Below are 72,089 nucleotides of genomic sequence, written 5' to 3' on the forward strand. Positions count from 1 at the left end.
TCTAATTAATTAGTCTCATGTTGTGCAGGTGCGTCTAGATACTTTTAGAAGTGTTTTTTTTAGCCTTGAGAGAAGTGGGGGGGATGGTTGGGTGGAGCTCCACTGCACCACTACACCTGACAATTGCCATGATTTGCAAGATTAGATTCATATTGGGTTGGATTTAAAGTTTTAATCTAGAGAACGAGGCAAAGTTTGAGAGATCGAAAAGTGCCGTGAAACCTCTTTGGGAGTGAGGAAAATAGTTTTTTTGTTTAGAGGATACCCATTAGCTGACAGCACTGCTGGCCATTATTCTTGATTTGATTTCGCTTGACCACGTTATTGGTTTTATTAGCTTGTCTATAGGCCTACCATAAATGTTTATCATTTTGTCTAATACAGAAAACTCCTTGAAGAATTGGGGCTGGGCGGAAAAATCACAACCCAGCGGGCTGGCAAGAAGTGGGAAAATCTCAAAAAGAAATACAGGGTAATGATATATTTGTGTGTGTGTGTGTGTGTGTGTGTGTGTGTTTTCCCTATACATGCTATTGCCAAAAATCATATTTATTACACAGATAGGTCAGTGGTTCTCAACCTGTGTTGGGACCCACAGGGAGGTTTTCTCAATCAACAGTAAACAATTCAACCTACAGTATCTGCACATCTCGGTGACAAATGTTTTTTTGGGGCAGGTAGTATATAATGTATAAAGTAAATAAATAGTTAGTAACTACAATCACAATAATTGATTTCTTAAATACAGATTAATTTATTTTAAATAACCACACCTGGTCCTTCTCCTAAAAAGAAGAAGACCAGCACCAGCAGTGGTATTGTTGAGTTCCTGAAACAGGAGAGTGAGAAGGAACAGAAGCGCTTCAATGCGAGCGAGGAGAAGACTGACCGTTTGTTGGAGCTGTTTGAGATATTTTGTGATAGTTTGTGATATGTTGCTGATATAATATATCAGCAACATATCACAGCGTATCCACCATCTTAGTTGCTCAATTTGTTTTATTTTGGCTGCTGTTGAATTGAATTTCTGTTGTTTACAATATTTGAAACCCAGGGTCTATGTTTTCTTTTAGCTGCTGTTTGAACACTGCTGTTCCAGCTGTATTTGCTGCTATTTCTAAAAATACTTCTGTTCAGCTGTATTTGCTGCTATTTCTAAAAATACTTCTGTTCAGCTGTATTTGCTGCTATTTCTAAAAATACTTCTGTTCAGCTGTATTTGCTGCTATTTCTAAAAAATACTTCTGTTCAGCTGTGTTTGCTGCTATTTCTGCTGCTATTTCTTGTACTGGAGATCTGTACTGTACTGATACTGAAACTCAGGGCGTTTTTCATGCCATTTCATGCAGGGTGTCCTGCGGCGTTTGACAGCTGCTCCTCCTAAACCGGCCACCTTTTAACTTGTTTTAGTCCTAATTTTATCTGTCATGCTTATTCACAGCTATCGCACCAACTTACTTTAATAGCATAACAATTCTACGCCGGATGTACAGATCACGAGTGCTGTTATTGCTTTATCGCCTGCCTCGGTCTGGAAGGCTACATACACCGGCAGTAGCCCCGGGGCTAGTTTGACAGCTAGCCTACGGGCGCTGGCTGACAGCTAGCCCGGCAGCCATCCAACACTGCATGGATCGTCACACCTCGACAACGAAGAGAGAACACCCAACATACAAGCTGACTCAACGCAACAGGCCCACTCTCTGGGCCTTTGCCGGTGAGTTTCGCTCCGGTTGAGACCTGCTGTCAATACTGTGTAAAATGTCGTACGTCTACTCATCGCTGTGGGCTACCGTTGAGTAGCCCTCGCGGGTACGTCTCGTGAACTGCACTGCTGTCTGACTGCCTACCTGTCATCAACACCTGTCCATTACCACTACACACTTTACTGGCCATAGCTTTCTCTTTCCCCAGCACCACCATCACCATGCCTCCACTCACCGCATCACCTAGCTGCGACGGGTGCTTTCGCCTGTCCAGAAGAATCGCTGAATTGGAGGGAAGGATCACCATACTCCATCAAATTAAGGATGATGAGCTGCTCCTCGACTCCCTGTGTCCTGAATCTCTCGGTACCGTCTCCCCAGTCCCAGAATCGGACTTTCGGACGACAGGGTCGTTGGCCCTGCCGCGCCATCCCAACCAACGGCTGAGCTGGATGATACTGTCCCTGAGCCATCAGACCACTGGGCCCTGTTGGGAGCTGAGCCAAAAGCCCAGTCTTGCTCTACTCCGGGCCCCTGGTCAACCGTATCCAGAAAAAAAGGAAATAAAACATACTTCCGTGACAATAAATCACAGCCTGTTCTCCCGACGTCGCCCACCTTTGCTCGGCGACAGATGTTGTTGTCGGCAGTAGACATTCCGGCGGGGGTCCTCCTCCTCCTAAAGCTCTCCAGGACATGCTTCCTTCTCTCCCACCCACCATCAAATGCATAATAGTCCACGTTGGCACTAATGATACGGCTCGTCGCCAATCGGAGCTGCTACGAGATCAATTTTTACACCTTATCGATCTCCATCTTTCCTCCTCTCTGGTCCCATCCCAACGTTTTGCCGTAGCGACGAGCAGTTCAGTAGACTCGTTAGCCTCAGTTCCTGGCTCCAGTGAGTCTGCCGCACGTTCGATATAGGCTACATCGACAATTTTAATTTATTCTGGGACCGTCCCTCCTTCTTCTACAGAGACGGTCTACATCCAAGTAGACGGGGTAGCCAGGCTTTGGCGTCCAATATAGCCCTTAGCCGCCACCTCCTCGCTCCCTACTTGACCACAATATTGACCAGTGCCGTCTTGTCCCCCACTGATTGACGTCCCCCCGGTCCCGGCTCACATCACATTAGTTCCGCCTTACTCTCCATAACTTCCAATGGGCTCGGACCAACATCTACGTTCACTCTCACAGCCCCCGTTTTCTACACCAGTACGTCTAACAATGCCACTGCTCACCTATGCAATTTAAGTAACATAAAAACAATAATTAGTTGCAGGCCACCTAAAATTATAACAAACAGTCACGTGGATCATGTCCTTCTCAGACCCTTGAGACGGTTTATAGCTCCACCCAGCCCAGGCATCTCCACTCTCAGGATTGCTCTATTTAATGTTAGATCAATTAATTAAAAAACCCATTGGCTGAAAGACCTTTTTATTGACCGCAACCTGAAACTTGGGTACAGCCTGGTGATTTCACCCAATTTCCTGATCTTCTCCCCCCTGATTGCTCATTTTTTAATTCCCCACGGTCCTCTGGTATAGGTGGTGGTCTCACTACAGTTTATAGATCCCACCTATCGTGTCGACTTATCCCAGCCCCCTGCTATTCCAGTTTCGAACTCCAACTATTTGAGCTGAACTCGTCCTCCCCTGTGCTTTTCGCCCTGGTCTATCGCCCCCCTAAATCCAAGGACTTCATAAATGATTTTGGAGACTTCCTTTCAGGGATTATGACAAAATACGACTACAAAAAAAATTTTTTTTTCAGGGCAAGACCTCGACCTCACGCGTGCAGACTCGGCCCCCAGCCTGGTACCCTAGTCAAAATATGGCCCTCGAGGAAAATTAATTGGGGAACCCCTAGGGCCTAGGCTTATTTCCATTGTGGTTCTCTGTATATCTGAATCGGTCAGAATCGGTATCAGCAGATATGACCCTGCAAATAATCGGAGTTCGGTCATAATCGTGCACCCCTAATAAAAAGAGAGGTCCTCGGAACACAGTTTAGGTAGGTTGTGGACCAGCAATGTTCGGAAATGCATTGGCCATTTGACATTCAAGGATTTGCTGTGTGACAGCCCAGATACAGTAGAATCACTTCCATTTAATACTTTGCTTTGCACACTTTAAATTAAATACAAAAATAAGAAAAATGCTGTGAGTTCTCACGAGACTCTGTGCCACGTAAACATTATACACGAATTCGGCTATTAAGATAATTATGAATCATTCATTCGATCTCGCAAGACTCAAGAGAGTTCATTTCTCAGCACAAAACGCAGTCCATACAGGACTGGAGCATATAGAGAAAGAAAGAAAAGTTTTACAGCATATTAGGCTGCACTATTTCATAATAAAATTATATACATTCGAATCATTCGAAATTTGTTCGAACCAAAGTAATTTTTGGCCAATTCTGGCAGCACTATACTGGAATAGTATCTCAAAGAAGTTGTTAGTTATGCTTCCATGAGGTGGATGCTTAAAAAAAAAGATAACAATAAAGGACAATGAAAACAAAAACAAAATCAAATAAAGAACGAGTTTCCTCTCATCATGTACAGGACAGTGGACGCCCCCTTCTATGACAGGTGTTGAATCTTCTCTCTACGATTCCATCAACTGGTTCTCTGTAGGGTGTGATGAGACAGATTGGTGTTTCCAAACAGGGGTAGCCCCCATCACCTAGAAGGATGTAGCGGGGGGTGGGGGGGGGGGGGGGGGGGGGGGGGGGGTACTGTCTGGCCCTGAAAAAGGTGCTGTTCTTCATGATCCGGGTGTCATGAACTGCCCCCGGGTAACCCACAAAGATGTCCAACAACCTCCCATCCGAATCACAAATTGCCTGCATGGTAATTGAATAGAAGTTTTTGTAATTCAAGTAGTCCAGGTGGTGCGTCTTGGGGGGTTTGATCCTCACATGGCTGCCGTCTATCGCACCAACTACATTACTGGAAGCTGGGGTTTTAGATAAGTGCGCAAATCCTTGGCCGACAGCATGGAGCTCATCTGCCCGAGGGAACCGGATGGCGAGGCTCTGGTGGCGACAAATGTGCTTGGCCACTCGATGACAATTCGATGGCATGTGGACAGGGGGATGCTGAACGTGTTCAACACACACCGGTACGAGAGACCATGAGCCAGCCAGTAGATGTAGACCAGGACTTCCATTTCATTACCCCAGCCATGGTCCTGGTCTCTCTGCAGTAGCCTCTGGACAGCGTTCATTGACCTTCTGGTGAGACGGAAGTCAGCTCTCAGCTCCCTCTCGACGTCAAACCATAACCGCAGCACAGGCACGGTGTTGTTCAACTGGCAGTAAACTGCACGTCGACCTCTCTGAAATTGAAAAAAAAGAGAAGTTTGTTTAGTTTGTCATTTTTATGTTGTACCAGGTGTAATGATAATCAATTTATTTTCCTAACAAAGTTAATACGGTTAAAACAGCATACTTAAAACACAATGGGTAGGCCTAACAATAAATAACAGAATAAACAGCAACAAAAATAATCTTATAACAAAAGCAGAAACCACTTTTAGAAGTGATTTGAAAGAAGACACTGATTCTGCTAGCCTCAGCTACACAGGTAGAAGACAGGGGTGTAACATCAGGTTGAATATCTCTGAGCAAAGTGTCCCTGAAAATGTGTACAGACCGTAGGCCTACAGCAAAGGATTCCCACCTTCCCCAAGCTAATAAAGGCAATAATGTGTAGGATAGCATTACTCAGTTCAGTTCAGTTTATTTTGGTCATAGAATGAACATTGAATGCATTAATTCCATTTGATCATAACTTTGCACTATACAGACAAATGGTTTATGTTGAAGCCAGTGGCTTATTTTGCCTATCCCTTTTACACCAAGCAGACTTGAAAGGAAATAAATAATAATATATACATCTAACACACACACAGGGGGGGGGGGGGGGGGGGGGGGCAGTAAACAAACAGGGGAAAACAAACAAACAGATCACACAATCAACGTGTGTATTTCGACACAAATGGCTATCAACGTTACATCAACCAACAATTTACTAGTTAAACAAATACAAATCAATCGTTGGTTAACGTTAGTTCGAAGCTGTAACGAGTAACGTTATAAGTTACAACATTGCCAAGCTCGAGGGCTTATGAGCTTATTATTACACTAGCTTGCTGCTACGGGTCTACATACCTCTAACTGCACCACCAATACTCCAAACATGTCGGATGAACCTTCGCTTTCTTGCTCCCGCTTGTTTCGCCGCCGTCAGCCGCAGAAAAATAGTAATCGCCCAAGCAAAAGAAACAATAATAGCCGGAGAAGGCATTATACAGGTTGGTTTACCACTGGAACGCTGAAACGGGATGTTTACGTCCAAGGGTTTCCGTCGCACAATTGCATCGCACAGCGATGCCGTTGGAATTTATAAGGGACGTTCCAATTCCTAGGGGGATGATTCCCCTTGACACTCATTATGTAGGGGCAAGGGGAAGGGGCAAGGGATAAGGGGTAGGGCCAAGGGATGAGGGGTAGGGTTAAAAAAGGAATTGGGAAAGGGCCTTAAAGTTAATAGGCATATTCATTGTTATTTGCACTGCAGTCTTGGCCAAGTTAAGCTATGCCTATTGGCTATTAAGTCATCTTAGCTTAATTGCGGTGCTTATTCTTCAAACAAACAGAAAAAAAAACACTTTATAGGCCTACTCTATAAAAACTATTGTTAGAATCCACCTTCAGAATTAAACTTCATTATGTGAATGTATTCTATATTGCGGTAGTTAGAATGAAAAATAAACTCAGTACTTACTTTCTGCCGGTTTTTTTTATGTTTGATTTCCTTAAGTGTTATTTCCTGGATGTCTGTTGGGGATTTTCTTGGGAAGAGGGGGGCTGAGGTGAATTGTATGTTGCTGCTGCTGGTGAGTTTTATGTTGAATTTGTTGGTATTTGTAAGACAAAATGCACACATTTATTTATGATGGTAATATTTGGTAGTTATTTTACTGTAGGTCTATAGGCATATAAAATAGCAAATGTTAAATGAGTGAATGTAGGCAATTCAACTTACATTTGTTGGTAGTCTTTTGAATATTGGTTAGTTTTGATGGGGTTTGGTCCTGGTCCAGTTGTGTTGATGGTGGTATGTGGAAAATGATACGCAATCTATATACTGATCTGGTCCCGTCTGTAGTGTGAAATTAAAGTATTTATTGTTTTTTTGGCTGAGTTTGATTTGTGATGTGTTGAAAATGAATCCGGTGGCTTGACTGTCGTGTCTGTCGTATTTAGCCTGTTTGGCCGATGTCGCAAGTGTCCTTATCCTGCTTATCCTTATCCTGCATATGCTGAGTCTCTGTTTGTTCCTTAATTGGTTATTTATAGTGGAACTGTGAGATGGAGGATGACTGATTTAAGCAGTCACACCTGGCCTGAGTCAAACTAGAACTGGACTCAGAGCTGGGTGTGGCTGCGCACCTGTTGTGCATGGACTTGATCAAGGCACAACAGGTTAAATCAGTCATCTCCACAAACACTCAGGAGAGAGCCTCTGTGCAGACAGCGGAGACCTGTGTAAAGTAATATTAATGTGAATTATTCCCTGAACTGAGAGGAATAAACCAGTCTACTTAAGGAAGCTGCCTTGTGTTGTGTCCTTCCTTGCCCTGGGTAGTGACTAGTCGGTCACAGGAACATATTCAAATTAGGTGATTTTCGAAATCATTATTAATTATAATTGTATTTATAGGATTTTAAGCATTTGTATATTGTGTTCTTGTTTTTATATATAAAATGTTTTGCAATGTGATGTGTGCATTGAAGGGAAACACAGCACATTTATTTAACCAATATTTTATTATTTCTAATATAAGAAAAAGGTTAACACTTTTAACACATTTATTGAAAAATTAGGATCTAATTCACGCCAGCATTTCTTTAATTTGAGCTCTTATTTTGAAAAGCCGTCATTTCCGCTCCACAAACAGTAGTTTTCACACAGCTGGGCGGGCCTTGTTTACAATGTGAATCCAGGCCGGAGCTCCGGAGAGCTCTAGATCGTGGCGTCAAAGAAACGCTGTTTTGACCAAAAATGCCATCTGGGACAAGGAATAGGAGATACAGGCGATTGAAAGAAATGGATAGAATGGATTCTTATGGCGACGACGATCTAAGATTGGCGATCCAGTGCTGTGCTAACAACACAGCTAGCTAACCGGCTAACGTGAGTAGCATTTTGGCTCGAGCAATCAAACGCGCTATAAAAGCTCAATTGCCGAAGGCCGTCGGCAATGGCGTTAAGCGTCAGTATCAAAATTAGGCTTCAATTGACTTTAATCGTCGGCAATGGCGCGGAGGGTGTTAAAACAGTTTCACTGCCTTAATTGATCCCAGTCATACTTCTCATTTGCCGGAAATTCCAAAGAACTTTGAAGGCCTATTGCATATTTTGTCATGACAATATCACGAAATGTCTCAAATGAAAGAGGGGTCTTTCCTCTTTACTCAGAAAAATTACGTTTCTAGCATGTTGCATTCTTTAGATACAGGCAGTTTTATACACATCGGTTTCACCCTAAACAGGCCTCTGGCCTCTGCTTTTGTAGTTATTCTCATTTGTTTGCAGCACACTTTTGTTATGCCCACAGCATATCCTCTATTATAGTGACAGAGACATACCATATATCAAATGAAAGCTGTAACACTCTACTTTCACCAGGAAAAGAGATACAATTTCTATCATGTTTAATTTTCAAAATGTAGCCATTTGAATGAGTACAACACTTTAGAAAAACATCTCAAAGCTTTGACCAGTCACATTTATATACCCATAGCATATTTTTGTAATAATGTGAACATGTCACGGAATATACCAATTGAAAGGGGAGTATTTCCTCTTTACCCAGAAAAATGTTTCTAGCATGTTGCATTCCTTAGCAATAGTCAATTCAATAGAGCTTGTTTTCCTTTTAGAAATTTGAATAAACCTTCAAGTTCAATAGAGCTTCAAGAAACAGGAAAAAAACACTTGTGACTATCCATCAAGCCGAATTGACTTGATCTTTTTATTTGTACACATAAAACAGTAATAAGGGCGACTGTGGCTCAAGAGGTAGAGCAGGTCGTCCAATGATCCATGGGTCGGCGGTTCGAATCCCGGCTCCTCCTGTCTACATGTCGAAGTGTCCTTGGGCAAGACACTGAACCCCAAATTGCTCCCGTGTGCTGGTTGGTACCTTGCATGGCTTCCGCCGCAATCGGTGTATGAATGTGTGTGTGAATGGGTGAATGTAATGCACAAACTATGTAAAGCGCCTTGGATAAAGGCGCTATATAAATGCACCATTTACCATTTAAGAAAAAAAAAAAGAAAAAGGAAAAAGCTTCTTTACATACACCAATCAGGCAATCACACAAAAGTAGGAGTGTGTGCGTGTGCGTGCGTGTGTGTGGTGTGTGTAAAGTTCTCAGGCCGACCCTGCACGGCTGGCATTTGCATAGTCAGGCAGTGTGTGATAGTGGGTGAAGCAGATCTTTCTGTGCAGTGGCATACAACAAGCAGCACACTGGTATCTCGTCTCACTCCGCTTGTTCTTCATTTTGCAGACTCTGCATTCCCTCATTGGGTTCTGTTTTTTGGCACCGGGTGCTGGTTGAATTTTCACCGGAATATGGGCTGTTGTCAGAGGTGCGATGCGTGCAGAGAGCCTGGACCGAGGGTCGCGCCCCCCTGGTGCCCTGGTTGGTTTTGTGGGGCTAGTCCACACCTTGACCAGACTTTCTATGAAGGTCATCATGTCCTTCACAGCTCCCTGAGGATTTCTCTTCTGGTACAGGACGAAGGAGTTGAAAATGCAGATTTGCATCATATAAAAGACATACTTGTTGGTCCATTTGTAGGACTTTGGGATGAAGGGATAGTAGGAAATCCGTTGGTCCAACTTATCCACACCATTCATGCCGTTGTTGTATTCCTTCACACAGACCGGCTTGGCAACAGTAGTCAGGCCTTCTTTTTTCTTCCATCTGCGGATGTCAACCATCTCATCTGGGTGGAAGGTCGTCACCATGCGCACTACCTTGGTGTCTCACCATGCCAAAGTCAGAACCGTGTCTGTGTGTCTCACGATTCTGTCCCCGACTTCCAGGGTGGAATTGGATGCCTGTGCCACTTCTGGTGGGGCCCCTCTGTTTCTCCGGAGTGTTCCGCAGACATGGGTCTTCATTTCAAGCAGCAGGTTGCACATGGCGACAGAGTTATAAAAATTGTCCATGTACAATGTCTAGCCATGGTGTTTTAGGCGTCCTAGGAGTGAGGGAACTATCTCAATCAAGACACCAGGCTCTCCACAATAAGGCCGCATGTTGAAAGCATAACCAGTGTCACTATCACATACCACATAACTTCGAATTCCATAACGAGTTGGCTTGTTCGGCGAATACACCCTGAAGCTCAAACGGCCACGAAACAGCAATGTCCCTTATCGATACTGATCTTCTGTGAAGGCTGAAACAGGGCCTGGAACTTTGTCACCATGTAGTCGAAGATGGGGCGTATTTTGTGGAGCCTGTCATTTGGATCCAACTTGTCGTTGAAGTGGATGAAGCGCATAATGTTCTGAAATCTGTTGCGAGCCATGACCTTGGCAAAATATGGGGTGGCGGTGATCTCCTCTGTGGACCAGTAAAGTTAAATTGCTGGTTTCCAAACTAGACCGGACAGTCGTGGGCAGTCGTGGGCTCTGGAGTGTGGCATGAATGGCATTTCAGCAATTGACTTCTCTGCGTAGACATTTGTCTGATAGACTATCATATCCATTAGCTCATCAGTCACAAACAGGCTGAAGAAGTCCACTGGCTGGTCTGACTCTAGCTCTGCAGCACTGTTGATCGGCCCAGGTGTAGCAGTGAATGGAATGTCCTTAGGCTGCCAAGGAACTTGCTCCGTACCACGCCAGCCAGGAGACACTGGCTCCTCACGGACACTGCCCTTTCCTCGGCCTGTGAATCATAGAAATACAATATATGCATTTACAATAGGCCTACATGTACTTACAATAAAATGCAATACTGTTGTGACAACTGGTGGAGCTGTTGCCCCCATGACCCGAGTACAGATAAGCGGTATACACATGCCTACATGTATTTAGAATAAATAAGTAAAATAAATAATGTGCTGTTGTATCCACACAGAAAACATTTAGGCAAACAGAATGAACGTGTAGTCTGATCAACAACCACTAGATGGCAATGATGCTCTTATGCTGGCAATTCTGACGAATAAAGTCACATGTGATGTGTAAAGGTTTTGAAATAAAGCAAAACAAATGTATTTTCTCTTACCCTTGCCTTTGCCTTTTCCTTTTCCAGGCCTTGTTGGACTGGATCTGGGGGGTGAGGGTTGAGGCTGGCTGATCTCAGCACCTAGAAACATCAAATAAATAGATATATTTATTTATGTGATGTGCAAAAAAAAATGACATGTACACAGTACACCAACTTGAATGTAACAAGTCTCACCAATTACAACAGGCCTACATGTATTTAGAATAATAAATAAGTAAAATCAATAATCTTACCTCCAGACACAACACCACCAGCATCATCACATTCATCCTCCTCCTCCCCAGAGCCTAGAAAAATAACACATTACATAAAAAACAAATACATTTTCACTTTTGGAAGACATTTTACCCAGTCAAATAGCATTTACATTCAGTCACGAGTGAGATCACAATAAAAACGAAAACTTACTGGCTCCCTGACGCACAGGCGCACTCTGAGGGAATGGGCTGTCCCTCTTACGTAGCGGTGGTCTGAACGGTTTCTACGTCAAGTCCATGGGATCGTCGTTAGTAACACATACCAAAAAATAATCTTTATTGACGTATAATCGTTCAACATGCGTGTATAGAAACATACACTCATTCAATGATTAGCTTTATCACACACACACACACACACACACACACACACACACAGCGAGAGAGAGGGAGACAACTATAACGCATTAGAACCATTCATCACCGCCACACACAGAGAGGGGGTGGATTCTAACAACAAAATAAACGAAAGAAATAAACCATGATATATGCACCAACCTGATGGATCGGCAGTGGACTTCTGAGAGTTGTATGGACTCTCCAACACGTCCCGGTCGGTCAGGGATCTTCCACTAGTGGGTGTGGAAAAGATGGACGGTATGTCCCTACTCTCCGGGGTAGTCAATGGCTCAGCTGGTTCTTCATCCGACATCTCGGACCCCGTCGGGGAGGGCAGCGAAATAGTCGAACATGGTTGCCTGACCAGGACCCGCCGCGCTCGGGAGACGCTTACCCCGGCCCCGGGCTCGGCCTCTTCCACGTCCATGGTTCGGAGCACTGGGTCCTGGGACTGGAATGGAGGCTGCTCTCCCGACACCACTTTGCCCAGGGACCGGGCTAGCATTACGGCTGCGGCCAACTAATCGCCCGCTGGCACGGCTCGGTGCAGGGACTGGGACTGGAATGGAGGCTGCTCGCCCGACACGACTTTGCCCATGAGGGACCGGGCTAGCATTACGGCTGCGGCCAACTGACCACCCGCGGGCACGGCTGGGTGCAGGGACTGGAACGGAGGCACTGGGTCCTGGGACTGGAACGGAGGCAGCTCGAGCTCGCTCAACACCACTCTGCCTACCGATACGGCCAAAACGAAGGCTCGCTGGAACCACGGCTGGGTGCAGGACCAGATACTGGTACAGAGGCAGCTCTCCCAACACCACTCCTCGCAGGAACAGGGCTACCTTCCCGGCTGCGGAGAGCGAAGCGATCACTGGCTCTTTTAGGACGCTTTGGACCAGGCATTTCACTAACACTATAGGCTACTACTACACGGGTAAACTCACGTCTCTCTCTCACACGACTTCTCCATTCGTATACTCCCACAAATGAAACGTGAGTGAAATTGCCTTTTTATATTGTTTGTGTTTTGATTGCAAATCCCTTTCATGTGGTAGGGCTGTACTGCCATGGGGATGCTTGTTTTGGGTTACAATGCCTTGTTTTGGGTTCCATTGTATGAGCCATCAGCCCGCACAGCGCCATCTCTTTTGATGGAGGAGACATTGTTGTTGCACGTGTAGCTGTTGTTGTGATCACGTGGTCTATGGTTCCCTTTGATCGGCAGTTTATTTTGGTGTTGAGTTGGTGGTCAATGTGACCCACTGCGGACCACTGCTAGAGAAAAGCCTTTGATCAACCATCCCTTTGACTAGGTTGTTTTTGAACACACTATTTCTGACTTTTTTTTTTATCACAGAAGTCTGAGATTTTGTGACGGGCTGGGGAAGGGTCCCATGTAATGTAAACACAAATAATAGCAAAATGGCGGATTTAGCGTATTAGGCAGTGAGAGATATTGGTGATTATGTCGGGTACAACGGGTTATGCACAATCAGTGCCGGAAGTCCTTCAAAATAGGAGCTCTGGGGTGCCGGAACAACATGGCCGCTTTTACTCGGAAAGCCATGACCCGGAAACAATCCACTAAAAAAAGTTCACTTTACATAGCTAGCTTATATTGCGATCGTTTTAGTTTATACAATATATGATCCAAAAAGCGTTCATATTTTGCGGGAGAGACGGGTGAGGAGCAGAAATGAAGCGCCAGCATATCGATCCGTTCAATACCACGGAGAGCGCCCTGGATTAGGAGAAACGAGTCATTCTTTCCGCCGCGCTAACGGCTAACTCAATGATGAGCTAACAATTGCCTAGAGCGCAGCATACGGTAGCCGAGAGGCTAACTGACAAAATTCAGAATATTCTTATCTCGCCCCGTATCATTGAGGATGCGTTAAGACGTGTGAGGACGTCGTATGCACCCCTCGGTTCCATTCCCTAGGACGTGCTGACACGTCCTATGTACGTAAACGGTTAATACACGATAATCAACATTAACACTTTAATTTAGAACACAGCCAAATCAAATCATATAGTAGAGGACCTGACTAAGATATGTATGCACTTCATTTAGGAGAGAACTTCATTTAGGAGAGAACTGTTCTTGACTAATATGAACCCCGCAAACAATTTGGGGACTTTAGGTCAGTCGGACCACAAGGTTGTGTGTTCAAATCTGGGTACTGACAACTCAGCTCGTCAGTCTTATTTGTGCATATTTGTTCTTATTGCGTATTGTCTTCTTTCTTGGTCCCACCTTATCGCTGCTTGCAGCTATATTCTTTCATTATAATGGTAAAAAGGCGAATGTACACTTGAATAAATGATTGATTCATTGTCAAATAATAATATTTAGATTTATGAGTTGATTTACTAAACAGTGTAATGAAGTTACAGCACTGCTTTGCCTGTTAGAGTAAGCATGTTTATTTGTACATTTCAACAAGGAAGGCAGTGTGCTTTACACACACAACATTAAGAGCAAAGTAAAGTGTGATGCATTCACAATAAAAGGACTTTTGAATACAATCAAAACTATTGGTTTAGAAAAAAACAAAATACAATAAAAAGCAAACTGAATACAGACCCATAAACCTCAGTAAAAAACAGCAGTAAACAGAACCGTCTTGGGCTTTGATTTCAAACAAAGTGTTGTAGATGTGACAGGAGTTGGGTTAGGTAGAGATTCAGCCAGACTGTTGAACACTCAACATTGTGACAGGAGTTGGGTTAGGTAGAGATTCAGCCAGACTGTTGAACACTCAACATTGTGACAGGAGTTGGGTTAGGTAGAGGTTCAGCCAGACTGTTGAACACTCAACATTGTTTTACTTACTTTATTTTTTAATTCAATACATTTTTCACACACAGTGTTAACAATGGATTTTCAAAACTTAATAAAAATACTACATCGAAGCTGTTTATATTCGGACATGGGCTAACATTTCAATAACTGTGAATCCCTATAGTATTTAGAATAAAATGCACTGTTTTCCAAAATGTCAGTTTGTCACCTCCCTCTTCACATTCAATAGATCCCGTGATCTTCTGTGGCCAGATGTAATTTCCTGGGGTCTAGTAGGACTATAGAAAACAATTAAGAAATCGCTGTACAATTTGGTAAAACAAATACATTTACCCACTTGTTTTAATGCCCCCGCCCCCTGCTACAAACGCTAAAAGTGTTTAAACGAAAGAAAGCAGCAAATGAAAAAGTATATAACACTGATCTTTTACTTTCTCTAATAACCTAAAACATGAACCTTGGTTGAAAAAAACCCAAAGTTGTCCTTTAAGGTTTAACATGAGGAGAAAAAAGATCAGGAGAATGGAGGCCTCTATTGACAGGATTGATTTAATAGTTTATTAGACGTGAATGTAAAACAGCAACAGAGTTCAGTCAAACACTGATTCCAAAAGGGAATCAGTGTTTTCCATGCAGGCCCTATGCAATCAATTCATAATAGCAGAAGAACAAAAATCACACTTTGTGTGAAGTGAGGGGCGCTCTTATCACATACACATTCCATGCTCAGCCAATCAAATCATCACAAATGTCATTCCAGCCAATCATTTTTGCCGTCTTCACTTTTTCTGCCCTCACTGTTTTTATCCTCAATATGTACATCAGCCAATCAAATCATCGCTATGGGATGATGATCAGCCAATCAAATCATCGTGTTTGTGTTCACACAAAGACAAAGCCCAATAGGAGGAGCTAGCGCCCCTCAACAAAAATTCAACATCATCAAAAACAACAACAACAAAATATATCATTACAGGAAATAATAAAGCACTATATGTACAGAGTGGGAGAAAGTTAGGAGGGGGGGTCACCTGTTTAAAGGAGAAGTGATCATTTCCTCTTCATTGGGCCTGCTGAAAGGTGGACTTTCAGGCCTGTTTTAAAAGATGTAAGTGATCTGCATTCTTTGAGGGAAGGGGTCAGGGCATTCCACTCCTGGGTGGCCGTGCTGTAGAAGGAGAATTTCCCCATATTTGTTTTGAAATATAGGAGCAGTATAATAATCCATGATAATCCATAATAATCCATGCAGCTGTTTAATTTGATCCTCCCAGTGAGCTCATTTTACATTCATTCAAGTTTTGTTTATTCTCGAAATTACACTGAGTAATCGAACTCATTTTCAGTGTCGTCGAGTAATACAATATCATATAGAAAAAACATCACAATACATCAGAAGATCAAGAAAAGAAAAACAAAATATGTACATTTGAATTACATTAGGTTTACAAATAAAAAGCCAAGACAAATTTCAAAACGATCTAAAAACAGTTACATGTTGTGGGGATCTGTATGCTCACCAAGGTTTTAAAACGACTTAACACTTACTAATTCACGCCAGCATTTTTCCATTGAACTCTTATTTTGAAAAGCCACATTTCCAGACTACCGGTACTGAACATAAACTAGGAAGTCAAACGGGTGGGTGATTATGGCCACGATGATTTTAATGCCGCGATCCTGTGTTATTGAGAGCACCAGCAGCAACCAGATGTAAGTAGCATTATGGCTTGATCAATCTAAAGCGCTATAAAAGCGCAATTGCCATTGATCTACGGCAACGGCGTTGAGGGTTTTATTAAATAATGAGCTTTAATTGACGTAGATCTCGGCCAATGGCGTTCTAAGTGTTAAGGGTACCAATGTCGTTTGCAGGTCATTCCATGTATTAGGGCCACATAAGCCAAAAGCAAGTTCAGAGCTAACTTTTGGTACCTTAAATTTTGGGAAACTACTTGACCGGGTGTACTTCAGAAAAGATGAGATGAATTTAGGACAATCTCCAAGCATGGCTTTATACAAGAACAGTTGCCAATGCAGTTTTCGTCTCTCTGTCAGGGAGGACCATCCAACCTTGTTATATAAGATACATTGGTGAGTACCATAGCTATCACCCGTAATCGATGAGTGATAAACAGAGTCTAGGGATTTAAGAGTGGGTGCTGCTGCATGTCTATAGATGGTGTCTCAATAATCCAAGACAGACAGGAACACATAGTGGAAACTTTCTTTTTTTTACCCCATGGTGTGAATGCAATGGTGTCTTAGTTATTTAAACTTAGGTCACATCGTTTAAAGTGGACATATGTTGTATTGTCCTGTGAGAACTGAGGACAAGAAGGTGGTAACGAAGATGACTTGAATCCTTGAAACTCTTGTCACAATGTTTACATTGTAAAGATTTTTCTTCAGTGTGGACACAAAGGTGTGACTTCAGATGACTTGAATAATTGAAACCCTTGTGACAATGTTTACATTGGAAAGGTGTTTCTCCAGTGTGGATACGAAGGTGTGTTCTCAGGGAAGATGATACAGTAAACCTCTTGTCACAATGTTTACATTGGAAAGGTTTTTCTCCAGTGTGGACACGAAGGTGTGTTTTCAGGGTAGATGATGCAGTAAAACTCTTGTCACAATGTTTACATTGGAAAGGTTTTTCTCCAGTGTGGAAATACTGGTGTGTCTTCAGGGAACGTGACTGTCTGAAACTCTTGTTACAATCTTTACATTGGAAAGGTTTTTCTCCAGTGTGGACATGCTGGTGTGTCTTCAGGTGAAATGACCCATTGAAACTCTTGTCACAATGTTTACATTGAAAAGGTTTAATTCCTGTGTGGACACTCTGGTGTTTTTTCAGGTTACCTGCCAAACTGAAACTCTTGTCACAATGTTTACATTGGAATGGTTTTTCTCCAGTGTGGACATGAAGGTGTCGCTTCAGGAGAGATGAGTCTCTGAAACGCTTGTCACAATATTTACAGTGGAAAGGTTTTTCTTCAGTGTGGACACGAAGGTGTTTCTTCAAATTACTTGAATTGTTGAAAATCTTGCCACAATGTTTACATTGGAAAGGTTTAATTCCTGTGTGGACACTCTGGTGTTTTTTCAGGTTACCTGCCAAACTGAAACTCTTGTCACAATGTTTACATTGGAATGGTTTTTCTCCAGTGTGGACATGAAGGTGTCGCTTCAGGAGAGATAAGTCTCTGAAACGCTTGTCACAATATTTACAGTGGAAAGGTTTTTCTTCAGTGTGGACACGAAGGTGTTTCTTCAAATTACTTGAATTGTTGAAAATCTTGCCACAATGTTTACATTGGAAAGGTTTTTCTCCAGTGTGGACACGAAGGTGTTGCTTTAGGTTACCTGACTTACTGAAACTCTTGTCACAATGTTCACAGTTAAAAGGTTTTTCTCCAGTGTGTACACGCTGGTGTTTCTTCAGGGAACCTGAGTCACTGAAACTCTTGTCACGCCGTTTGTCATCATCTTCACTGGTCTCCTCCCAATCATCACTGTCTTCAGTGACTTCAGTGTCAGATTCAAGTTCAACTTCAATCTCAGAGCAGTGGGAAGATATGTGTTCTTCTTCTTCATCATCATCATCATTTTCTTCTTCACCTTTCACTGCTAGTAATGTCAACGTTGACCCAACAGGTTCCTCTGGTCTTTGAAGTAGTTCCTCCTGTTCCTCTTTAACGTGTGGAGGCTCTGGTTCTTCCTGGAGCAGTCTTGGGCTCCTCTCCTGTTCAGGAGAAACCTCCTCTTTACACACAACCATGTGCAGGATGTCTAGGAGCAGAAACATAACATGATGGTCAACACTGGATTCCTAAAATGTAAATCCATTCTTCTTCCATGTTCCATGTTAGAGCGGATGAGCTTTTTTGTCACCCGAATCCGCATGTGCATAATTATAATCCGCCCGTTATCCGACCGCAATTTATTAATTAATCCAATTTATTAATCCGCACCACCCGCAATCCGCTGCGCAGGGAAGCGCCCAGCGTATACAGTAGCGTATACAGTATAGCCAATCTACAAGCTCACAACGCGACGCTGCGACGCGTTGTGAGCTTGTAGATCGGCTATTTATACTACTTGTACAAACAATGTCACTCACCACTCTCTCGACAGTTCACCAATGTTACGTAGTGGTTGTATATATCCATTTCCATGGTAACACGCCGTCCACGTTTTCGCGACGTATTTTCATACAGCATATCCAGCGGTCATCAGCGGCAGGGTAAAGAACTTAATCACTCCCAGTCCCACACCGAACGTATATTCCTCCCTTCTGTTTTACTTAGTTTTAAGTTTCTCTCAGACTCACTAGCTGCCTGTTAGCAACTTTAGCGTAGCTGCCTGTAGGAGACCACTGTGTTGTTGTTGTTGTGCAACAGGACCCAACTTCATAGGCGGCTAATTTGTGCCAGATCATGGAAAATGATTAAATTAAAATACTACTACTAACGCACGCACGCCGAGATTGTGTGCGTTTTAAAAGCTATAATAAGCATATGTATATACTTTATTATGCCATTACTTTATTTCCCGCATTATTTCACCCGCGGTTTATCCTATATTAATTTATAATAAATTGAATTGACCCTAATCCACCCTAAACTGCGGTTCACCCGCGGCAACCGCGGCTAAATCCGCCACCCGCTGGTCTCTATTCCATGTACAAAATGAGCTATTACCTACCAAGATAAGATTGACTAAACCGTTACTAACTACAGGTTATTACTGTTCTGAAAGATTTTATCAAAATACATTGTTTCTTCAGGAACAATATTTTCTTTCACATGAAACTTACTGAGGTGTGGCTGGTCTTCAGCTTCCTGTTTAATAGAAACGTCTTCAGCTTCTTGTTTAATAGAAACGTCTTCATCTTCCTGTTTAATAGAAACGTCTTCAGCTTCCTGTTTAATAGAAACGTCCCTGGCTGAGTCTGGAGAGTTCATCTTCACCTGGGAGTGATGCATCATGGGTATTGTAGTTCTTATGAGTCTGGAGAGTTCGTCTTCACCTGCAGTCTGGACTCCGGTCTGAAATCAAGTGAATAAGGAAGGACTTTAATAACTGGAGACCTATAGTCCGGCAGCCAGGGGTGGGGAGTGGGAAATGTGTTTTTATTGGCCTAAAATATTGCCTATATACTTAAAAATCACACCCGTGTGAACTGAGTGGTGCAACTACACATTTATTGTTATAGTTACTGTACATTAGAACCAGGAAAGCATCTGTGTCATAAGTACTCTCCGCATGAATTCAGTCTCAACAGTGTCATTTTCCTAACATCTGTTGAGGAATAACTATAAAATTGATTATATAGAGATTGATTCACTCTGACGTGATATCTGTGATGTCAGTGACGTCACATACTAACCATAGCAACCATGCTCGTTTTTTTGGTTGCTAACCATAGCAACCATGCTCGTTTTTTTGGTACGAACAAACACAGGTACACGGGTACACAGGTACAAAGCCAGTTGTTGGAGTGGTTTGCACCACTCAAAAATACTTTAATTAATGAGTCCACTTGCTGACCGGCTGTCGGTATTAGGGTTGGGATTCGTTAGGATTTTAACGGTTCCGGTTCCTAACGGTTCCCTTAACGGATCCTAATATTATTATTTCCCCCTTTTTTCTGACATAGATTATGCTTTTATTATAAATAACCTAACCAAGTACATAATAAACACAAATTCATTAATTCAATTATTGAAAATGCACTTTACAATTATGAGGTGGCACTATTATTTAAACTTCACCACCACCACCAGCAGCTAGCCACCACAACAATATCATTGTTGCAATTTGTACTGTATATTGCAATTTGTAGCCTACTGTATATTAAATATACAGTACACATTGCAATAATGATATTGTTGTGGTGACAAATGTTGTCTTTAATGTTCAGATTAATGTAATATGAAGGACCCCTTACCCTAATGGAAACAAGCCATAGTGCTTTCTTGGATTATAAAATCCTCTTAGCAGACCTTGTATTGAACTGTATAGGCTACGTTCCTGTGCTTTTTTCCGCAAACTTTTTATAAAGTAATCTATGGAGGTATATGCACCTAAACGCTGGGCTCTCAACAGTCACGCGATTAATTTAGAGCCAAATCAAAAGCAGTTGAGTTGCTTATAAGTTGTAAAAAATAAGTGCAGACAAATTGATTTGGCTCTATAGTTAACGTGATTCATAAAATATCAGACAGAAAGACGTCGAGTCATTGGCGTTCTAAATTAACACCATTAACAACAGTTGTACAATACGCCTAATGAAAAGCTCTGTAGACGTTAGTAGTTTTTATTTTCTATTACGTTACTAGCCTGGGGAAAGTAAACCAGCCTTGCATCAGATCGTCCCCCGTCGGCTGTGGTGAAGCTGCGGGGAGAGCGGGCACGGCTTTCCGCATGGCTCACAAACGTGATGTGCCTAGATTATTCTCGTGAGTTGTGGACTCGTGTAGGCATATTGATTTTGAGATGTTTCCTCAATGTGGACGTGGTACAAGTTGCAACAACCTTTGCAGAGGGAACTATAGCATCGCATTTATTGCACTTTGCGTGCTCACTGCTCAGCCTCAGTCATTTCCCTCTCTGTTAACCACACTTTGGAGAGAGATCTGTGCGACATACTGTCCCAGTGTCCCACTCGCTCCGCGGCGGTCGCTGAATGCACAGAACAGTGGGCTTATCCTCCCCGACCCCACTCACTCTGTAGGTGGGGTGACGTCACCCCAGGCTCTGCTTGCATGCACACACAGCGGAGCTAAATGACGACTGATGAGAACCGTTTGGGGAACCGTTAATAAAAAAACGATGGAACCGGCTCCGGATCCGCAATGTCGGAACCGGGTCTGAAATGGACCCGGTTCCGAATCCCAACCCTAGTCGGTATTGAGCAATTTATTTTATAAGGTCTTATATGTGACCATACCATTACATATATACGGCAAGATGTCAACATTTCATTATGCTTTAACGCTTAGGCCGTCAGCATTTGATAACTTGTGATATAATTCACGCCAGCATTATTCCCTGTTTAACTCTTATTTGGAAGAGCAAAAAACCCAGACCGGAAGTTATGATCTTATGTTAGGGTGTGTGACGATGCATCATCATTCCATGTTTACCGCGGGTGCTGCTAAAACATAATGGAGGCGCATCACAGCGCTGGCTCTGGGCCGTGGAATAAACCTTGTTTGGACCAAAAATGCCATCTGGGACAAGGAATAGGAGATACAGGCGATTGAAAGAAACAGAATCAAACCCCGGCCCTGCCCTACCCGAACTGGGTCGACCCGAGGCTCGGCCAGACCCTAACAATTACCACAATGTTAACACTTTCATCGCTCCCCTGGTGTCCATGTGAAATTACTGCAGGCAGCCAGGCAATATCTGTGAATAAGCGCCAACTACTTCCAGCCCACACAGCCCAATACAATGAGAGGAGGAGCAACAAGTTTTACGAGCAGCAGCCGCCATGTCTTAGTTTTCACCACAAGAGGTAATATGGCTTGCACGATGCGATGCGATGCGGAGAAAACAAGCAGCAAAGAAACGACAATGAGCAACCAGATGCTAACGTGAGTAGCATTCAAATCAATCAAAAGCACTATAAAAGACCAATTGCCATTGATCTACGCCGTCAATGGTGGAGTTTTCAGTAACATGTGATGTGTCAAACTAGGGGCTTGTCATGATTCTGAATCCATTCCAAGCATTAGTTTTGCACAAAAAACACTAATTGGGCTAAAAACGGCCATAGCCGTCATCATATAAATGTGATGAGGTCAGCACATTTTGGGCACATTTGAACAAGTGGCTATTGCTGTTTTTAGCCCAAGGAGTGTTTTTGTGGATGGAATGGATTCAGAATCCTTGCCTTATATAGGTTGTTAATGGTATAGTCACATATATCCTCCTATAAAAAACAATTGATCATTACCGTCAGCCGCTCAGCAAGTCGACTCATGAATGTATGCATATAAACAATATTTCAGGAAAAAAATATATAAATTTCCCGCTTTAAACAAAAGAAGCCTGTTGGCTGCCAGACTAATGATGCATAGCCTGCGGAGTTAGTTCAGGCAGACATACTCGAGGGGGTTCATGCCATGCTCAAGGCACATACTATACTCAAGGGGTTAACATGCTGCATTACTATGTGGGTGTATAAGCGTGTGCAAGTCCCACATGTCATTCGCTGATGTGGCAGTCAGCTGACCTATTGGGCGGGCTACTTAAGCTCACCAGTCTGCATGCTCTTCCTGCCTTCCTCTGCACATGGTTCCTGGTTGTTATGTGATGTTTGCTGTTCCTCGTGGTTGTTTCTGCTGCTTGCTGTCCGTGCGTGCAGCTACTGCTGCCTAAATTATGCTTCTCAGCTACTGTCCATGCTGTGATAAGGGCCAGGTTGTATACAAAATATATTGAGTTTGATATGATTCTGCTTATGCTGCTGAGTTCTATTATGTGGCTTCAACAAGCTACATAATTAGTCCTTAGGCCGGGTGAGATATCGTTGTCCTAAAAAGGGACAAGACATATGTGGTATCATTTTGTTCGTCTGACATCCAGGAGTGCTACATTGTGTGATAGCAGTTTCAGAAGGGCAGCTGAATATGATTTTAGGGGTATAATCTGATTATGCAAAACCATATAATTCATTGTTATCTAAACTCCAAAATTATTCACTTTTATGCACATTTCTGATGTTTGTACCATGGATGGGTATGGCCAACATCATAATAGAACAACATACATGCTGAATTATACTTATTGTAGCCATACCGGGAAAATCCACAATATAGTCCTTAGGCCAGAGGCCATAAAAAGGGACAAAGCGACAATGTGATTTTTGTATTGCTACATGTCTGTAGTTTATGAAATGATGTGATAGCAATGTCAAAATGGCAGCTGATTACTAGTTTTTGGCCCTTAAACTGATATATGATGAAAGCAATGGTATACAGTATAGTGAAAGGCATAACTCAACGACTAATGGGCCGATTTGGATGATTCTGACATCAAAGTATACATTTTCTGGGGTGCTGAGTTCATTTAAGAGGTGACTGAAGCAATTCAAGTTCAGGGTCATGTGTCAAAGGTCAATGTCAAGGTCATTTTGGATCCAAACTGTCCTATAATACTACACATGTCTTGGATTGGTTTCGATCACATTTTCTCCTGTCTACCTCTGATTCGGAATCCGTAGATTAACGTTGCACAGGTTGTGGAAGAGCGCCCTCTATGGTAAACACTGAAAACACCAAATTACGTCTATATATGCCAATGGCTGTATTGAACTATGCAACCTCTTCCTCATCAGAACTGTCCTGTTCAACTGTAGGCATTAAATCTTCCTCAGGTGCTTGGTTTGTACAGTTCTGGAGTTTGCAGAGGTATGTACATCTCAAACCATTGCTGAGACAACTGCAGTTAGGAAGCTTGCATACTTGTGCACATTTACAGGCCAAAAACTCAAGGACTACATCTGGTGCAGGGGTTGTGCGCATCCACTGAATTTCTAACTCTCCAGTTGTCCATCCACTCTGTATGGGATCTGGTACAGATGGGTGAGTCTGCAGAGAGCATCTCCATATTCTAGTCTGGTAATTGGCACGGAGGGCATGATGGGAGTTGACTGGAATCAGCCTCCCCTCTCCTGGCACAGAAAAGATGGTAGCAGATCTCGTTCACATCACTGGAGGTGGTCCCAGACAGGTACCAGCTACAAGTGAACTGCTGCAGTCGGTCAAAGAGCTCTGTTGAAACATCCCAAGTCTGGCCAAGTTGTTTGAATGTCTCTTGAAAATCAGGGTTTTTCTTCAATAACCTGCATTCAGATTTCCATGACCAGCAAAGGCACTCACAATGTCACATCCTGTAAATATGTGACAGACTCTCACAGAGGTTCTCTCCCAAACCAAGGCCACAAACCGTGTGAGGTTTTGTGTACCACACTTCTGATAGATAGGACAAGGGATGTGTTTTTGGAATGCTAAACAGAGAACCATTTCATCAGTATCTCCAGAAGTAACATAATACAGCTTGTGTGGTCCTCATTTACTCGTTTATTACATGTTTTCCTGAGTTGCTTTGTGTGCTGGCCGTACAACCTTGAGTTTGAGAGTTCCTGACTCTTCAAAGTAAGAGTCTAAATGGTTTCTACATCCTCATAAACCCATAAAAAGTTGTATGACTCATGATTCTATGATGTTTAATTCAGACGTTTAAGATGTACCCTGTTTCAGAGAGGCAGGTATTGTGGATTTTCCAAGAAGTATAATGTCTGTTGTTCTATTATGATGTTGGTCATGCCCATCCATGGTACAAACATCAGAAATGTGCATAAAAGTGAATAATTTTGAAGTTTAGATAACAATGAATTATATGGTTTTGCATAATCAGATTATACCCCTAAATATTCAGCTCCCCTTATGAAACTGCTATCACACAATTTAGCACTCCTGGATGTCAGACGAACAAAATTATACCACATATGTCTTGTCCCTTTTTAGGGCAACAATATCCGATAATAAGGCCTCTGGCCTAAGGACTAAATAGCCTGTTTTGTTAATTAAGCCGAATGCGCAGACAGTGCTGCAGCTTCTATTGTAATGTGGTAAGTGTTCTATAGTTAAAGCCAGGTTATCATTTTGCTTATGTTTTGCCAAGTTAGCTCAGGTGCAGCGTTTGTCCCCTCCAGCTATGGGTCCTCAACTCATGTGCAGTGTGTTGCCACGTCTGCTTTTATAAGCAACGTTGGGCTTGTTTCCTGTAGTCAATTGTTTGTTTCTGGTGTTCTGTCATGGATCCAAAATTGAACTTGTCCAAAATTAACTGTATTGTTTCAAGTCATTGTAGTCATTAGGGTACATATTGTAGGTTTAAGTTCTCATGTGACGAGTCTGGGACGGGTATGGGACGGCTCCTGTCGGTCTAGTTTCTCTAGTGCAGGGGTTCTCAACCTGTGGGTTGAGAACGGCTGGAAAGTGGAAATGAAGAGTTTACATATAGTACACATAGTACATGCATACACCTTCCCTAATGATTGATGATGATTTGTATACATAGATATCACAGACTTAGTTATTTAGTTAAGTATTGAATAGATCATTTAATGATATTTAGTATTGATGGCAAGGGGGTGGGAGCAATAAGCTATGCTTCTTCTCACTCCTTTTGAATTTGCTTTTTTATTATTTTGTACTGCGTGTTATTCTGACGTTTCTGTTTATTATATCTGTTTTCAGTATGTATTTATGGTGTATTGTCTCTATTATTAAGGTTATTGTAGCAGTACATTTATATTGGGGTTCGGGAGGGGGTGAGGCGGGGGTCCCGAGACATTGCCAAAGCATTTCCGGGGGTCCCCGGCCAAAAACCAAGAACCCCTGCTCTAGTGTATACTCTCCCCACTCTTTGAGGTCAGAAGTTCAGATCAAATATATACAGTATATAGCGTCACGTCACTATGTCCCAGTGTCACCTTTAATGTTGATTCATATCGTATGTTCTGTTTAAAAAAAAACAAGTTGATTAGTCCTTGAGTAGGATTAGGTAATGGCAGTCGCTTCGTGGGACTGAAGATGTTTCAGAAGGTGGTAGGCTAGCAGTTGCTCAGTTCGAATTGCTATACCGATTCATTTCCGTGCAGCTAACATCCACTGCCAAGAGCTCCTAAGCATTATCTCATCACTTATCCGTGAGAGGATCTGGGATGAAGGAAGGCAGCCATAGACGTATGTCTATGTTCGCAGCAAGCTTGGCTTCCGTGTCGCAGTGCTTGTTGCGACCTATTGAATCGTTTTCCCCGGTGCAGTCTGGGAAATGTAGCTTGCTAGTTTGTATTCAGCTCAGTAATTGATTTGATGTCACTCAGTGCCACTATATTATCGAGTATCAGCAATTAGGCAAATATCACACACAGTGATAATGTTTAATGTCCATTTAATTCCGCAGTGGATATATCATAAGTTTGGGTTAGTCGTGTCATTCATTCAGTAGTGTTGTTGGAATGTATGATCATTAATTGCCTGTATATATATATATATCACTGTATGTATATTTATATCTATACCTTTATTGAGAGCACGTGACCTGATACCGGTCACGTGATCATGTGATCTGTGTATATAAGGAAGTGAAAATAAACACACAAGCTCTCTCAGCCATTGTCTAAGAAGCAACAGTATATCTGTCTCTCTGAGTTTCTTTGTTTGTCCTCCGTCATGTTTCCGGCTAGCTTTGAGTTATTGTTGGTTTGACGCGATACGCTAGCTTTGTTTAACAGGTCATGGAGCCCAGTGTTAAGAACAACAACAACCAATGGAGCCGGATTCGTTTTGACGGAGATGAAAGGAACTTTGATCACGGCACTGAGGAATGCGGAGGAGACTTTGAGTGATGGCTTGCTAACAGCTATGGTTCTGAAGGGGCTGCCAGAATCGTGTAAGCCATTTTTCCATCCACATCGCACAGAGTGACGACAGGATCACCTTTGCCGACTTTAAGGCCAAACTGAGGAGTTACGAGATCACTGAAAGGTTCAGTAGCAGTTCCGGGGATGACAGCGTGATGAGACTAAGAAGCAAGGACAACGACATGAGACTGTCCTGTTATAATTGCGGCCAGAGGGGGCACAAATCGTTTGAGTGCGGAGATGCTGCTGGTCAGAGAGAACAGAGACAGTGGTGCAGTCTTTGCAGAAGTCCAACACATAACGACACCAACTGTAGACGGAGAAGACGAAAAGACAGACTGTCCTGTTATAATTGCGGCCAGAGGGGGCACAAATCGTTTGAGTGCGGAGATGCTGCTGGTCAGAGAGAACAGAGACAGTGGTGCAGTCTTTGCAGAAGTCTAACACATAACGACACCAACTGTAGACGGAGAAGACGAAAAGACAACGTCAAGGTGACGCAGGATGAAGAGGAGCACACGTTCGCCTTCGGGGTGGGCCAGGTGAACCGCGACTCGGACGGCGCCAGGAGACCGAAGCAGAGACTTTGTCGGAGTAATACTCTGAGCAGAGGGCTGATGGTCGACACCGGGGCTACGTCACATATTGTGACCGACGTGAAGAAGTTCCGAAACTTCGATGAGAATTTCGAGCCACGGAGGAATGTTCTGGAGATGGCTGATGGAGTGAGGGCCTCTGGCGTAGCGCTGAAGAGAGGTACTCCAGTGTTTTACCTGAGAGATACCAAGGGTCGAGAGGTGGAAACGATGCTGAAGGGGGCGCTGTATGTTCCATCCTTTCCCCAAGACATTTTATCAGTCAACGCAGCAACATCAAATGGAGCCACATTCATCTTCAAAGAGGGACAGAACAAGTTCATCCAGAGACGGCACGACATTCGACATTAAGGTACATGACAGGTTGTTTTATGTAAACACCGTTGATGAGAGTATTGATGTTGATGAATGTCATGGGTGCTATGACATCAAGACGTGGCATGAGATTCTGGGACATTGCAACTACGAAGATGTGTTAAAACTGCAGAATGTAACTGATGGTATGGAAATTAAAGGCAAGGTTGATATTTCCAAGTTGTCATGCGATGTGTGTATAGAAGGTAAATTTGTTCAGAGCCGAAATAGAGAACCAGACCAAAGAGCTAAAGCAGCACTAGAACTTGTACACACTGATTTATCTGGACCAATTGATCCAACGGCTAAAGACGGATTCAAATATGCTTTAGCATTTACTGACGACTATTCAGGAGTTACTTTTGTTTATTTCTTGAAATCTAAGAGTGACACAGTCCAAGCTACAGAGAAGTACATTGCCGATGTTTCACCCTATGGGAAAATTAAGTGTATTCGTTCGGATAATGGTACTGAGTATACTTCTGGTCACTTTCAGGCATTGTTAAGCGGAAAGTCCATTAGACATGAGACCTCAGCTCCATACTCACCCCATCAGAATGGGACAGCTGAAAGAAATTGGCGAACGCTGTTTGAGATGGCCAGATGTATGCTGATTGAGTGCACCAAGGGAATTGTGGACATAAGCGGTAATGACGGCTGCTGTTATCCGAAATAGATGTTTCAATAAGCGTGTAGGACAGACCCCATATTACATGCTGACAGGAAAGAGGCCAAACCTTTCAAGAATGATAACTTTTGGGTCCCCATGCTATGCATATAAACAAAAAAAGAAAAAGTTGGATTCACGATGTGAAAAAGGGATATTTGTAGGATATGATAAAAATAGCCCAGCCTATTTAGTGTTTTATCCCGACACTGGGAAGGTAACTAAGCACAGATTGGTAAAGTTCATTCAAAGGAATGTCATTGAGATTCAGACCCAAACAGATTGGGATGATGATTGCAGTGGGGGAAGGACTGTAAACCACCTCCCTGAAGATAGGGAAACTAACGAGACACAAGAACAAGAGGTTGTGGTTGAAATTAGTGATTTGGCAAATGTTCAGGCAGGTGAAGATGGCCAAACCAGTGAGATACAGGAACAAGAAGCAGGGGAGATGGATGATTTGGTCAGTGCTCAGGCAGGTGACAGTGGCCAGAGTGCAACATATCCCAGAAGAAAAGTGAAACACCTCAGTATTTAAAGGATTATGAGTGTCAAGTAAAATCTGATGACCTAGATGACATAACCTTTGATTATTGTTATAGAGTCATTTGTGATGTGCCACACACAGTAAAGCAGGCAATGGCATCACCTGACTCTAAGTTATGGGCAAGAGCTATGGATGAGGAAATTGAATCACTAAAGGAAAATGACACGTTTACCCTGACTAAACTGCCAGAAGGAAAATAAATAGTGGGGGGTAGATGGGTGTATGCTTTAAAAACAAATGCAGATGAATCTAAACAATTCAAGGCACGTTATGTAGCCAAAGGTTTCAATCAAAAACCAGGTGTGGATTATGAAGAGACTTTTTCACCAACGGCAAACCAGACTAGTGTGAGGGTATTGATGCAAAAGGCAGCACAAGAGAATATGATCTTACACCAAATGGACGTCAAAACGGCCTATTTGCATGCACCAATAGAGATTTACATGAGACAACCAGAGGGATATGAAGTTACATCTGAGAATGGGGACATGCTGGTGTGTAAACTAAATAAATCTTTGTATGGTTTAAAACAATCAGGGAGAAATTGGAACAAGATGTTGCATGATTTTTTAACTAAAAATCAATTTATTCAGAACCCAGTTGATTATTGTGTTTACACAAGGGAAATGAAGGATCAAAAGGTATTCATTTTATTTTGGGTCGATGATATAATAATTGCAGCAAGTGATGACAATGTGATGATTGATGTCAAAGAAATGCTTACAGCAAAATTCAGAATGAAAGACTTAGGCAAATTGAAACATTTCATTGGTATTGATTTTGAACAAGGTGAACATTATGTGACTATGTCACAAAGGAAATATGTTGACAAAATATTGACTAGATTTTACATGCAGGACTGCAAGCCAAGAACAACACCCTGTGAGGCAAAGCTGAACTACACTGACAGCAGTGAGTCATTGGGGGATGTGAGAAAATACAGGGAAGTTGTGGGTAGTCTAATATACTTGACTACTTGTACCAGGCCAGATCTGAGTTTTGTAGTGGGAAAACTTTCGCAATATTTTTCTAAACCAACAGAAGAGCAGTGGATCACAGTGAAACATGTGCTGAGATATCTGAAGGGAACCAGGGAAAAATCCTTATGCTATAGGAAATGTGAGGAACTAGGCTTGATAGCATATAGTGATGCAAACTGGGCAGAAGATGCAAGTGACAGACGTAGCACTAGTGGTTATTGTGTCAGCCTAAACCCAGAGGGCCCTTTGATTTCATGGAGGTCTAAAAAGCAATACACCGTAGCACTTTCAACTTGTGAAGCTGAGTACATGGCTTTAGCGGCAACTCTACAAGAGTGTTTGTATTGATGGATTTCTTTACATGCAGCCAAAGATTTATGAGGACAATCAAGGTACAATAGCGTTAGCTAAAAATCCTGTACAGAGACAGAGGTCAAAACATATTGACATAAGATACCACTTTGTAAGATCAACTGTCAATGATGGTAAAGTGATTCTCGAGTATTGTCCAACTGAACAAATGGTTGCCGATGTTATGACAAAACCAGCCAGGCTGTGTCAATTGAGGAATTTTGAGGGTTTCATGTTTGGAGAATAACATACAGTCCAAGGTTTTTTTTGTTTCTCTTTCAAGGTTTTTTTTGTTGTTATTTCTTTGTGTACCAATTCACGATCAAGTGGGGGTGTTGGAATGTATGATCATTAATTGCCTGTATATATATATATCACTGTATGTATATTTATATCTATACCTTTGAGAGCATGTGACCTGATACCGGTCACGTGATCATGTGATCTGTGTATATAAGGAAGTGAAAATAAATACACAAGCTCTCTCAGCCATTGTCTAAGAAGCAACAGTATATCTGTCTCTCTGAGTTTCTTTGTTTGTCCTCCGTCATGTTTCCGGCTAGCTTTGAGTTATTGTTGGTTTGACGCGATACGCTAGCTTTGTTTAACAAGTGTCATCAGGACGATGGATCCAAATGTTGGAAATACTTTTGGCCCACGGTGCTCATTAAACGTTTATGGTAAAGTAGTCTATAGTTGTCTATAGTTGTGTAAGATGGCCAGTATACAGTATCTTGCTGTTCTATTTAACGTTGCAGTTAGTAGGGATGGGGCCGATTTTCTTTGTGGCTGCTTGGTAGCTACTTTATCAGGTGAAATCTTGTTTTAAGCCTTCGTTTTCTGGTACCAGCTCAGCGGCCTCGTGGTTAGACGTGTCCGCCCCGGGTCTGAGAGGTTGTGGCTCGATCACCGGCTGTGTCATACCAAAGACTCTGGAAAATGGTGCCAGTGCCTCCTTCGATCCTCGCCCCTCAGCATCAATGGTCGGAATGGAGTAAGTCCCTGCGTCATACTAGTGTCACGTCCAGGGGCTGTACGTGTACATCAATCCGCCTCTCACTACTGAACAAAAGTTAAGCTCCTGCCCCCGGGCATCATGACTTGGCAAGGCTTGTTTTCCGCTCATCTTAGTTATTGCAACTAATGGCTTTGGATGGCAATCAAAATTAACTAGACCTGTACGTGCCCATCGACCACCGGCCTACTTGACGTTGAGAATGATGCAACTTGGGATCCTAATAATACCCGTCATCATAGCACCCATTTTAACTATCTGTCCCTTTTGTGCCCGTACTGTATATGGAGATCTTCGTATCTGTCTGCCTCTGTCTGTCTGCATGTGCCTGAAGAGTGCAAACTGACCGTGAAAGTGGACTGGTTAAGTAATCAATTTAGGCTGATTAGGCCCACTGGCAGAGCCTGACCAGAGATTTTGTGGTGGTTCTGGACTCGATGCCGGGCACTGCACTCCCTGTGGGGGTGTGGAACGTGTGTGTCGAATTTGAAGTTGGTGGGGCAATCGGTTCTCGAGTTACGTGCATTACAACCGTGCACGCACACAGAGACGTGGCACATTTATAGTAGTGTGGCCGGTGGGAGCAGTGTGGGGTAGTGACGAGTAGTGTGGGCGTGTCTCTGGTGTGCACTCAAACTTCAGTGGCGCCAGAGGAGAGCGGGATCAAACATTTCTGTGAGAAGGCTGTAGCAAGCCGTGTTACTCGCAACGAGAGGGAGAGTTGCGAGCAGGGCTTCGATGCTAAAGTGTTCGGGTGAGTAGCCTTAGCCTAAAAGAGAGCTTGCTTCTGTGATCGCTAAGTTTGACATGCAGTATGTTTAGTTAACCAAACTGAATCGGTATCCCGTAGGAACGACAGTCCGTTCCAACGAGGAAAGGAGACGAGGCAGGGAGTTAGCAACTCACGTTGAAAAGGTATTGCTGTTGTTCCGGCTATTTGCACTATGTGTGTAATGTGTAATGTTTGTATCGTAATTTGTTAAGTAATGAAGGCAACGTGTCATGGTTTCCAGAGGGATGCAATGAGAGCTTGCCATTGTAATTCGTTTGGGGCGTCGCCCACGCTGAGGGTAGTGCAGTCATGAATTAAAGTGTAAGTTCGCTCTCTCTCTCTCTTTAGCGTTGACGTGTTTATTTGTATTTTCGAGATGTGTATGATTAATCCAAATGTAACTAAAAGGTAATTTAAATGTGGTTATTTCTAGTGAGGAACATGCTGGTTGAGAACCCACATCTATGTATTAATTGACGTGTGCTCAGCTGTAGCAGTTTGTCTTTGGTGAGTCCTTAGTTTATATATTGATAGCCCAGCTATATGTATTAATGTTGTATGGTAACGGGTTCATGGTGTATATTCATTGTGTTAATTTCCATTTCCTGTACAGATGTGATCACGAGTGGTCACTGCTTTAGCCATACTGAATTAAGCTGTAGGTTTTATTGGTAATAGGGAAAGCTAATGTTCTTGTATGATTTAATCTGTCTCTACTTTTATTGTTAACTTTGGTACGTAATAAAGTCCATATTTTATATATTGCATTTTCCAATAAAGATTGTATATTTTAATAATAAGTCTGTGGTCCGTCTAGTATGTACCTATAGCCTCTGGTTACAGTAGGATTCAAGTAAATAAATTCATAGTTAATGGCATCGACGTTGTCAAATAACTGTAGCCATTTGTCATCGCTTCCTCATCGAAGCTGTTTAGTGTAATACATGTATTAATAATAATAATTCAATCATAATACAAATAAGTGGCTATACAGGTCAGGCACACATCTTGGCCTGCTTTCTCTCAAAGCATGTTTTATCTGTGGCTCATGCGTTCAACATGTTCACGACCCTCAGATGTTCTTTTGGTCCTAGCTTTCTTTCAGCACAAATCACAGATGTCCTAAGGTTGCTACAGTCAGGAGATTCACCAATGATTCTTCAGCCGGTGTTGGCCGCCATGGCCGGTTGGGGTTTCTTCGAAGGTGATGGTTCTAGTATCTGGCGAAGAAGTAAATCCATCACCATCACCCATGTGCAGGCTGCAGTGCTGTCGATTCTGCAGCATGATTATAGATTGCTTGTATGGAGCATAGTAGTGTATCTCATCTTAGTTCCAGAAGAGGGTGGTCTTGCACAGTTTATTGGGTCTGCATGATATGAAGCTTATTTTAACTTCTTTAAAGCTCAAAATCAATTGCTCAAAGGCCTCATGAGAGCATATGCTGCTCATGTAAGTAAATTCATGAGAGCCTCTATCACTTGGGTGTTTAAATAGTTTAGGAAATAAGAGCTAAGACTTTTCTCTCTAAATATTGGTATCTCTCTTTAAATGGCTTATCGGGCTTGTGAGGTGTGGGAAGTCTCTTCTGCTGATCTTTGACCCTCAGCATGATCTCTGTTTTCCGATCCGTGCTTAGGATCCCCTATTCACTCTTCAAATCATTCAGTCAGGATGAAGTATAAGTAACTCTGTCTCTGCTTGTGTCTTTTAGTTTTGCATTGGGCAACCTGCTTTTGGCTGCATTCTGGACTCTGCAAGGTGGCGTGAGCACATTCCCTTGCTACTCCTGATTCTACTGCCATGCTGATGCGCCAGTCGCCAACCGAAACCCAGGCCAATCCTCAGCTGCCCATGGCTCACCATTACGTGCATCTAATCGGGAGAGCTTTCAGTTGTTGATTCAGGATGTAATGATTGCAGTGCCGTACTTGTTCAGGAATGGTAATCTTTATTACCTTGCATATACGGTGGTCGCTGGGGGAAGTTCTTGGTGGCACGTCACAAGCTAATGTTAAAAATGGTTCAGTAGGTTCCTCTATAGTGGCATTAGATAATGGTAATGGTTGTTTCCTCATATTGGCATTAGAGGAAAGCTGGTGTAATGGTAAAGTAATTGTTCCTCTATAGCGGCATTAGAGGATCATCGGGCCGATGGTGTTTATTCATACTGGCGTAGAGGAACGTTGGCGTAACGGAGAATGGTCGCACTACACGTAAGCCCTGTGAAATAGTTCAGGTAAGCCTCATGGCTGCGGCGTGCAGTCACGGCTACACTTAGCTCGTAAATTAGTATATCCTTGCAGGATCCAGAAATGCATAGCTTGTATTTCGTCACTATTCTAGTGGGACATCTGCCAGGATATATATCGGTTGAGTATTCCCGTAGGCCGATGGTGTTTCCTCATAAGGAACGTTGGCGTAACCAATGGTGTGTCCTCATACTGGCGTTAGAGGAACGTCGGAGTAATCGGGCCGATGGTGTTTCCTAACGTCGGCATTGCACTACACGTAAGCCAAGTGAAAACAGTTCAGTAGAATAACGGCGAGTGGCAGCCATGCAAGGCCTCTCTTCACTTAAAGTTTAAGGTTAGTATGTCCCAGCCGATCCCAGGTGGCTGTCTTCGTGTGTTGGGGGGGAAAAGGATGAGATATCGGCTCGGTCATTATTGGGTTGAGTCTTCTCCCCTCAGTTTCTCACTAGATAGGATATACCTCTACAGTAGCTCTGGAGGAATAAGGGCCTTTCTCGGCCCCACCTCTCTCCCTGTGTTTTAGGATCCAAGATGGCCGCAGCACCTGGAGGGGGTGGGGCATCGGTGAGCGGGCGGGGTCGACATATGACCTTACTGAGCTGCATTCAAGACACTTGCCTTGTGTCTGACACCTGACTTGTGTCTGAACACAGCTTTAATGGATGTGTTCTGCCCCCCTCCCCCCATCAAACAAAATGTTTGGTCAAACCATATGGGGTTCCATTGGAAATGCATTGGAGTGGCCATTAAACACAGACACAAGACAAACGCAAGACAGGTGTCTTGAATTTGTGAACGCAGCCCAGTAAGGCCACCCCCTCCTGGTGCTGCGGCCATCTTGGATCCTAAAACACAGGGAGAGAGGTGGGGCAGAGAAAGGCCCGTATTGCCTCACGGCGGCGGCGTGCAGCCATGGCTACACATTTATAGAAGCTCTCTTGCAAAGTTAGAATATCCTTGCAGGATCCAGAAATGCATAGCTTGCATTTTGTCACTATTCATAGTGGGACATCTGCCTGGATGTATATCGGTTGAGATTTCCCGTAGGGCGTTCTTGGTTCTGCTATGTTGGGGGGTTAGTATATCCGTGCAGGATCCAGAAATGCATAGCTTGTATTTCGTCACTTTGTATTCATAGTGGGTCACCTGCCCGGATGGACGGTGAGAGTTCACCAAACGTATGCGTATTGGGGTTTTTTATTGTATATCTATCTCCCTGCTCTTAATGTTTTACGATGGTGTTTAATCGCGCCGAGCAGGGAGAACATGCAGCAGAGCCGAACGCCAAGTCTAATATTGTATGCACACTTGTATTCTCATTCTCTAAGAAATATTGGTTAAATCTATTCGTGAGTTGTCTGACTGAAATGATGCGTAGCCTGTGGAGTTAGTTCAGGCAGACATACTCGAGGGGGTTCATGCCATGCTCAAGGCGCATACTATACTCAAGGGGTTAACATGCTGCATTACTATGTGGGTGTATAAGCGTGTGCAAGTCACACACGTCATTCGCTGATGTGGCAGTCAGCTGACCTATTGGGCGGGCTACTTAAGCTCACTAGTCTGCATGCTCTTCGCTGATGTGGCAGTCAGCTGACCTATTGGGCGGGCTACTTAAACTCACTAGTCTGCATGCTCTTCCTGCCTTCCTCTGCATATGGTTCCTGGTTGTTATGTGATGTTAGCTCCCAGCACCACCGGTGGGCTCTGTTATTTATGCTCCCCATGGGGGTTTTATTGTCCCTGCTCTTAATGTTTTATGATGGTGTTTAATCGTGCCGAGCAGGGAGAAAATGCAGCAGAGCCGAACGCCAAGTCTAATATTGTATGCACACTTGTATTCTCATTCTCTAAGAAATATTGGTTAAATCTATTTGTGAGTTGTCTGACTGAACTAGTGGTGTTAGCCCAACTCTCCAACATTTACATTTTTTTAATTCAGGATTCCAAGTGTGTGAGTGGGTTGTGCGTGTGGAAGCACTTTGGTTTCAAGGAGTGTGGTGTGGAACAACAAACCAATACCGTGTTAAGATGTGTTACAATGGTGTGTGTTAGGGTTACATTTCAATGTTGTGTGTTAGGGTAGGACAGTAACCAAAGTCGACTTCTCAACAAGTCGACTTCATTGTCACAAGTCAACTCGCACCAAGAGAAGTCGAACAAATAATTAAACTAGAAAGTGCCCCTCGGGGCACAGGCCTCCACCAAGCCAGGTCAGGTTGTGGCCTCCTGGTGGCGCTATAACAGGCCAATGTGAAAAGCGTGGGATATAATCCTCAGCCTAGTAAGAAAGTGTGTGAAAGATTTCACGTAAATTGCATGCTGCGTTCATGATTTGAGGCTTTTTGTTCAAAACGGGCCAATCTTGCAAACTTTGAAAGCTAATTATAGCCAAGTAGAATGGAATATGAAATATCGGACAGATCCGACTTGAGCACATGACTGTAGAGATACTGTGTAACGATTTGCGAGATTTTTGGACAGAATGGAGGAGGAGTAGTATCAAAATGTGTTTTACAAAAGCTGCCTCATGGTGGCGCTATAATAGGCCGCTCTAGAAAATGTGGGGCAGAGGTTCATCGTTGGCATCCATGGAGTGTGTGTGCAAAGTTTGGCATCGACCGGGTTAACTGTGCTGGAGATTAGCTGGTAACGGACAGACGGACGAAAGGACGGACGGGCGGACACACACACGGACGGAGTGCAAAACATACTCTCTCCCCATGCCTTTGGCCTGGTGGAGACAAAAATCTGATTGACTAAGATGTATGTGTTAACATGACAGTGGACAGAGTACAAATCCTGCTCATTTACAAACTATGTTTGCACCTTTGACAACCTGCAGCTTGAAAAGGCCTTCAGCTCAGCTCTGAACTAGAATCTGCACCTGGCTCGCTGATAACAAACTATCATTACACCTGGGAAAAACTGAATCCATTCTCTTTGGATCAAATAGTAATCTCCACAAGGCAGATGGCATCTTAGTTAGAGTGGGTGACAATATTATCGCACAGAAAGATGAAATTACCTACCTAGGTTCCATCCTGGAGGCAATGTTTTCCTGTGATAAAATGGCCACCAATGTAAAAAAAGAAAAACTCAACCAAAGAACAAGATTCCTATACAATACAGGATCTCCTCACTTTCACTGGTCAACAAAAACACCATGAAGACCCTAACAGGAGCCCTCGTAAAAGGTTTATTTGAATCCTTTAGCGCCATCTAGTGAACAGAACAGGACAGAGAACAGTGTGCATGGCAGGCAGAACAGGACTGAGAGAACAGTGTGCATGGCAGGCAGAACAGGACAGAGAACAGTGTGCACGGCAGGCAGAACAGGACTGAGAGAACAGTGTGCACGGCAGGCAGAACAGGACTGAGAGAACAGTGTGCATGGCAGGCAGAACAGGACTGAGAGACAGTCTGCTCCCACTCTACGGCGCTTGTTTCTTGTCCAAGCAGAAAACTTTGTCCCTTACTCTCTATCTGCTTCACTGGGTTTTTAATACATGGTGTTCTACCAAGTTCCATTGTATCAGTCTTATTAGTGCCCGTCATTAAAGACAAGTCTGGGAAGCTGAATAGCTCCGATAATTATCGACCAATAGCCCTGGCCAGTATTTTATCCAAGGTCTTGGAGAGGACTATACTGAACAGACTGGAGAAGTTTGTCCTGATGTCTGACAACCAGTTCGGTTTTAAACCTAAACATGGTACCGATATGTGTATCCTTGCCCTAAAGGAAATTTTAGATTTATATAACGGGCATAATACCACTATTTTTACATGTTTTATTGACTTATCGAAGGCCTTTGATCGTGTCAATCACGAAAAATTATTTAATAAATTACAGAACAGAGGGGTTCCTACCTCTTTAATAAGAATCCTGGCCTTTTGGTATACACATCAAACTATGTGTGTTAGATGGGGTAACTGTGTGTCGTCACATTTTACTGTGAAAAATGGCGTCAGACAGGGAAGCATTTTATCCCCTTTGCTTTTTAATTTATATATGGATGACCTATCTAAACAGCTGAACAGCTGTGATACAGGGTGTCGGGTCGGCGACACAGTCATCAACCACTTGATGTACGCAGATGATTTGGTCATCCTATGCCCATATAGTGCTGGCCTTCAGCAGTTACTGAGGGTCTGTTCTCAATATGGCTCAGACTGTGACATTATTTATAATGCGAAGAAGAGTAACATCATGATTGTAAGAACCAAGGAAGACAGTAAACTGTCATTTCCAGTCTTTTTTCTGTCTGGTACAGCCCTTAAAGTCTGTGATGAGGTCAAGTACTTAGGCCACTATTTAACAAATGACCTATCTGATGATAGGGACATATACAGGCAACGTAGAATGCTATATGCACAAGCAAACATGATTGTTCGTAAGTTTAGTATGTGTTCAACTTCTGTGAAGTCCACACTATTTATATCTTTTTGCACACCTATGTATACTGCCCACTTGTGGCGGCGCTACAAAAAGGGCAGTATGCAGAAACTCAATGTGGCTTATAATGATGCCATGAGACTACTGCTTAAAGTGCCACGGTGCAGCAGTGCAAGCGAAATGTTTGTCAGCATCGGCGTACCCACCTGCTCAGCTGTGCTGAGGAACCTCATGTACAAATGTATGTGTAGGCTGTCTGATTCTGCCAACAGCATTATTGTTATTCTGACTAACCCTTTATTGAGTTCAGTCAGGTTTGTTTCTAAACTGTGGAACCATTGGCGTGTAAGCCTGTATAGTATGCACTTGTGATTTTATGCAGACAATGTCTGCCTTTTGTTTGTCTCTGTATTTGTATGTTTTGTTTTTTTATGTCACTATGGACCTTGTGTCTTTAATAAAGTTTGATTGATTGATTGATTGTCCGGGTTAAACAGGAAGGTGGGGGCCTCTGTGAGGACCACAACACCACTCGCATTAGCTCACAGCCTTTAGCTAGCAGTACAACCAGCTACATTTTCTCAGCGATGCGGTACAAACTCAAAAATGATTTACGATCGTCGGGTGTGCGGCGGCCCACCATGGACAGCTCTCGAACCTTTGGAGATACGGTGCTTTGAAAATCAGGTTATAATGGAGGCTCAACGGAGCTGGATTTAAAAATCCCATCGTTGATGGGGACGGAGGCTCTCCATATTAGCCGGAGCAAGGCTAAAAGGTAAACAGACAGACGGAGCGTTCATATATGGAGTAAACGGTTGTCTACGAACATACGCGTAGATAGCACCAGTATGTACCATTAGCCTAGCTACATTTATAAACGTAGATAGCAGCGAAATAATTAACTATGCATGCACCCTTGGTACCACAGCACCTCAAAGGCCCTTAAAACAAGGCTCCAGACTTCACAAAACAAACTGGTCAGGCTACTACTTGGCCTCCCTCCCCGAACCCACCTCACCCCTGCCCATTTTCATAGGCTGCCGCTGGAATGGCTTAGGTTGACGACAGAGTACAGCATTTTGCAATTGGCCTGGCCTACAAGTTTCACTACCTTCACTACCAAGGTTCTTTCAAGGTTCTCTACCACCTTAAGATACCCATGTTCCTGTCTAAATACTTCCTTAATGTAAATGAAGTCCACAATCTCAACACCAGAGAAATGAAATGATTACTATATTTACCCAGGGTATCTGGGCTAAGCTCAAGAACTTGTTTCCAGCCAGGCCCTGCTCATAGAACATTTCATCGTAGTGGTTCAATGCCTTGTTCAAGGGCACTTCAGCGGTGGTAATTTTAACGTGTCGGACCGCTGATTCGAACTGGCGACCTTCCGGTATCAAGACCGCTCCGCAATCCGTTCGGCCACCGCTGCCAAGAGGGAGTTCAACAAACTACATGCAACCCAGATTTGGCTCAAACAATGGATTAAATGTGGAACGCCCTACCAACAGCAATTAAGAAATGTGAATCCCAAATTCCTTCAAAACCTATGGGCGTCTGCAGTTCGAAACTGGTCCCCAAAGTCCCCCCCCCCCAAAAAAACCCAACAACAAAACAAGTTACAATATGATTACTGCTGGTAGTATAAGTATTAACTACTGCTTGTTTAGGATCACATTTATAACAAACTGATTGATTGAAGTATTTATTAACAGTTTGCAGAATTACAGTACATTTCAAGTACAACTCAATACAAAAACTGTTGACTGTGGACGACACCAGAAAGCATTACTTGTTTACAATCGGGTCCACCCTTTTCAATTAATCAGAACATGTAGAGACGTACAGAGATACACTTCTATATAGTAACCAAAAACAGGAAATCATCATAAAAGGAGGTAAAAGGGGAAAACATCTAGGGCTGCATCTTGTGCCACCCTTAACCCTAGCCGCAATTTGCAACTCTAGATTTTTTTATAATGGGATGAATCTTGAGTTGCAATACCCTCCATTGACTCCCCACTCATCATTTTGCGTTTGCGATCTGCTTGTCTTAAACGACGTTAAACTCACCAACATTGCAGCTGTAGTCCAAGCTTGAATTATTCTCTTTCAATCTGCCGAGCTTGTTTTTCATAAAAATCCCCCGTAGACATGTTATGAGCTACTTTCTGTCAAGAAATTCTGTGCAAGTGATTATTTTTCTAAGTGCTGGAGTTTGGAAGCGCTCGTCGTAAATCACTGAACGTCCCTGCATGCATCTGTTTCGCATTTGCACATAATGCAGGAGGCAGCAGCGCGACCCCTTAATACAAACGAGCGCTTCCAAACTCCAACATTTCTTCTTCTTGACAGAAAGTAGCTCATAACATGTCTACGGGGGATTTTTATGAAAAACAAGCTCGGCAGATTGAAAGAGAATAATTCAAGCTTGGACTACAGCTGCAATGTTGGTGAGTTTAACGTCGTTTAAGACAAGCAGATCGCAAACGCAAAATGATGAGTGGGGAGTCAATGGAGGGTATTGCAACTCTAGATTCATCCCATTATAAAAAAATCTAGAGTTGCAAATTGCGGCTACCTTAACCCTTATCCCTAAACGTATTTGCCATTTTTTTACTATTTTGAAAAACATTTTACGTTGTGAGCTTGTAGATCAGCTATTTTAACTATTTAAAAAAAATAATAAGGGGATAAGGGGATAAGGCAAGATCATATAACCCATAGTGAGGGGAAAAGGGGGCCAGTTTTGAATTGCAAAACAAGTTACAATATTATTATTGCTGCTAGTATTAACTACTGCTGGTTTATAACAAGTTACAATATTATTACTGCTGCTAGTATTAAGTACTGCTTGTTTAGGATCCTTTATAACTAACAAGCAGATATGAGATAAATACTCGTCGTGTTGTTCCATTTTAAAAGATGAGTCAATAATATAAAAGATAAATGTAGTAAAAACAAGGTGAATCAGTTAATCTTACCTGCTGTGTTTCAGGGTTGAGCTGCTTAACGACCACACTGTTTTCAAACCGTTTAAAACCTTTTACTATTATTATTATTATTATTGTGTTGTCAAACCACACTGCTAGCAGGCTAACAGCTAGCTGTGTGTGAACGCAAATAGGCCTACTGTGCAAGGGCTGTGCGCATGCGCACTAGCCCTGCTGCTGCAGAGTTTAGAGTAGAGACGGCACCGGATTTCTCCTCTCATCCACTTGCATTCAGTTGCTCAAAAGCGCATGAGGCGATTTCACTCCTCCTTCCGGCTAGGAACAGAGTGCATTCTGGGAAGAATTGGGCCAAATCGTGAACGCGCTGGTCCGTTGACTAGCATTGCACGCGTTCGCGTATGAAAGAGCGTCCACGTGTCGTCATGAACGTGCGCAATGATAGTCAACGGACCAGAATTGGCCCAGCGCTGCAATACCAAATTCGGCCACTATGTCCATTTCTCCTCAGGGTTTCCTCCGGGTGCCGTCTCTATTCATATACTCTAAGCTGCAGAGGCAGCAGAGCCATATGTAAGACAGAGTTACGACAACTCTGTTCACTTCACGGGGCTTTACGGAATGCATTGGAGTCTATGGGCTCGCGCGAGAACATGAACCACGTGACAAGGCTGTTTTCTGCCCCTCAATGTCGTAACTCTCTGTGGCTCTGCCCTGCTGGAGCCTGGAGCGTGCACGGTGCACGTACCATAAACGGTCACTAGGGGGAGCCATGGTACAGTGTAATACAGTGGGGCGCAGCTATGGAACAGCTATAGAGCTGATTACTCTCCCATAGAGATTTACTAAAATATTGATATCAATTATTCTAAGCCTAGAATCAGTCCATCCAGGATCCTGGTGAGTGATCATGACCATAACACCTCTGATTCTGAGAAAACAAACAAACAACAAGATTGCATATTTAATTATATGATTTACTACATTTAATAAATGCTCTTTGTTTAGCGTTTTTCATTTTCATTTATTCACAGAATCAGAGGTTTTATGGTCATGATTCACCAGGATCATGGAAGGCTTGATTCTATAGCTTAAAATAATTTATATAAATATTTGAATACATTTAAGTATATTTTTTAAATAAATGTAGAAATATTTGTGGGGGGAAAATGAATGGTCATCAAAGTCTATCTTCACTAAATCATTTTAAATGTAAACTTAAAACCATTTGATGAATCACATCTAACAATTCAATGTCAGTCTCTTCCACACACACTACACATACACTTTACATTTCCACTAATATGTATTTTTACTTTTTCATTTATACTGTGTATCCATTTTTGTATTATTCACGTTTGATTTTATGATTTCTTTTGTTAAATTAGATTAACTTTATAAATCCCCACAGGGTTTTCTAAATCTCACCCTACAATATGTTGTTGTTCCAAATGTGTTGTTTTAAAATGTGTGAATACAAAAATAAAAATAGTTCTATCCATCATAGAAATTGTATTATAGCAAATACATTACACCAATATTCCCTTTATTCTAACTCCAGCTAATCCAGCTCTTTCCATTCCCTCCTTTCTTCTGTATACTTCCTGCAGTACAGAAGTATACAGATTTCTTGATTAATTGAAAATGGAGGACCTTGATGTAAACAAGTCTTGGTTTACAACACTGATGATGTGTCCAAGTTCATGATGTTTAATTAACTGAAGAACTCTGGAAGTGTTGCAGTACCAGTGACAACCAGGAACAGACTGAAGAACTCTGGAAGTGTTGCAGTACCAGTGACAACCAGGAACAGACTGAAGAACTCTGGGAATTGTAGTACCAGTGACAACAGACAGTGGGGGTTGTAGTGTAGCATGCCACTTGGACACAGGCCGGGGTCTGATCAGCCATGGTTGGGTCGCATGGAGGAGGGTGTCTGTTGTAAGACCAAGAAACACCCAACGATCCCAGGTCTACAACACTGATGATGTGTCCAAGTTCATGCATCAGTAGATGTTTAATTAACTGTATCTGCTGCTGCTGTGTGTATCCTGACTCAGACTGTATGTCAACTACAACATGGAGAGATGTCAAGGTGTCTGATTTCAATACACATCATGTACCATATAGTCTATGGCATAGACTTACTTTATTCTGTTATTCTATTTGATCATAAAAGGCAAATGTACTCTTGAATAAATATACAAATTGATTCATTGTCTAATAATAATAATAATATTTAGATTTATGAATTGATTTACTAAACAGTGTAATGAAGTTACAGCACTGCTTTGCCCATTAGAGTAAGCACGTTTATTTGTACATTTCAACAAGGAAGGCAGTGTGCTTTACACACACACCCTTTAGGCTACTTTATTTGTTTATTTAGACAGGACATTGCATATTAATGGATGTTACATGGACGTAAATACACCGGATATAGCACAGTTGCTAATTTTCATCCGCAGTCCTCACAAGAAACACAAAACGGAAAACAGACAGGCAAACAGTGGAATACATTTACATAACATTACATAGGGAACACAGCATAAAAAAGAAATACACCTAAAATAATCATGAATGGTTGCAGCTTTGGTTTTCAAGCAACCATTTTTTCAGATTGTATTTAAGAGATGGAAATGTAGCACAATCCCTTATAGACGCCTTATCAGACGACGTCACACTGATAAGAAACGGCAGCAGAAGAACACCACCTCTCATAAGATGCAATGGAAAAGTTCTAACTGCACTCACGTGTAGAAAATGCCCCATCAAACTTTCAGATGCTGTTTTTCTCCCAGTGTGGAGGAAGAATGATTAGGATTTTTATTGTGATCTCTCGCCCTTGAAATATATAATCCTTGGTTTCTGTTGTGTTTGAACAATAATAGCAATTCAAAACAGTTGTCCTCAAAACCACACCTCCAGTCGCTGTCATAAGAACGGGAGGTGCGCACATGAACACGGCAGCAGAGCCTATTTGTGCACGGCTGCACGCGCACCTGCAGTCCATCAAGTATAATTTATGCTTCGTCCCGCGATGGTGTCGCGCACGCAGACCTCTACGCTCACAACAGTCGCATCTGCGATGCGATGTGAGCTTGTATATCAGCTGTTCTCTGTGCGCAATACTGTTGGGCTTTGAAGTATAAATGTCTCCTAGGGTGCATCTCACTAGCCAACTCACAAGAGGAGGTTGAATGGACTGAAACCAGCGCTCCCCAAAACAACAGGTTTGGAGATCTGTTGGGAATTGATTACATGAAACAGTCACCTGTGCGCCCATTCCCAATGTTTGTAAACAAATAATTGGTCTATATGCAGAGGAAGGCCATTCCATGCTACACAACCCTGTACTGAGAGGACATTTTGGCCGAAGGTTGTTTGCCGGTGCGGCACTTCGCAGTCTCCTCGAGTGGTTGCTCTGGTACTGATTCCCCTATCGGGCTTTCGTTTAATGAATTCACTTAGGGGGGGGCGGGCACAGACCATGTAGGGTCTTGTATATGACCCCAACCTGTTTGAAAATGTTAAAGTTATCAAAGCTAAAAAAATTGAGCCTCCGGAGGATGTTACAATGATGATATGAGTGGGGCTTCCTGTCAAACACTTTGAGCGCACTCTTGTAGAGCTGTTCTATGGGTTTGAGAGTAGTCACACCTGTGCAAGACCAGTTTGTGAAACAGTATTCAACATGTGATAGGATCATACAGTGAAGATACGATCTGGCCGCTCCAACTGTCAGGAATGGTCTAATTTGTTTAAAATGTTGAATTTAATCGTATTAGTGACTTTCTTCACATGTTTTTTAAAGGTTAGGGTTGAGTCTAATATGACTCCGAGGTACTTGAACTCTGGGACAAGGTCAAGTTCCTCTCCACCCAGAAACACATTTGAGGACTCCAACACAACTGTTTTTTTGGAGAAGGCCATGCAGACTGTCTTTTTGGCATTCAAGAGCAGACATGAATCTATAAGCCAGTCTTGAATGCTTGTCAGGGCTGATGTTAAAATTATTGACACATCTGCATAGCTTTTACCATGGGCAAGCATCATCTGCATACATCTGGACATGTAGATTATTACATACTTCAGGTAGGTAATAATTATGTACAGATAGAACAAAATTGGACCTAACTTTTAAAAACCTTTCTTTTTACACAGGCTTTCCCATAGATAGCCTGTTTATTGTTTATTATGTGGTGTTATGTTATTTTATTTATTGTCCGTTCAATGATTTAAACAATGTTTTTTGTTGTTGTTGATTTATCCCACAAACTCAATTGTACTGTATTTTATATGCAATGTAAAGCACTTTGTGAATTTTGTTCTGAAAAGCGCTCTATAAATAAAGTTTATTATTATTATTATTATTATAGTATTGAGCCCTGGGGGACACCGACCGAACAGGTGTGGTAGGGAGATTGTACACTGTTGACACTTACACACTGTTTTCTGGTGGATAGATAGGAACTAAACCATTCTATAGCTTCTGGAGAGAAATTAAAATGTGTTAATTTGGACAAGAGGACCCGGTGACAGACGGTGTCGAACGCCTTCTTGAAGTCCAGGAACACTGCCATTGCACAGGGAGCTCTGTTCAAAGCACACTTTAATTTTTCTATGAACAGGCAGTTTGCTGATTCAGTGGAGTGGAAGGCCCGAAACCCAAACTGCATGGGATGCAGTGGCCTTTGTCTAGGTGTTTGATGATAGTCTTACTCTTGACAATCCACTTTTCAGCCACATCTGGGCGGAAACCCCTTTAGGTGTTTTAAGCATTATGTTATACTTTAGCTATTGAAAAATAGCAGATCTACAAGGTGGTGAAAATGTGGTGCAAATCTTTGAATATATATTCTTTCACAGCAAACGTTTTTAACTCGAATCTTTGCTCCTGGGGGGTCCCTGGAATAACATATTTTCAGATGGGGGTCTAAATGGGTTAAGAGCAATGTAAAGTGTGATGCATTCACAATAAAGTTACATTTGAATACAATCAAAACTATTGGTTTAGAATAGAAAAATAAGAATAAAATAAAAAGCAAACTGAATACAGACCCATAAACCTCAGTAAAAAGCAGCAGTAAACAGAAACGTCTTGGGCTTTGATTTCAAACAAAGTGTTGTAGATGTGACAGGAGTTGGGTTAGGTAGAGGTTCAGCCAGACTGTTGAACACTCAACATTGTTTTACTTACTTTATTTTTTAATTCAAGACATTTTTCCACACATTGTTAACAATACATTTTCAAAACATCCAAAGTATTTTATCTAGGGATGGACAATATTTTATCAAATCGTTATGGGTCGATGTTGGCCTTAAAATGCAATATTGGTATTAGCCTGAAGTTTTAAAATAAAAATACTACATCGAAGCTGTTTATATTCCGACATAGGCTAACATTTCAATAACTGTGAATCCCTATAGTATTTGGAATAAAATGCACTGTTTTCCAAAATGTCAGTTTGTCACCTCCCTCTTCACATTCAATAGATCCTGTGATCTTTTGTGGCCAGATGTAATTTCCTGGGGTCTAGTAGGACTAAAACAAATACATTTACCCACTTGTTCGAATGCCCCCACCCCATGCCAAAAATAGCTAAAATTGTTTAAACGAAAGAAAGCAGCAAATGAAAAATATATATAACACTCATCTTTTACTTTCTCTAATAACCTAAAACATGAACCTTTGTTGAAAAAAAAACCAAAGTTGTCCTTTAAGGGTTTAACATGAGGAGAAAAACAAAAGAGCAGGAGAATGGAGGCCTCTATTGACAGGATTGATTTAATAGTTTATTAGACATGAATGTAAAAACAGCAACAGAGTTCAGTCAGGCACTGATTCCAAAAGGGAGAACACAAAAACAAAGTCCTGGCGGTCTTATTTCCATTCAGGCCCTATGCAATCAATTCACAATAGCAGAACAAATCACACTTGTGTGAAGTGAGGGGTGCTCTTATCACATCATACATCACATTCCATGCTCAGCCAATCAAATCATCACAAATCTGATTCAGGCCCAAATGTCATTCCATTTGTGCCGTCTTCACTTCTTCTGCCCTCACAATTATATCCTCAATATGTACATCAGCCAATCAAATCATCGCTATGGGGTGATGATCAGCCAATCAAATCATCGTGTTTGTGTTCACGCAAAGACAAAGCCCAATAGGAGGAGCTAGCACCCCTCAACAAAAGTTCAATATCATCAAAAACAACAACAAAATATATCATTACAGGAAATAATAAAACACTATATGTACAGAGTGGGAGAAGTTAGGAGGGGGGTGGTCACCTGTTTAAAGGAGAAGTGATCATTTCCTCTTCATTGGGCCTGCTGAAAGGTGGACTTTCAGGCCTGTTTTAAAAGATGTAAGTGATCTGCATTTTTTGAGGGAAGGGGTCAGGGCATTCCATGCCTGGGTGGCCGTGCTGTAGAAGGAGAATTGACCCATATTTGTTTTGAAATATAGGAGCAGTATAATAATCCATAACATTGTCCTTGTCTATCGACCTCCCTACGAACATACAGCTGTTTAATTTGATCCTCCCAGTGAGCTCATTTTTCATTCTTCAAGTTTTGTTTATTCTCGAAATTACACTGAGTTTTACACAAATTACACTCATTTTCAGTGTCGTCGAGTAATACAATATCATATAGAAAAAACATCACAATACATCAGAAGATCAGGAAAAGAAAAACAAAAGATATACAGTACATGTGAATTACATAGGTTTACAAATAACTAAGAACATTTTCAAAACGATCTAACAGTTACATATTGTGGGGGTCTGTATGCTCACCAAGGGTTTAAAACGACTTAAGGGTACCAATGTGGTCTGTTTCAATGTCGTTTGCAGGTCATTCCATGTGTCATTCCACAGAAGCCAAAAGCAGAGCTAACTTACCTTGAATTTGGGGAAACTACTTGACCGGGAGCGGGTGTACTTCAGAAAAGATTAGATGTAGTTAGGACAATCTCCAAGCATGGCTTTATACAAGAACAGGTGCCAATGCAGTTTTCGTCTCTCTGTCAGGGAGGACCATCCAACCTTGTTAGATTATATAAGATACAATGGTGAGTACCATAGCTATCACCCGTAATAAATCGAGTCGATGAGTGATAAACAGAGTCTATGGATTTAAGAGTGGATGCTGCTGCATGTCTATAGATTATGTCTCCATAATCCAAGACAGACAGGAACACATAGTGGACACTTTTTTTTACCCCATGGTGTGAATGCAATGGTGTCTTAGCAAGTGACCTGAGTTATTTAAACTTAGGTCACACCGTTTAAAGTGGACGTCATTTTGTATTGTCCTGTTAGAACTGTGGACACGAAGGTGTGACTTCAGATGGCTTGAATTCTTGAAGTTCAGGGCACTTCAGGGCACTTGAATGACTGAAACTCTTGTCACAATGTTGACAGTGGAAAGGTTTTTCTCCAGTGTGGACACGAAGGTGTGACTTCAGATGACTAGAATTGTTGAAACTCTTGTCACAATGTTTACATGGGAAGTTTTTTCTTCAGTATGGACACGAAGGTGTTTTCAGGGAAGATGATGCAGTAAAACTCTTGTCACAATGTTTGCATTGGAAAGGTTTTTCTTCAGTGTGGACATACTGGTGTCTGTTCAGGTCATCTGACCGTTTGAAACTCTTGTCACAATGTTGACAGTGGAAAGGTTTTTCTCCAGTGTGGACACGCTGGTGTTTCTTCAGGGAACCTGACTCACTGAAACACTTGTCACAATGTTTACATTGGAAAGGTTTTTCTCCAGTGTGGACACGAAGGTGTTTTTTCAGGGAAGATGATGCAGTAAAACTCTTGTCACAATGTTTACATTGGAAAGGTTTTTCTCCTGTGTGGACATTAGGCATGCCGCGGTTTACCGAATTTCGGTAATACCGCGACAGGAACAGCCACGGTGTTGATACCATGAGATTTCCGAGCTTACGGTATTTTAATACAGCGTTGGTGGGCGGCGCATGCTGCGCGCATGCAGTGCAACTCCACTCCCAGACTAAGGCAAAACATTTATTTTCACCACACAGCTGCAGTAGATTGAAAAGTTGCTTCCTACCTTTGAGTTAAGGTCATTACACACTGGCGAATTAGCGACGCGATTTATTCGTGCGAATAATTCGCCTTTTTTAAAACCAATTGAAGTCAATGCAAGCTTCCACATCAGTGGTGAATGTGCGAATGTGCGAAAATGCGACCGTTTTCGCTCTTTATTTGTTCGCTCCGGTGTCGAATTTTGCAGACATTCGCAGGCGAACTGCAACACCACTGACCAATCACAACGCATGTTGTTGTCTCGTTGACATGTGGGTGATTGACGTCACAGCAACAACAGCAACAACCATGGCGGGGAATTTTATATCATTTGTGCAGGAGCACCAGGGGTTATGGGACTAGTCTTGTCTCGACTTTAGGGACACAAACCTCAAAGAAAATATATGGATAGAGATCGAGAAGGATCTCGGACTCGGTGGTGAGTATATATATATATATATATATATATATATCCTCAGCTCAAACGTATGTAACGTAGCTAGCATATGAAGCTAAGTAGCTAAACTGACCTGCCCGGCTGCCCCTGTAACTTTTTCAGAGTCAACTAAAAGTTTGTATATGGTTTCATAGGTAGTTGTTTAACGATGTCAATTGTGCTATTTTATTATTGGCATGTAATATAAACACACTTCTAATCAGAATTATCATAATATGATCATTCTGATTAGAAGCGTGTTTATATTATTGTGTCTGGACTCTGGTGTTGAGTTGGCTGTATGTAATACCAGTGAGTGAATGGGATACCGTCATCCCAAATACAAAACAATGATATACACTTTATACAGGGTCCCGAAAGGGGCTAAGCAATTTATTGAGTGATATATTGAGGTAATATTTTATTAGCAGTTCACATAAGAAAAGCACAGGGCTGTCAGGGCAGTACTGTTCTGATACAAGGTCTACTTTTGTGATGTGACAATACAGATGATTCGGATTCTGATTTAAACCCAAGAAAGTACTATGGCTTGTTTACATTGGGGTCCTTATTCATTGAGACCTTGTGGTCCTTTGTACTCAATTCATTGAAAGCCACTATGCCTCTATTTCATAGTTGGTGAGGCAAAAAAGTGGTGGAAAAACCTTCGGGACACCTACATGCGTCACAAGAAGGAGAAGAAAGAGGAGGAGAGGAGTGGCTCAGCAGGCAAGCCAAAGAAGAAGTGGGTGCATTGGGATGCCATGCATGCCATGTTGGAGAAGCCCACTGCATGCAGGAGGTACTGTAGACCATGGTTCTCAACCTGTGGGTCGGGACACCCATGGGTCACTCCCCACATAATTTTAATAAATGAAAAATAGTACTATTGGTACATCAAAAGTGATCATCAACAAACTTGTCGGTAGCATTGATTGGCCACATAATAATAATAATAAAAGTTGTGAGGTATTGTGAGCTTGTAGATCTGCTATTTTCACAATAATTACCTGTTGAGCTGAGTCAAACTAAATTGAATGCCTCAACTCCTATAATTCAATGCTTATCATGGTGGGGTCCCCATAGTCCTCAAATCGGTCAGTCAGTATCAGCTATACATTTGGAATAAATGAATGAATGACTGAGTTTGAACTGACTCCACATCATGGAATATTTCCTACTTGAAGGAGCTATGTTAAAAAGTTGACAAAGTGTCCCACCTGTCATTTTTATGCAAATGAGTGCCGCAATTATATAAAAATCAGACCCAACTGAAGTAGGGTTTAATATTTTCCCGCATTTGGCTCATTTTAAATCCCAGGAATTTGCAAACCTTTTCCCGGGAACTGACTGACTGGCTGGCTGGTTGACTCGCTGGTTGACTGGCTGGCTGGCTGGTTGGCTGGCTGACTGGTTGACTGACTGACTGACTGGCTGGTTGGTTGGCTGACTGGCTGGTTGGCTGGCTGACTGACTGGCTGGTTGGCTGACTGACTGACTGGCTGGCTGGTTGGTTGACTGGTTGGTTGACTGGCTGGCTGACTGGCTGGTTGGCTGACTGACTGGTTGACTGACTGGCTGGCTGGTTGGCTGGTTGACTGACTGGCTGGCTGGCTGGCTGACTGACTGACTGGTTGACTGGCTGGTTGGTTGACTGGCTGGTTGACTGGCTGACTGGCTGGCTGGTTGACTGGCTGGTTGACTGGCTGGTTGACTGACTGGTTGGCTGGCTGGTTGGTTGACTGGCTGGCTGGCTGGTTGGTTGGTTGACTGGCTGGCTGACTGGCTGGTTGACTGACTGGCTGGTTGACTGGCTGGTTGGTTGACTGGCTGGCTGACTGGCTGGTTGGCTGACTGACTGACTGGCTGGCTGGTTGACTGACTGGCTGACTGGCTGGTTGGCTGACTGGCTGGTTGGCTGGCTGGCTGGCTGACTGACTGGTTGGCTGACTGACTGACTGGCTGGTTGGCTGACTGACTGGCTGGCTGGTTGGCTGACTGGTTGGCTGGCTGGCTGGCTGACTGACTGGTTGGCTGACTGACTGACTGGCTGGTTGGCTGACTGACTGGCTGGCTGGCTGGCTGACTGGCTGCCATTGGCCTACTATTGTTCATACTGAGGATGTTAGTTGTATGATGTTGCGCTATGTGCTATAAAGCAGTGGATTTCAACCAGTGGTCCGGGAAACACCAGTGGTCCTTGAGCGCGTTTCAGGTGGTCCCAAGCTAAATGATGGAGAGTTGTTAACCAAATTGACCCAGTTATTAAATTTTTTACTCTTGAGTGTAAAATGAAACTACATGGACCAAGAGTTACTTAATTTACAATAAATCTACATGGGGGGCAAATCTACATTGTTCATTACTCAATTTGAGTAATGAACAATAGTATACGGCAGTATACACATTATAGAATGGCCTGCACTATGCAAAACTAAATACAGTCACACAATCCATTACAGTATTCTGCCCTGTACACACTTGCAGGCAAATATGTAAACAACAGTACACAGCTTTAAAATGCAGCATCTGTCTAGATACCATATTTGTGAAAATATGTGGTCCCTGACCCTCAAAATAAAGGTCTAGACACCTTATTTCTTCATTTAAGTGCAATATTGGTGCAAATATTCAAATTAGTGCCGCCATTATCGAAAAATCTATTTTCAATATATAATTCAGCCAATATTGCACTTAAATGAACAAATAAGGTGTCTAGACCTACCGGTATGTTTTGAGGGTCAAGGATCTCAGTGAACTATTCTTAAAGTGACCACATATCTTTACAAATATGGTATCTAGACAGATGCTGCATTCTCAGACCCAAAACGTACAATATTTTGTCGTCGTCGGATTGGATTTTGTCCACAATTCCATAATGTATTGATGTTAGTAGTAGTACTATAGGAGAGATAACAGTCGTTCAAAATAACAATTATTCTACTGTGTACTGTTGGTTACATTAGATTAGATTAGATTAGATTCAATTTATTGTCACTGCACATAGTATACAAATACTTTGACAATGAAATGAAGAGTGGTGTCTAGCCAGAAGTGCAATACAGTAATGCAGTAAATGAGAGAATAAATGCAGAAAAATGTACAGTATGTACAGTAATGTATACAGAATAATAAATATAATAAATAGTAATGAGTATGATGGTAGAACCAAGCATAATCTGGATAAGTACATGAGAAGAAAGAAGAAATAACTGTACAGTGCAAGTAATGCACATAGCATATATACAGTATGCACATTGCACACCCACCCCACACATACCCATACTCAACATGCTACTGAATAAAAGCATGAGTTCAGATGGGTAGAGGGATGGAGGGATGGAGGGACGGAAGGGGGTCAGAGTTCAATGGGGTGGGGGGGGGGGGGTGGGCAGAGTTCAGCAGGGAGACAGCAACTGGAAAGAAGAAGGGAAAAGAGTCTGTGGTTTGGATGAGAGGCGTCTTTCACAATACCTCTCGCCTTACGCAGACATCTCTGGCGCTGTAGGTCCTCAATGGAGGGGAGTTGTGTGCCGAATTGCCGATGATGTATTGGGCAGTCTTGACTACCCGTTGCTGCAGGATCATCCGGTCAGAAACTGTGCAGTTGTTATACCATACTGAGATGCAGTTGGTTAGTATGCTCTCAATGGTGCAGCGGTAGAAGTTCACTAAAATCCGTGGAGACAGGTGAGCCTTCCTCAGTCTCCTCCAGTTGAGAGCCCATGAGAGGTCCTCAGAGAGGTGGACACCCAGAAACCTAAAACTGGACACCCGCTCCACCACCACCCCGTTGATGTAGATAGAGGTGTGGTCACAGCGGTTGGCTCTCCTGTAGTCCCCAATGAACTCCTTTGTCTTTGTGGTGTTGAGAGCCAGGTTGTTGCTGGTGCACCACGCCGCCAGGTGCTGGACCTCCTCCCTGTAGGCCGACTCGTCGTTGTTTTTAATCCGGCCTACCACCGTGGTGTCGTCCGCAAACTTGACGATGATGTTAGATCTGTGTACAGGAACGCAGTCGTGGGTGAAGAGGGAGTAGAGGAGAGGACTGAGCACACAGCCCTGTGGTACTCCATCCAGTGTTCAGTGTCAGGGTGGAGGAGGTGTAGTTATCTAACCTGACAGACTGAGGTCTGTTGGTCAGTAAGTCCAGAATCCAGTTGCAGAGTGACGTACTGATGCCAAGGTGATGCAGTTTGGTGACCAGTTTAGAGGGGATGATGGTGTTGAATGCAGAGCTGAAGTCGATGAACAGCATTCTTACATAGGTGTTGGTGAGTTCCAGGTGGGTCAGAGCTGTGTGTATTGCAGTGGAAATGGCATCCTCAGTTGACCTGTTGTGACGGTAGGCATACTGATGAGGGTCCAGGGCCGGGGTAGACAGGTTTTCATGTGAGCCAGTACCAGCCTCTCAAAGCACTTTGTGATGATGGGGGTAAGTGCCACGGGCGGAAGTCATTCAAGCGTGTTGCAGTGGAATGTTTAGGTACAGGCACGATGGTAGCGGTTTTTAGGCACACAGGAATGACTGCCTGAGACAGAGAGATATTGAATATGTCACAGAAAACCCCTGCCAGCTGCTCAGCGCATGCCCTCAACACACGACCAGGGATGCCGTCAGGTCCCGCAGCCTTCCGCGCATTAACCCTGCTCAGTGTGGTGTATACTATACACTGCATGCTTTTATTGTGAAGGGTCTCAGTTCTCACAGCCTGCATATTTCCACGTGCTGAAAATAGCTGATCGACAAGCTCACAACGCGTTGCGTCCGCAACGCGTTGTGAGCTGGTAAATCAGGCATTTTCAGCATGGAACACGTGTACGACGAAGAATAAATCAGGCATCACTGCGCTTCTGTGGAGGGAGGGAGATATATCAGATATATTGTGTTGGCCGAACGAGGCGATCATGTATGGACACTTGGACAGTTGGACAGCTATTTTGGACAGCTATTTTTCGTGGCACATTATGTTTAATCACAACAACGTCACGTTTACTTTACCTCCTCAGTGTTTGGGTCGGGACATGTAGGACTGTATGTGTCTGCTGTCTACGTGCATATGCGCTCTGCTCGCTCCAGTCTTTCTGGAGGGAGCGAAATGTAGCGTCTTCTGGATGCATCTCTTTAGCATTAACATTTCAATGGCCGAGGGTCGTTAGTCTATTGTTCCGTCGTTGTTGTTATCGCACGTCTAATGGTTAGTCAGCTAGTGTACGTGACAACAACAACGACGCAACAGTAGGAAGCCTGCAGCCCAGTAGCTATAATATTGCTTTCGGGGAGTTAGTTAGTGTTACTTTCGGTCAAATCAGGCGGCACACCTGGACACATCAAACGGCACAGTAAAGTGCCGCGGCACACAGGTTGGGAAACACTGGTGTATAGTATACCTCACTGGTAGAGAGTGTGAGCGGTTGGTCACCTGGTGGAACGCTGGATTTGGTGTCAGCTCTGAAGATGTAGCGTCCTTCTAGCTCTATCACGCTGCTGGGGATACTGTCACTGAGCCATGTTTCCGTGAAAATCAAAATATTGCAGTCCATGATCCTTTTCTGTGAGGTGATTCGGAGCCGCAGCTCGTCCATTTTGTTCGCCAGGGACCGAACATTGGCGAGGAGGATGGTAGGTAGCAGTAGCCGATGGGGGTATAGCTTGTATCCCACTCCGCTTACCCCTCCTTTGTTTACGGTCTCTACGGTACAGTACAGTACAGTACAGTACAGTACAGTACAGTGGAATACAGTACAGTACAGTGGCGTCCAGTCCAGTCCAGTGGATTACAGTACAGAACAGTACAGTACAGTACAGTGGAATACAGTGGAGTACAGTTGAGTACAGTACAGTAGAGTACAGTAAAGTACAGTGGAGTACAGTAGAGTACAGTGGAGTACAGTAGAGTACAGTGGGGTACAGTACAATGGAGTACAGCGGAGTCCAGTACAGTACAGTACAGTGGAGTACAGTACAGTCCAGTACAGTGGAGTACAGTCCAGTTCAGTACAGTGGAATACAGTACAGTACAGCGGCGTACAGTCCAGTCCAGTGGATTACAGTACAGTGCAGAACAGTACAGTACAGTGGAATACAGTACAGTGGAGTACAGTGGAGTACAGTGGAGTACAGTACAGTACAGTCCAGTCCAGTGGATTACAGTACAGTACAGTACAGTGGAGTACAGTCCAGTACAGTGGAATACAGTACAGTACAGTGGCATACAGTACAGTCCAGTCCAGTGGATTACAGTACAGAACGGTACAGAACAGTACAGTACAGTACAGTGGAATACAGTACAGTACAGAGGAGTACAGTATACTATTCCCGCTAGGTTGACACATTTACGAAATCCAAGCAACTTGGTATATAGAAATATTGCCACTTGCCATGCTTGCTTTTAGATGGAAATAAAAACAAGCAAAACAAACAATAGGGCCACTCAGCCAGGTTGCCAACTTCTCACTTTCCAAGCAACTGGATATATGAAAACATCATGGTTGCCATGTTTGCTTTTCCAAGTAAAAAAAACAAACAAAAAACAGTATCGACTATCGCCCTTCCGCTATTGCCTTCTTCCCATTTGCGATGTGTGGCGCTAGGATGAGCGGGCCAAAGGCCTGCGAAATTCTAGTTACTATAATGTGTATACTGCCATATACTATTGTTCATTATTCTATTTGTGTAGATTTCTTGTAAATGAAGTAATGCAGATGTTTAACAATAATGTAACTCTTGGTCCATGTGGTTTCATTTGACACTCAAGAGTTAAAAATCTAATAACTGGGTCCATTTGGTTAACAACTCTCCATCATTTAGCTGGGGACCAGCTGGAACCCCCTCAAGGACCACTGGTGGTTCCCGGACCACTGGTTGAAAACCACTGCTTTATAGCATATAGCGTTAAGCGTAACATCATACAAAAAGCATCATCAGTATGAACAATAGTAGGCTATATGACAGGGGCGGCGGTGGCTCAGGGGTAGAGTGGCTGGATGGTAACCGCAAGGTTGCCAGTTCGAACCCGGGCTCCCCCAGAGTTGGTGTCGAAGGGTCCTTGAGCAAGACACTGAACCCCTAATTGCTCCTGATGTGCTGGTTGGTGCCTTGCATGGTTTCCGCCACCATCGACTGATTGAGGGTAGCTACTGGGACGTAAGTCGGGACTTGATCACCCCGGCTGGGTCGCCTGAGTGAGGAGTATGATGTTGGAAGACCCAAAACCCTTTTGACCGCAGGATACATCACTGAGGATACGTCTCAGGTGCATCCATGCAATGTTCTTTTAGTTATATAGTGAAAATAGATTTTTGAGTGGTGCTAGCGGCACACACACACACACACACACACACACACACACACACACACACACACACACACACACACACACACACACACACACACACACACACACACACACACACACACGCATGCCAGGGAGGAGTACAGTGCAGCATTTCTCTTAGCAGACACTTTGCCAGCTTTTTAACATAGCTCATTCAAGTAGGAAATATTCCATGATGTGGAGTGAGTTCAAACTCAGTCATTCATTAATTTATTCCAAATGTATACTAACTGACCGATTTGAGGTATAGTGCAGAGTTGTGGCTACAGAATTTAGCGATTTTCAAGATAGAAAGGTCATCGTGGGCTTAAATTGAAGCTTAAGGATATGGGAAGTTTTCTATATACAAGTGAGGCAGTGATATTCACCATAATGTGCTGGAAAATAACCATCTTTGTTATTTGTTAAGCGGACAGTATATATTTTTGTGTTTCTGGAGATGATGTAGGTCATATTTAAGAATACAATGGTAGATAGCCCCAAAATCCTATTCTGCTACTTACCCCCTCTCATGTGTCAGAATACTTCATGCCAAATCTCACACTTCCATGTTTATTTATGTAATTTTAGTGAATTTTTATTTGCCTTTACACAATTTTGCCAGAGACATATACTACTACCAGTTCAAACATGTTCCATGAACCACTGCTGTAGGATATAGCCATGTTGCAACTCGTAATGTCATCAACGTACTGTAATAAAAGGTGATAATATAAAGGTCATAACGTATCTTGTCTTTTGTAAATTGTCACTGTCATTCTGTCACTCAATGTTATTTTTTATTTAAAACAAAGCACTCCTAAATGTCTCATTACCATGTGGTGGCACAGTTCTAATTAGTTCTCCCTAAATAGGACCGAGAGCAATTTACACGTGGAGGAAGAGGGTGAGGATGGTGCTGCTGGGCCATCAGACCATGCTGGGCCATCAGACCATGTGTCCAATCCACCAGAAAGTGAGGGGGAGAGTGGTTCTGCTGTAGCCTCCAGGTAGAACTGCAACTATCGATTATCTTTTTAGCAATTATTTGATCAATTACTTACAGTATATTAGTTGCTTTATGAGCTTATCGATCAAACAGATTAGTATACCTGTTGCACCCCTCTACTCCCAGACAAGGCAAGCCAAAAAGAAAGACAAGTTGCAGCGACACCAACGTCGTGGAGGAATACCTTTTGAGGAAGGAAGCCAGGGCAGACCAGCGTGACAAAGACAGAGAACAGCAGAGAGATGAGGTTACTCTGTTCCTGCTGAGTTTGTCACCTGCGATGAGGAGATTGCCCCAAGATAGGCAATCCTGGCTAAGGCACAAGATGACAGGGCTTTTCCATGAGGCCGAATTTGGACCGGCCTATTCTCAGCATCAGCAGCAGTACCAGGATTTTACCTGTCTGTAATTTGTAACAGGGTATGCTCAATTTGCTCATGCATAAAGTGTTTGGTAAATTGAGTGCCAAAGTGAGTTTAACATTGTTTAACGTTTCATGCAATCAGATGGGGCAGATTTTTTATTAAACTTTTATTTAACCAGTAAAAAGCACATTGAGACTAAAGTCTCTTTTAGTGTGAACTTTCACACGTGTAAAATAGACTTTAGTCTTAATAAAAAATAAAAGTGGCAAAGAACTACTTTCTGGCCTTGACAGCCCTTACATACAAACAGTAAAGCCCCATCTGATTGCATGAAACGTTAAACTCACTTTGGCACTCAATTTGCCACACACTTTACACTCAGTAGGTGGTAGTGGTTTCTGAGCCTATGATGATGTCACGTGCATACGTTTCAAATGTTATACGTATACCTTTCAAATGTTGATGTTCTTAAAGGACCACTTTTCAACTTATCTTCATATAAGTCCTCACTAATGTTCATGATAAAATACCACAATCAGAAACCCGTCCACCAGTGACATCATCATTAGGCAGATTTACTTTTAAACAATATTTTTTTTAAACAATATTTAGATTTGTATCATCGTGAGAACGATGGCTTCCATTTTCACATAACTATTCAGGAATAGAAGGCCTGCAGTTTCTATTAGCTTGGATTCCCCATCGATGATGTCACTGGTGGACAGGTTTCTGAACTGCCCAGCCCTCCTATGAGACACAGACAGAGAGTAGAAAATAATTGTGGTATTTTATCATGAACATTATATGAGTAAGTTGAAAAGTGGTGAAGTGGTCCTTTAAGAACATGAACCTGAGGTAACATTTCAAAGATACGGGGTAGAATAGAGTTTAAATTGTTTGCGGCTCAGATACAGGATACAGGGGCTGTTTCATGAGGCAGATTTCGGGCCTGCCTATTCGCAGCAGCAGCACTATACCAAGACTATGCCTGTCTGTAAATAATGCTGCTAGATCGTTGCTGTCAGGCCAAAACCTCTTACCTCATTTTTTTTTCTTCTATAAAGTAATCCATTAAGACCTGAGAACAGATTATTCTACAAATGTCATCTAAATCCTGATAGTTTTCCGAAACCTTATGTTTCTATGCCAGTGGTTCAACTTCTCAAACTATTTCATGTCAAGAACCCCACAAATGATATGTAATTGCCCGCCGACCCCCATCTGAAACAAAATGGTTCCAGGGACCCCCCCAGAAGCAAAGATTTGAGTTAAAAATGTAATACAATAATATATATTGAAAGATTTGCACACTTTTTCATGATTTTTCAAGAATAGCAGATCTACAAGCTCATGAGCTTGTAGATCTTCTATTTTTCACCAGCTAAAGTTTAACATAATGGTTAAAGTGGTTAAAAGCTGAGGGGACACAGATGCATCCCAGGTCTTGATGGATTAATGCCTTACTTTGTCATACTTTGTTTTATAAATATTATTTATGTATTGACTTCAGTTCCAGGAAGTCACACCTCAGGTTCGTGCTCTAGTCTACAGTGTTAAAAAATTGTATTTTGAGTTCTTGTTCGCTGCTAAACTTTAAATTCATTATTGTCTCCACCAGGCCGAAAACATGGGGAGAGAGTATGTTTTGCACTCCGTCCGTGTGTGTGTGTCCGTCCTTCCTTCCTTCCTTCCTTCCGTCCGTCCGTTATCAGCTAATCTCCGCCACCGTTGGCCCGATCCATGCCAAACTTTGCACACACACTCCCTGGATGCCAACAACGAACCTCTGCCCCAAATATTCTTCAACGGCCTGTTATAGCGCCACCATGAGGCTGATTTAGGCAAAACACATTTCTGTAGATTACTCGTACACATTTTATCCATACATCACACAATTCGGTATACACTATCTTCATAGTCATGTGATCAACACGGTTCTGCACCATTTCCCATCTTCCATCCTGATTGGCTAAGATTGGCTTCCAAAGCTCACATGATTGGTCCGTTTCGAACAAAATGCCACAAATCACAAACACAGTGTGCAATTTCCGTGAAATTATACACGCACATTTCCACTAGGCCGAGGACGACATGCCACTCATTTCTTTCCAAATCAGCCTCATGGTGGCGCTATAACAGGCCAATTCCTGTTTTTAGCTATAACTGCATCGATCTGTATACAACTTATGTATGCGCACTCCCTAGAGGCCATGGAAAAACATTGTCTCTGCATCCCTCCACATCTGCCGGTTATAGCGCCACCATGAGGCCGATTTCTGCAAAACACATTGCTTATGTTAGTCGCACAGATTTCATCCAAATCTCACGCAAATCGGTACACATGATCTCTGTAGTCATGTGAACAAGACGAGTCTGTTGGATTTCTCAGATTCTACACTGATTGGCTAACATTGCCTTCCAAAGTTTTCAGGAGTGGCCCGTTTTGTTCAAAATGCTGCACATATCCTGCTCATCCAGAATTCTATCCTCAGAGATGCTATGAGTGATCTGGCTCTGCATTTCCTCAACAAAAGAAAATTGTTGGAAAAAACAAACAAACAAAAAAACATGTTTATATTACTCCTAAACATTTTGCCAAACATCTCACACAGTCCTATCCTCCTGGTGGAGACCTGTGCCCAGAAGGGCACTTTTTCTAGTTTCATTTGTATTGTTGAAGCACTTTTTTTAAGCACTTTGTTTTTTTCTTACATTTAATTGTTTACATATGTAACTGTTTACAAAATGTTGACATTTATTACATAAACAAAGTCAAGAAACATGGCTTTTTTATTTATGGTATGTGTTCAAAAACTTATAGAGAGATGACTTCCGCACACGGCGGTAGTTAATTTGGAGCAGGTGCGATGATGACGAGGCATATACAATGTGGAAAGGAGAGACACCCGTACACCGCCACTTGCTGGGTTCAGAGCATTTATTGAACCTTTTGGTCTTGCGACCTTCCTCAGGCAAAACAAAACGTTCAAACTGGCATACTGTAGACCAGACAAATACATCAGAAACTACAAACCATTTCAAAGTAAAAAGTTCCACCATGTGTCTCCACAGTAAGCTGAATTATAAAACGTGTGAATAGAGTTTCTAGGTAGTAATAAATAAGTAGTAATGAATAAATAATACAAGTTTGTGCTATTGCCATTGAGAATGCATTGTGTGTTTAAGTTAAATAACTCAGAAACTACAAACTAGGTAGTAATAAATAAGTAGTAATGAATAAATAATACAAGTTTGTGCTATTGCCATTGAGAATGCATTGTGTGTTTAAGTTAAATAACTCAAACTACAAACTAGGTAGTAATAAATAAGTAGTAATGAATAAATAATACAAGTTTGTGCTATTGCCATTGAGAATGCATTGTGTGTTTAAGTTAAATAACTCAGAAACTACAAACCATTTAAAAGTAAAAAGTTTCCACCATGTGTCTCCACATTAAGCTGAATTACAAATAGTGTGAATGGAGTTTCTAGGTGAAAGTGATTTTTTTGATGTGCCAATATCTGCCATTGAGCCCCATTTATACATTTCTCAAATTTGAAAGCACTATATTTCTAAAACTGAAACATTTCAAAGATTCCTTTTCAGGCAAACATGTCCACCGTAAGATGAACTAAATATGTTTGAATGGGGTTTCTAGGTGTAAGTATATAGGACTAATAGCATGCCAAAGTTTGTGCTATTGCCATTGAGAATGCATTGTGCGTTTAAGTTAAATAACTCAGAAACTACAAACCATTTCAAAGTAAAGTTCCACCATGTGTCTCCACAGTAAGCTGAATTATAAAATGTGTGAATGGAGTTTCTAGGTAGTAATAAATAAGTAGTAATAAATAAATAATACAAGTTTGTGCTATTGCCATTGAGAATGCATTGTGTGTTTAAGTTAAATAACTCAGAAACTACAAACTAGGTAGTAATAAATAAACAATACAAGTTTGTGCTATTGCCATTGAGAATGCATTGTGTGTTTAAGTTAAATAACTCAGAAACTACAAACCATTTCAAAGTAAAAAGTTTCCACCATCTGTCTCCACAGTAAGCTGAATTATAAAACGTGTGAATGGAGTTTCTAGGTAGTAATAAATAAGTAGTAATACATAAATAATAAAAGTTTGTGCTATTGCCATTGAGAATGCATTGTGTGTTTAAGTTAAATAACTCAGAAACTACAAACCATTTCAAAGTTAAAAGTTCCACCATGTGTCTCCACAGTAAGCTGAATTACAAATACTGTGAATGGAGTTTCTAGGTGAAAGTAATAAAGTAGAAATAAATAAATAAATAATACAAGTTTGTGCTATTGCCATTGAGAATGCACCAGTCAGTGCCTCACACGAGAACCACGGCGAACATGGGCATATTGCCAAGGCACTTCTCCAGCTGGTGAAGTGAAGTACTGGCGAAATGTATCCCTGATCCTTTTGGACTCTTCCGATGCCCTGTTCTCCCGCAGGTTCCTCAGTGGTCTGAGGATGCTCTCGCCAGCCTCGTCGTCGTCGTCAAACTCATCCTCATCTGGCTCATCATGGCCCACAGTCTTTGAAGACTGGATGTAATTGTGGAGGATGCAGGTTGCCCTCACCACACTGTCGGCTGTTTCCGGGCCGACTTGTAGTCTGCCACTGTAGACCCTCCAGCATTTGGTGAGGATACCAAAGGCGTTCTCCACAATCCGACGGGCTCTCGAGAGACGGTAATTAAATACCCGTGAGTCTTCAGGAAGACGGCGCCCCGAATAAGGCCGGAGGAGGTACTGCTTCATGGGGAAGGCCTCGTCACCCACTGCCACATATGGCAAAGGTCCCAACTCTGCTGCCTTTGGTAGGAGAGATGGTGGAGGGACGTCCAGCTGGTCTGCCTGGAGATCTCTGCCTAGTTTGGAGTTGGCAAAGATTCCCCTGTCACTGTTGCCACCATAACCCCCAACATCAACGCAGATGAATCTGTAGTCTGCATCCACCATGGCCAGCAGAACTACAGAGAAGGTTCCCTTATAGTTGTAGAAAAGGGATCCGGAGTTGGGAGGGGCCTGGATCACGGCATGTTTCCCATCCAGAGCCCCGATGCAGTGGGGGAAGTTCCAGCGCTCCTCAAACCTCCTAGCGATGCTCAGCCACCTATCCTTGTCTGGAACAGGCATGAGGGTGTCTTTGAGGACATCCCAGATGGCATCACAGGTTTCCCGCATAATCTGTGCCACAGTTGAAACCCCAAGGTGGAAACTTGTGGCGATGGTGCTGAAGCTGTCACCGGTGGCTAGGAATCTACAAAGACAAGAGAAAGGAGTATTAGCCTATATTTTCTTACTTATCTATCCTTATACAATATTATGGTCACACACACAAATTGGCTTGCTTATTTATGTATTTATTTTCTATACAGGTAATGTTTATATCACAAGATGTAGGCTACAAATGCTGTTTTCCAGGATCATAGGACCAACATATAGCATTTTCATCCTGCACATAATTCTACATTAATTTAAACTCACATGCATTGAACTCTGACTGGGGAGACAGTCTAAAAATCATACATGCTGATGTGAAAGAAAATGTTTCTAAAGAAGAAGAGAAAAAAATAAAGGTTGCTATGTGTGTGTCAACAATCAAAATCGGATGTTAATATATAATTTGGATGTGGTGTCATAATTAAACGTAATGTCGATATGGCACGCCGACTATCAAGAAAATAAAGACACGGCACTTCATGTCAAAAAGGTTGCAGATCCCTGATTAATAGCATTGTTTTTGTGGGTGTGGTGCACGGTTTCCCCCAGCAGGTGGTGCCTTTGAGTAAGGTGAGGAAGTTTGACCGTCACGAGTTAAAACAGGTGTATTTTAATTGTATTATACTATTCAATGCTCAAAGTTATTTGTCTTCACAGGGATATAATATTAAGGTAAACTAAAAGGTAGTGAGTGACTACTATAGGCTACTAGTGAAGAAATCTTTATAGCCTGCCCTGTAGCCTTCTTGGCTGGGAGTAAAATAGCCTATATAGCCTGACAGCCTGTCGATATATAAAACAGGATTTTAAAAACAGGCTGTAGGTAGGTATTGTTGGGCAACACCCCTGGACATTAATGGGAAAGTTATTAATCTCGAAGTTAAAATATAAGTAGTAGGCCTAGGCAAGTCTACATGGCATAGCTGATAGCTGTCTTTCTTTGGAGCGCCGAGAGGCCAATTGAATAGAACAGATGTATGTAGGCCTGTTTTATTAAACACTCAATAAGTCATAACGGGACTTTGTCTCATTCCTCATATACAGTATACTATAGCCTATATTATATTAATATGGTTTCTTACCTCAGACATGTGGCTAGCCTCTGTTCCGGATCAATAGGCTCCCTGAAGTTGGTTGTCTCCTTCTGGAGACGTGGAGTCAGCTGTCGGAGCAGTTCTTGAAATTGTCCGAGGGACATTCGGAAATACTGCTTGAATTTCCTGGGGTATTTTTTGAGCTCCTGAATGGTGGTGTGGAACTCACCCATGTCCTCTCGCAATTTCAATATTGGGTGTACCCAAAAACTCCTTAGTTTTCTTTCTATTCTGTAAAACCATAAGTAGCTCTTCATCACTTGATGTCGAAGAAGACTCCATTGTGGCTGTGGCGCGAAACAATTCCCGCCGCGCCAGTGACGCGAAACATCTCCCGCCACGCAACTCCCGCCACGGCAGTGACGCCACGGCCCACGAAACAATGTATTTATTAATTCCCGGTTCTATAGCAGCAATAGTGGGGAGGTGCTGACCACGGGAGACAAAACATGTAAAGGGCAGATTTATTCACGATACAAAACACTTTTATTAAAGACCAACGTTTCGGCACCTGCAGTGCCTGCAAGGTATTAAAGAAAGGATACCAATTATTACATAAAGCGAGAGGAGGAGGAGGAGGACGAGGAGGAGGAGGAGAGAGGAGAGGAGAGGAGAGGTGAGGAGAGGGGAGAGGAGAGGAGAGGAGAGGAGGAGGGAGAGGAGAGGAGAGAGGAGTGGCTAATCGCACAATATGCGTCGCATAGATGTGTACACTGTATAGGCAAACACGAATAAATTCGCCGGGCAAATATTTCGCATTTTCGGATCGCTTATTCGCATCGCGTCGCTAATTCGCCAGTGTGTAATAACCTTTAGTGTTGCTGAAAGACACCCAGATCCAATTGTATATATATATATATATTTCCACATGTACTAAACTAAAAGTGTGAACTGTCAAGTGTCAACACAGAGGCACGCAGTTGTGAGCATGCGCAGATTGCACTACAGCGTGCAGGGTACAAAACGGCCATTAGGGGGAGCCATAGTACAGTGAAATACAGTGGGGAATAGCTATTGATTCATTGATTGAATACTTTATTGGCAGAAATGTAATCAGTATAGGGTACAGTCAAACACATGTCCAAAGGGATCACTGAAAAAAGTCCTTGCAGTCTTGTTTCCATTCGGTCCTGGGTAATCAATTCATAATCATGACAAGTCACATGACAAATAACAAAATTAAAATTATCATAAAAGGTAAAAATAAAAAAATAAGATATGTAGGCCTACAGGTTGGGGAACAAAGAAGGGCTTATAAGGAGGTGGGGGTAGTCACTAGACTAGTATTTTTGAATATAAATACCGTGGAATACCGAGGTATAGGTTTTCAATACCGGCACCGTACCGTACTGTAAAATCTCATACCGTGGCATGCCTAGTGGACATACTGGTGTCTTTTCAGGGAACCTGACACGCTGAAACTCTTGTCACAATGTTTACATTGGAAAGGTGTTTCTCCAGTGTGGACATACTGGTGTGACTTCAGATGACTTGAAAAGTTGAAACTCTTGTCACAATGTTGACAGTGGAAAGGTTTTTCTCCTGTGTGGACATTAGTGACTGACACGGGAGTGGATTTTCACTCCTGTCCCATCCCACTCCTGCAGAAAAAATCCTGTCCTGTCCCAATCCTGGGCCAGAGTAAAAAAAAAAATCCCATCCTGTCCCACTCCTGTAGAATGACTCCTGATCCCATCCCGCTCCCACTCGAAATTACTCCCGCTCCTGTTTTGTTTTTTTTCTAGGAAAAGTTATTCTATATCTATCCATCTATCTATCTACCGGTATCTATCTATCGCTTCCTGCTTCTCAAGACAGATAGCCTACCAATACAAAAAATAAAAATAAAGTGGGCAATGGTGGATTTAACTTTGACTACCAAATACAGTATATCCTATTCATATCAATATTAAAACAAAACCAAGAACAGTTCTGACTGTTGACAAGTGCTTTGTCAATTGTTGAGATATATAATAGCCAATAAAAACATATATAAATATTTTTTACACACAGTAATAAACGTAATACAGATCTTCTCTTATGGGGGTCCCTGTCATATTTTCAAATGGGGGTCCGCGGGCTAATAAAATGTTGATTTAGGGGTCCTTGACATGAAAATGTTTGGGAACCACTGGTGTATGGGACTCGTTTGTGAGAAAGAAGGGAGACGATGTATTGAACATTCGCTCAGCCTAAAACAGCTGTTCAGGGAGCCAAGCAAGTGCCAACAGTAACAGCGTTAGCATGTAGCTAACGTAGCATCACAATTGCAAGTTGCAACGTTGCCACTGCCAGGGGAAACAAATGCATCAGGATGATCTGGCTATAAATAATCGATTATATCACATCACCGGCGCGATGCAGAATCATGCAAGGCCGCACTGCGATGTCTTCATATTAAACTTTATGAAACGTCCACTGGATTGCATGAAGGAAGTTTTCATCCTCTCCCGGTTGGAGCGGACTCAGCGGAGCCTGGAAGCATTAGCACTGCTGGGGTATGTAGTTCTTTTGACTTGCGTCAGCAAGTCAAAAGAGTGTTGGCTCACTGAAAGATGACTACAACAAAGATGGGCGCTTCTGTTCTTTTGGTTGGCAGCGCGACCAGTTGAAAATGTCATTCACGATCCTGCATGCTCCTGTTGATTTACATTCCCGTCCCGTCCCGATCACGGGATTAATACAAATATTAATCCCATCCCGCGTGAATCCTGCGGGAATCCCGTGACCCGCGGGAGTCCCGACAAAATGTCAGTCTCTAGTGGACATACTGGTGTCTGTTCAGGTTATCTGGCCTACTGAAACTCTTGTCACAGTGTTCACATTGGAAAGGTTTTTCTCCAGTGTGGACACGAAGGTGTGTTTTCAGGGAAGATGATGCAGTAAAACTCTTGTCACAATGTTTACATTGGAAAGGTTTTTCTCCAGTGTGGACATACTGGTGTCTGTTCAGGCCACCTGACAGACTGAAACTCTTGTCACAATGTTTACATTGGAAAGGTTTTTCTCTAGTATGGACACGAAGGTGTTGCTTTAGGTTACCTGACTGACTGAAACTCTTGTCACAATGTTTACAGTTAAAAGGATTTTCTCCAGTGTGGACACGCTGGTGCTTCTTCAGGGAACCTGAGTCACTGAAAATCATCACTGTCTTCAGTGACTTCAGTGTCAGATTCAAGTTCAACTTCAACCTCAGAGCAGTGGGAAGATATATCTTCTTCATCATCATTTTCTTCTTCAACTTTCACTGCTAGTAATGTCAACGTTGACCCAACAGGTTCCTCTGGTTTTTGAAGTAGTTCTTCCTGTTCCTCTTTAAGCTCCTCCTGTTCCTTTTTAAGCTCCTCCTGTTCATCTTTAATGTGTGGAGGCTCTTGTTCCTCCTGGAGCAGACTGGGGCTCCTCTCCTGTTCAGGAGAAACCTCCTCTTTACACATAACACAACCATGTGCAGGATGTCTAGGAGCAGAAACATAACATGATGGTCAAAACTGGATTACTAAAATGTAAATCCATTCTTCCACATGTTCTATGTACAAAATGAGCTATTACCTACCAAGATAAGAACCGTTACTAATTACAGATTATTACTGTTCTGGAATTTTTAGCAACATACTAAAAAAGTAATGTGAAGTAATATATTTAGTTACTTTAACACCAAGATGAATAATGATGTTAAAGCAAATATTTAATTTAATTTTGAATCATGAAATTCTGAAACAATGTTAAAATCATGAAACTTCTCACCTGGGCTCTGATTTGGAAGTAAATTAATCATGCCACTCAGTGCATGACGTTATGAAACAGAAGCACTTCTGACAATGAAAGCTTGAAATGTGGACCGACGTTAGCTTAACAATCTATGTAAAAGATTTCCACTCTTTTACATAGATTGTTAACACTCTTGGCGCCGAGGCCAGATTCGAGCCATGTGATACGGAAAGATACAAGGGGTTGACAAGAGCCAAGAATTTGGAGAAATATCTAAAAAATTATTGAATATTCTCTGTTTTGTCTTTGTGAACACACACTATCTTAAAATAAGCATTAGCATGTCTGCTATCATGGAAAAAATAAACTAATGTGGAAGTTGATAAAAGAGACGAGCAGACGGAGTATAGGGAGTCTCGGTACTTTACTTCCAAACAACATCAAGAACACACAGGTACAGGTACTTCCTTTTATCACTTCCTCACTGCACCCATAACCAACCACCAGTGTCCATTCTGATGTGAGACATCTCCATCTAGTGTCCACCACACAGCCCCCCCCCCCCCCCCCCCCCCCCCAAGAACACTCAGAATTGACAAGTGCAACACATTAAACCTCTATAAACCCCCCCAACAGTACACCCAGTGACTTTTAGTCCCTTTTAGGATGTCTGACTGCACGACCATAACGACTGTATGTCACAGTAACAGGGGGCGTGGCAGGGTTAGAGGTAGGGGCAGGGGGACGTCCCCGCAGACGATGAGGCTTTGCCGGGGGAAAGGCAGGAGTCACAATGGCTGGAGGGGCCGGGGCAGTTCTGGTTGGCCGACCCCGGCGTGGAGGCTGAGCCAGCTGCACCGGCTCGTCTGGAGCCATATGAGCAGGCTTAAGGCGATCGACTGAAATCCGCTCCTTATTCCCCCCCATGTCCACTACAAAGTTCTTGGGGCCCACCTCGAGGACCCGGAAGGGCCCGTCATACGGAGCCTGCAGCGGAGAGCGGTGGGCATCATGCCGGATAAAGACGTAGCGGGCAGCCATGAGGTCCTTCGGGATGTAGGACTGGGGAAGGCAGTGGTGTGTAGGAACCGGGGCAAACGCACTCGCGTCCCGGAGGGTAGAGCGCTGAACCGCGGTGGACCAAGGGCCAGAGGAACCAGGGAGAAACTCCCCAGGGACCCTCAGCGGCTGACCAAAGACCAGCTCGGCCGAAGAGGACTGCAGGTCCTCCTTTGGTGCTGAACGCAGGCCCAACATGACCCACGGGAGACGGTCGATCCAGTTGTGGCCCGTGAGCGTGGCGCGGAGAGCAGCCTTCATTGAGCGGTGAAAACGCTCACACATTCCATTGGCTTTCGGGTTGTATACGGTGGTACGATGGAGTTTCACCCCCAGTCTCTCAGCCACGGCGCTCCACAGCTCAGAAGTGAACTGGGCTCCCCTGTCCAAAGTGAGATCCGATGGAGTGCCAAACCGGGCCACCCAGCCGGAGATGAACGCCCGAGCGACCTCCGACGCTGTCATAGATTTCAGGGGAACCACTTCTGGCCACCTGGTGGTCCTGTCCACCATAGTGAGGAGGTAAGTGAACTCCTGGGACGGGGAAAGTGGGCCAACTAGGTCCACATGGACATGGTCGAACCGCCTCTCCGGAATGAGAAACGGCTCCAGGGGAGCCCTTGTGTGCCGATGTACCTTTGCCCGCTGACACGCCACACAGGAGGCCGCCCATGCTCTGACGTCCCTCCGAAGACCTGGCCAGACGAACTTTTCCCCCACCAGCTTAACCGACGCCCTTACACCCGGGTGTGAAAGGGCATGAATGGCGTCAAACACCCGGCGGCGCCAGTCTTTCGGAACCATGGGGCGGGGCTGGCCAGTGGAGACGTCACAAAGGAGTGTGGCGCCGCTGTCGTGGAATGCCACATCCTCCAGTCGCAGTCCTGTCACTGCCGTCCTAAACGCCTGAAGGTCTGAGTCGTTGAGCTGGTCCTCGGCCATAGCAGCGTAGTCCATCCCCAGGTGCACGGGACTGATGCGTCTCCGGGAGAGACAGTCCGCCACCTGGTTGTCTTTGCCGGCCACATGCTGGATGTCTGTCGTAAACTCCGATATGGCGCTGTTGCCGACCGGACCACGGCTCCGTTGTCTTGGCCATGGCAAAGGTCAGGGGCTTATGATCCACATATGCGGTGAACTCCCTGCCCTCCAGTAGGAACCTGAAGTGCCGTACTGCCAGGAAAAGGGCCAGCAGCTCCCTGTCAAATGTGCTGTATTTTCTCTCAGTGTCCCGGAGCTTCTTACTGAAAAAGGCTAGGGGCTGCCAGGCGCCAGAGACCCACTGCTCACACACCGCACCTACTGCGTAGTCGGAGGCATCAGTGGTGAGGGCTATCAGAGCAGCAGGGGACGGGTGTGCCAGCATGGCAGCCTTGGCGAGAGCAGCTTTAGCGTCCTCAAATGACTGGACCCGCTCCGGGGACCAGTCCACGGCATCGTTGTCCTTCTTGCCCCTCAACGCCTCGTACAAGGGGTGCATGATTTGAGCAGCATGGGCTATAAAGCGATTGTAGAAATTAACCATACCCAGAAATTCCTGTAGGGGCTTGACGGTGAGTGGGCGGGGGAAAACGGTGATGGCCTCCACCTTGGCGGGTAGTGGAACGGCACCCGCTGGGGAGACGTGGTGCCCAAGAAATTCCATCGCGGGCAGGCCGAACTGACACTTCGCCGGATTGACAATCAGTCCGTGCTCGTTGAGCCGCTCAAACAGCTGCTGGAGGTGGCCCTGATGCTCGACTGCCGACCCGCTAGCCACCAGAATGTCATCAAGATAAATGAACAGGAATGGCATGCCCCGCAGCGCAGAATCCATCATCCGCTGGAATGTCTGCGCTGCCCTTTTAAGGCCGAATGGCATCCGCAGGAACTCAAACAGTCCAAACGGGGTGATCACAGCGGTTTTGGGCACGTCCAGCGGATGGACCGGCACCTGGTGGTAGCCACGCACAAAATCTATCTTAGAAAAGATGGTGGCCCCTGCCAGGTGGGCAGAGAAATCCTGGATA

The 72,089-nt window shown here is 43.1% G+C and overlaps 1 protein-coding gene across 1 annotated transcript; it reads right to left on the reverse strand.

The window, feature by feature from the left end:
* Window positions 1–12,158: 12,158 nt before the first annotated feature.
* On the reverse strand, window positions 12,159–41,939 carry LOC306937279 (uncharacterized protein; the record flags this gene model as incomplete). Its single annotated transcript, XM_079520945.1, has 5 exons — window positions 41,810–41,939; window positions 19,264–19,495; window positions 18,066–18,236; window positions 12,375–12,488; window positions 12,159–12,289 (listed from the first exon to the last, which is right to left on the reverse strand). The coding sequence occupies exons 2-5, from the start codon at window positions 19,433–19,435 to the stop codon at window positions 12,159–12,161; spliced, it is 588 nt and encodes a 195-aa protein (XP_079377071.1). The 5' UTR covers window positions 19,436–19,495; window positions 41,810–41,939.
* Between the last annotated feature and the right edge of the window lie 30,150 nt (window positions 41,940–72,089).

The sequence above is a fragment of the Electrona antarctica genome (genome assembly GCF_951216825.1).
Source record: "Electrona antarctica genome assembly, chromosome: 14".
Classification (NCBI taxonomy): domain Eukaryota; kingdom Metazoa; phylum Chordata; class Actinopteri; order Myctophiformes; family Myctophidae; genus Electrona; species Electrona antarctica.